This window comes from Nicotiana attenuata, chromosome 9, assembly GCF_001879085.1.
Source record: "Nicotiana attenuata strain UT chromosome 9, NIATTr2, whole genome shotgun sequence".
Taxonomy (NCBI): domain Eukaryota; kingdom Viridiplantae; phylum Streptophyta; class Magnoliopsida; order Solanales; family Solanaceae; genus Nicotiana; species Nicotiana attenuata.
In genome coordinates, this window is record NC_031997.1 from 22,003,845 (window position 1) to 22,075,933 (window position 72,089).

Genomic DNA, 72,089 nt, shown 5'->3' on the forward strand with positions numbered 1-72,089 from the left:
TGCTTGAGATGGGTTGGGTGGAGAGTGGCATGGTCTCCACGTAGATGGGGGTGTTATGGTGGGTGTGGAAGTGGTCATTTGTGGGGTTTTGGAGTTCTGGGAGGAGCAACGGGGTGTTGTTTGTGGTATGGCAAGTGTAGCATTGGGTCTTTGGTGGAACATTATGAGGAGCGTGATGATTTTGTTGCTTCGGGATGTTTTGAGGTGGTGCAGGGTTTTGAGTATTAGGAAAAGTGATATCTGGGGTGCTGAGTGAGAATGACAAACTTGCCAGATTCCGAACCTGGTCGAGCTCTTCCTGGAACTTTAGCAATTTCTGTTCAAGCTGGGATACATTTTCCATAGGAACCTGAGTACCATGACCATAAGTGATCTCTACCTGTTCAGTTGAATTCTCCTTTCTGACGTTGTTCAAATCTTCTATTTTGCCTTTGTTCTTGTTTTTGATTGGACTAAGAGGAGGAGTGGGTGGAGGGCCCCTGGATCTCGTGGAATAGGATGATGTTGCCAGAGTGCACGAACTAACCTTTGGGGAGGGGAATAACAAAACAAAATAAAACAAAAAGGTAACCAAGTTAGTGAGGATCATAAAAAGTATTACAATATTTAAACACATAGTGCAGGAATGTAAAGCGTGTCCTAATTTGGGGACCTCGTTGTGCCCGAGGTGGGCCTAACGACAAGTTGATTTGGAGAACTTGGAATGCTAAATGCTTAATTTTATTGATAAAAAATAGACAAATCCCAAAATGACACTAAATAGCAATTAAATCACTAATGGCCCTTGGCCTTATTACATTTTATAAAGCGAAAAGATAAACTCCTATCTATTTGGTCCTAGAAGAACCTTCCCCAGATTCGGCATCCCTGGCTCCATCGAACAACTTCTCCAACTCGCGAAGTCCCAGCAATAGGTAGGCCCTGGCCAGATATCCTCCTTCGGTTCCCTCAGCATTTTGGCAGTCTTCGACCCTCTTGAGAAACTTTCTTTCTAACTCCACTATGCCCCGCTCCAAGTATCCCCGTCGCTTGTTGGCACTGACAGCCATGTCCTTCCATTCCTCAATTAAATTCTGGCTAGATTCTTGTATCTCGCGGTGCTCGCTTTCGCACTCCCGGATTCTATTGCGTAATTAGTTGTATTTGACCTGTGCCTCGGCCCTTTCATCTATAACCCTGTGACCTAGAGCAAACCCTGGCTGGCCCAGACCATCATGGCCGTCTTCCAACCAACCCGAGTAGAAAGGAGCACAACCTGCACGATACCTGTCTGGCTCGATGATATCTCATCCCATTATGATCTTGCAGTGCCACATATACTGTGCTTGGCACTTGTAAGGACTATCATCCCCTTGGAAGTCAGCTCGGAAATGACTCATCTTGTCGACCCTGGGTATAACCTGCTTCCTACCAGCTTGCCTCATTACCCGAAGCGGGACGTAAGGGTATGTCCCCCTGGAACCGATCAATATCAGAAAAGGTACGTCTCTTGATCGGGCAATGAATTCCTCCATTGGAAAACCATTCGAACATCCACTGAATTTGCTGCTCGGTCAAATTATCAAACAGTTCGACCCATCCTTTAGCATCCTCCGGCTGAGCAAACATATCGGGGATGTAATTCATTCGCTTTGGGTGATGGAAAGAGATGTGATCATCCCAGTCTTTACGCCAGATCTCTTGTCGATATTCGCCTCTCTAGAGATGTTCCATGAGCCAAAGTTGGAGTAATAGATTGCAACCTTCAAAGTGTTTGGCTCCTTGCTGACACTTCTCCAAAGCTCGGTGTTTGTCTGCAACAATCATGGGTACGATGCTGAATGCCTGCCCATCAATCCCTTCCATTAGGGTTTTGGTTACTATAGCTAGCCTGGTGTGGATCCTTGCTTTCTTCATTAGAAACACGACCAGCCCCAGGAAATAGAACATGAAGACGAAAACTTTGCGGTGGATGTGCCCCATAGATGTGATGGCAAATTCGCCGGAGTAAGTACGGTAAGATTTGCTGTGACCGTACCTTTCATACAAGCAATCAAAAGGAATGTATGAATCTTTCAAACATGTTAATTCTCGATTCTTCTTCAAACCCTTCTTTTTTAGGAAGCCCCTACCTTTGCGGTTCTCAGGCATTAGCAAACCCGGAGTTTCCCACACCAAAGCGGCCAATCCTCCTATTTCCTCTAGCAAGGGTGTCATTTCAATGTCCCCAAAGAGGAACACAACCCTTTCACAATCCCAAAACAGTGTGGCAGCTTCTATGATCTTGTTGTTGGGTTGAATTTCCAGGAGGGAAGGTAGATTTCCTAGATTTTTCCGGACGAGAGTCTGATCACTGGAGTGAAGATCTTTCCACCAGCTTAGCAGTCTTGGGTGGATGTTGGTAACCATGCCGAATCTAGGGATTTCGTGCCTTATTATCTACAAAACAGAAGGGTTAGACCCTACCCCCACCAGACTCGACTATTTAATATCAACAATTAGCATTAGGCATTTAGTTCTCCAATTGAATGCACAGAACGTGATGGTGTCCGTTTGGGTTTAGGGAAACCTAGTGAACTTTGGACAGGGCTATCTTAAAGGATCATTATGTGGACAACATAACTGATCTGGCTAGGTTGACCATGATGCATGAACAATTTAAACGGAGTAAGGTTTCTATGGGGTTTTAGACTGGTACCCTTGAGCGGACAACTCAAGGGGAAAAGGCACGGAACCGTCGACTACACCGTTGATCGATGGTTTTACCGCAAATATGCCTTTCCGAATTTTGGGGGTAATAATATAGGAAGAGCAACCACTCATTATAAGCGTTGCTATGGTATTTGTTTGGCACGAGTGAAATATGATGTTAAGCATGATTATGCAATAATTAAAAGCATTTTGTCACGTATTTGCATGTTTAAGAAAGCGTAAATACAGGAGTTTATAACAGTAAAGTAGCAATAAGGAAAAGAAAAGTAGAAGATGAGTCAGTTTTGCCTTGTAAGAGAAATTAAACGCTTAAAGGAATTTAAACAAGTAATTGCATATAAAGGGAAAGCACAAATTCACAAGTACAATGTGAAATGGTAAAAGCCTAATTATCCCCAGCGGAGTCGCCATGCTGTCGCGCCCCCTTTTTCCCCTCCTTGCGGCGGGAGAATCGGGTTTATGACATTTTGGGGTATGGGGCAACTCGTTCCTTTTGGGAACTGGGTTTTGCATTTTGAAGAGTCTCCACCTTATGATTTAGGGTGCATTAGGACACCTGCAAAGTTCACTATAACTACATTTTTGATAACCAGAGATAGAGTAAGGGCTTGAAATTATCCTAAGGGGAAGGTGTTAGGCACCCCTCAGGATCCACTAGTGTGGTTCCCGGCCAGACAATTCATTGTGAATTTGGTGCAATTAACATGTAAGCAGATAAGGCTCAAATAAGAGGGGATTTCAATACACAAATGCTTGAAAGTAAACAATGTTTGAAAGAGCAATTATTAAAAGGCTGATTTTTTTTTAAAAGAACTCATAATATTTTAAAGACAAAGAAAGAAAAGGGGAAGGGGGTCCTAGGTTTATTTATAATATGGATAACATCAATGCAATACCCGGTATTCACTCCTCAAAAGAGGGGCTACACGTGGTATTAGCGCACCGGTCATTTCTACCCTTCCCACCCAGTTAAGGTACTAAAGCGCAGATTGGTCTCGACCACTATTGCATGCTATTACCCGCCCCATTCCTATCAGTCCCGCAGGCATTTAGGACTACTATTCCTAAAAAGGAGGGGTATTAGGCTGACTTGGAGTTTCAAAGGTAAAAAATCTAAGGCGACATACAAAACATGTAGCACAATAACAGAGGAAGCATATAAACAATGAAGGCTCACATCAAACAAGGCAATCAAATAGCATGACTCAAACAACAAACAGGGTCTGGAAATACTTAGGTAAAAGGGGAGTTTAAGTTGTTGAAGCAGGCCAATTTATTACATAACTCAGATAAAAAGTCCGAATCAGGCCTGCCTGCTGGTTGTAGCTATTATTAATTATCAAAAACGGGCTCAGTTTTATATATTCTTATTACCTAAGGTTTGCCTAAGTGCTGGGGGCAGAATCCTATGAGCATGGTATCTATTACGGATTCAGAATGTGGCAAAGCAGTAACAAACTTAAAAAATGAGCGGTTTGAAATCCTATAGGCACGCTTGCTAAACCGTGTTAAATAGGGGATTAAATTATAAAAACTGGTTCGGGATTGACTGATTTTAAGTTAGACTAGTCTCAAATCCTGTAGATGATGGCATCCATTATTGCTGGTTTTAACTCCTATAGACATGATATCTAGTGTTGCTGATTTTAATTCCTATAGACATGATATCTAGTATTATACTGATTTTAACCTTATAAACATGATACTCATTTATAGCCGTTTACATCCTAGAGCATGATGCCTAAGTGGTAAAAAAAACATGCAGAATAAAGTCCTATAAGCAGGTTATTTAGGTGTGAAGTTGAACATGCAGAATTTTAAATGAAGCCCTATGGGCATGGTATCTAAAATGCAGAATCCAACATTCAGGATGTAAAACAGTCCTATAGGCATGCTTTCTAAATGCAGAATTGAATCATTCAAAACACTAATCCTATAGGCATATTTTCTACCCTTGAGCATGCATAATTACCCATCCCTTTTTCACTAGCCAACCCCAGATGTTCATTACAATTATTACAGACCAGTTGCTGAATTACATCAAGAAAAATACATAAAAAGGGAAATTACAACCATAGGAAGCCTGATTCTGACTTCCTCTCTGGGTTATGGAACAAAACGCCTCAAATACCACTTGTTTCAAAGCCTTTCTCGGACCTGGGTGTGTCAGAGTTCCCTAAGGGTCTCAAGGAACCCCGGGTAGTGCTTGCACCCAGGTTCAATAGAAGCGGATAAAGATTAGTGCAGTATGGAAGGGCCAGCCTTTATGTGTCCAAGTTCAAAGGGAGCTCATGGGTCCCAAGGCAAGGCTCACACAAGAGGGGCAGAACTTAAGTCTAAGAAAATAGTGGAAGTGCAGGAATGGAATCTTAAAACTGAGGGGATAAGGAGAGGGGTAAAAGGTGATTAGGGAAAACGGTAATTAGTAAAATACAGAGTTGGTAACTTCATACAAAAGGGGGTCAGGGTTGGGAATTAATTGCAATGAGCCTATGCACTTAGGCAAGGGTCAGCTTTGGGCATGCACAGCAATAGAAGATGCTGGTATGCCTATAAGCCAACCAGAACACACAACAACTAGAGAAAACATGGAGGTTGTGATCCCAGGGGGATCAAGTTTAGGTCATGGACAGCAATGTTCAATGCTGCCATGCCCCAAACCAACCACAGATACCAAACACATTGGGGATGGGGATTTAAGGTTCACAAACCATGATAAGTAAGTAACAGAAACATTAATTCAGAACAGAAAATGCAGAATACAACATGCTTAATAATGGAACTTAGTTAAATACAAACAAGAGACAAACAAGAATGAAAGAAACATGTTGTTGTTGATGCTAAAAAATTAGTTAGAACATACCAGTCAGAGAAGCAAAGTGCAGTAAAGAAAAGTAAGCAGGACTCCAAAGTCTAGCCTTGGCTTTCAGCCGGCTAAACAGACAGTACCACGAGTAGTAGTAAAGCAAGAGAGAGTTTTTGAGTGTAAGTGTGTGTTCTGAACTTAAAATTGTTTGTCCTATAAAAAAAGAGAAGGTGGGTATTTATAGTTTCGAAAACGAGTAGAAATTAAGGTAATAAGCAAAGACTTAGCATAAGCATGGAAACAATCACTATTCAGAATCAATTACACACATGATTTCCTTTAATTAAGGGATCACTTTCTTAACGGGCAGCGACAGATTCAAAATAAGGAAAGAAATCAATTTATAGGCAGACTGATTATTACCATAAAAGAAGTAGTAAAACCATCGAGTAAGTGATTTAGTCTAAGTACAGGAATATACTTGTTTTGGAAAGGATTCAGTAAGGCAAACAAGGAAAGAAATCAATTAACCTTAACGGGCGAGTGAAATCAGATTTTCACAAAGGAAAAGTTTGAAATCAGTCACAAAATTGAAGATCAATCAAACAGGGAAACTTAGCATATAAAAGAGTGCACAAACACTAGACATGTGAGGCCAAACTATTGGCAAAAGGAAACAACATGCGATAATAGCACAAAGTTAGTACACAACAAACATTCGAAGCATGATAGTCACGTAGGTCAAGCTTCAGTGACTTAGTAGTAGAGAAAAAGATAGAGTAGTGAAAACCCTTCTGAAGACATAGTCGAGTTTCAAAGATAGTAAGAACCCAGAATCACATTAAGAAAAGAGATGCTGAAACAAAGGAATTTCAAATTAAGTCGAGCAACTTCAAATAGATGAATCGCACAAGCAGTTTCAGAAACTTGAATAGACCCCAAAGAAATTAGGGTTTTGAAACCAATCGAGTTTAAAGATGATGAGCAAACAGATTACACAAATACTTAGAGACTCGACTGAACCCAAAAGAAACTAGGGGTTTTCAACACCAATCGAGTCTAGAGATGATAAGCAAGTACACTTAGAATTGTATTACAAATTTTCATAATTGTATCAGAATTTAAGTTTAAAGTTGTAATTGAAACTTGAAGAAGATGAAGATTAGAATTGTATTACAAATTTTCATAATTGTATCATGGATGTATCATAATTGTTGCAGAAATTATATCACAAATGTATGATAATTATATATTTATTGTATATGGCCATGCGCAATTGTAAGTTTGTCACCAATTTTACATTTTGAATTTTGTACGAGCCATTATCCTATTAGTAATAATTTTGCTAGAGACTAAGGATTATTTAATAGTTGAATTGGTTAGCAACTGAATTTTTTTGTCATCACATGACATCTATATCGTGTGTATTGTGATGACCTGATGAGTCATTTTGAGTTGTAGCCCCTATTTTTGTATTCTGAGACCTTGACTAGCTCCGTATAGTGTTCCTCAATTTGCACGTGCAGTCCGTGTCTAGTTTCGGAAAGTTTTTAGGTGGAAAATTAATGAAAATGTGAATTTTTGCCTTAAAAATGATTTGAGTTGACTACGGTCAACATTTTAGGTAAACAGACCCGAATCAGTATTTTTGACAGTTCCAATGGATCGATTTCATGATTTGAGACTTGGGCCTATGCCCGAAATTGTATTCGGAAGTCCCTAACTTATGTTGACTCATTTTGCCGAAATCTAGCATTTTTTAAAGTTAAAGAATTTCTAAGTTTGACCGTAAGTTGACTTCTTAGCTAACGGGTTCAGATTATTATGTTAAAACTAGGAATAGTTCTGTACTGCTATTTGAAACTTATCTACAAAATTTGGTTCAATTTGAAATTGATTTGGCATGATTCAGACACTTCAACGTGATTCTAGTGTTCTTGAGTTTCACTTTGAATGTTCATTCTTTTTGAGGATTGATTTGTAAATTTAGATGTTATTTTGGTGATTTGATTGCGCGAGCAAGTTTGTATGATGTTATTACACTTGTGTGCATGTTTGGTTTGGAGTCTGAGGGGCTCAGGTGAGTTTTAGACGTGTTTTTGATGAGTTTGGTTAAAGATGGAATGGTTGTTGCTGGTGCTCCGCTGCAGATCTCGCATTTGCGAGGTCTAGCTCGTAGTTGCGAGCTTCGTTTTTGCGAACAAGTGTTTGCATTTTCAAGCATGGGATGGACTGGGTGAAGCTCACATTTGCGAGAATTTGTTCGCATTTGCGAACTGTGGACCTTCGCATTTGCGAATGAAGTGGTCGCAACTGTGATCACTGATCACTGTTGCCTACTTTGCATTTTTCGAAGTGTATGGCTGCATTTGCGAAGGATGGAAGCTCACATTTGCAAGCTAAATGTCGTATTTGCGACTTCTGTGGCTCTAAGACAGGGTTTGCATTTGCGACCCTTATCTTGCCTTTGCGATGTTCATAATTGCAAACAATACATCGCAATTGCGACATCTGCTGTTGGGTAAAAGAGGGGAAAATGAGACTTAGCTTAATTCTCACAATCACTCAACCATAAAAACCCTAGAGGCAAGTTTCCGAGTAACTTTTCTTCCTAAATTCATTGGTAAGTGACTTTAATCCATTTCTTTTCAATTACCCATTACATTTCAGGAGATTTCAACATCAAATTTAGGTTTTGCATTGTAGAAATTAGGGATTTGGGTAGAACTGGGGATTATTGCAAAATTGAGATTCAGACCTCGAATTGGGGTCGGATTTCGAAACAAATCACATAACTAGGCTAGGGGGTGGATGGGTAATCAGTTATTAGCCTGAATCTCGATTTTGACCAAGTGGGCCTGGGGTTGACTATTGTTGACTTTTTAAAAAGTGACCTAAATTTAACCTCTTTCATTTGTGGGTAGTTTCTAAAGCTTATTTTGAATCATTTAGTCAATAATTTCTAGATTTGGTTGGTTTGGAGGCTTGTTCAAAAGGCAAGGTTGTGGTTGATTGATTTCTTAAGTTGTGGAGTGAGGTAACTTATGGGTCTAGCCTTGATTTGAGGGAATTAGGGACCCTTGAAATTCATGTTATGTGAACTACGTGTGAAACGATGCATATGCGAGGTGACAAGTGTATGCGCTATTGTGCTACTTGCTTCTGTGTTTTCATTACTTCATAAACTATCTTGTTACATGCCTTAGTTGGTACATGCTTATTTGACTTCCATGCCATAATTGTTACTTGTCATCTAGCTATCCTTGTATTATATTGTCTGTGCCTTCCATAATTCCATGCTTATTTGCTTCTTGTCTCTAATTGCTTTTCTTGCTTATCTAAATTGTCTTATGTCTTGCTTGTCTGATAGTTTCATAAAATTGTTGCCTTCAATTATGTAGTTTCATTGGTATGAATTGTTAAATGGATAGATATCGTGGAGTGGTAAAGTTGAGACATTCGAGATTCTTTGATTATCATGTTATTCTCCACTGCTTCGTACATTTACTCTCTTGATATAGAATTTCTTGTAAATTTTGGTTGTTGAATTTCTATTGTTGATTCAAATTGTTTGGGGAGCAGGTTGCACGACGCAACGAAAATTAAAAGGTAATGAATTGAAATGGCAAAATAAGGAGGTATTATGATATTGACAGATAACGATATTGTGGGATCGGGTTGCGCGCCGCAACTGATTGCATAAAGTCATATTTATTGTGATAGTTAGATTGGCATTGGTATTTGAGATGAGTTTATATGACTTGTTATTCTAGCTCTCTGGTAGTTAGATTTTGAGTTTGTTATCATGGATTAACTATTTTATTTCCGTTCCTGTCGTTTCTGTTATTGTTATTATCATTGGGTACATGTTGTTGTAAGTTACCCGCCTTAGCCTCGTCACTACTTCGTCGAGGTTAGGCTCGATACTTATAGAGTACATGGGGTCGGTTGTACTCATACTATACTCTTCACTTCTTGTGCATATACCGGAGTTGGTCCCCGCGGCATTAAGCATACTTGCTCGGATCCAGCTACCAGTGGAGACTTGAGGTATAGCTGCATGGAGTCCGCAGCCTCGAAGTCCCCTTCTACTTCATTTTAGCTGTTTATTTTGATACAGACAGTTATGTTTATTTCAGGCCATTATTTGTAGTGATCTAAACACTCATGTATTCGTGACACCAGTTACGGGATTTGTTTTTGGATTTCGCCACTTATTAGTCTATTACTTTATTTCAGACAATTCGGTGTTATTATTGTCATTTAATTTGGAAATTATTAAAAATGGTTAATAGTTATAGCTAACGTTGGTTGCCTAGCAAGTGAAACTTTTGGCGTCATCACGGTCTGAGGGTGGGAATTCCGTGTCATGACAAATTGGTATCAGAGTACTAGGTTGACTAGGCCTCACGAGTCATGAGCAAGCTTAGCAGAATCTGGAGGATCGCTACGGAGATGTCTTTACTTATCTTTTAGAGGCTATGGAGTTTTAGAAAAAAACTCACTTCTTCTTTATCTTTCGTGTAATTTCATTATATCATTGATGATTGAACCATTCTATTCTTTTTCTCTCGCAGATGGCGAGAACTCGCGCATCATCAGCAGCCGGATAGGAGCCAGATTCCTCTCTGGTAGCTACTACCATAGGCAAAGGCCGAGTCGAGCCAAAGGTCACGTCGGAGGTAGAGCTCATCCTAGAGCTCGAGCAATAACACCCACATTGGAGACTCAGATTGATCATGAGGAGGAGGTCCCAGCTCAGACCGTACCCGTCGGACCAACTCAGGTCCTAGAGAGATTCATAGCCACTCTAGTGCTTCAGGACACTCTAGTCTGTTTGGTGGGCCTTATGGGGTGTGTAGCCTAGACCGGCGCATTTTTGGTGTCACCAACTGTTTCTTAGGTTGGGGGAGGAGCATATAATCCCGCTACTCACAACCCGGAGCAGGTGGCTCCCTTATATCAGACTTCAGCAACTCAGCCAATTAGGGTAGTTCAGCCGGTTGTTGCGGCACAAGCGAGGGATAGGCCCCATATGTTTTCTAAGGCCTTGTTGAAGTTAGATAAGTTTACCAAGATCTTTCCTGTTAATTTCAACGGTGCATCTTCTGAGGACCTACAAGATTACTTGGACCGCTGCCATGAGGTGTTGTGCAACATGGCTATAGTTGAGACACATGGGATCGACTTTGTAGTGTTCTAGATGACCGGTTCTGCCAAGAGATGGTGGACATGTTGAACTAGACCAGCTGGGCCGCCTGCACTTACTTGGGATAAATTTTCATAGCTATTTCTGGAGAAGTTTATTCTTTTCATTCTGAGAGAGGATTATCACAGGCGGTTTGAGCGCCTTCAGCAGGGTCGTATGACCATCACCCAGTACGAGACTTGATTTATGGACCTAGCTCTCCATACCATTGTTTTACTCCCTACTGAGAAGGAGAGAGTGAGGAGATTCATTGATGGACTCAACTTCAGTATCAGGCTATAGATGGACAAGGAGACTAGGGACGATATTTCTTTCCAAAGGGCCATAGATATTGCTAGACGGATCGAGATGGTTCATGGTCAGGAGAGGTGGCCGGTGTGTGATAAGAGGCCTCGTCATTTTGGGTGTTTCAGTGGTGCCTCATCTGGAGGCAAGGGTTCTTTTGGTAGAGTCCTGTCACGACCCCGGTTCGCCCTCCATGAACCATCGTGACGGCACCTAGTCTATATGACAAGGTAAGCCTAACAATGCGGAATCTAAACAATAATTGCGGAAAAAATAACTAAAAACCGGAATTATAAAAATAAACAGTGTTCAAGGTGCCGCTCGGCACGAACAATAGCAGCTCTCGAAGCTAACGACAATTCCCAAAACCCGGAATCTCACAAATCACAAGTTAAGAGATACATAAGAAGCTCTAACTCCGGAAATATCTAAACAAGGGATACTACTGAAAGGGCTATACTTATTACAGAATGATAGAAAGGGACTCCTCGGTCTGCGGACGTAGCAGATATACCTCGAAGTCTCTACAGAAACGCCTCCTCCCAAGGATGATAGAAGTGAGTGAAAGATACCGGATCTGCACAACAAAAATGTGCAGAAGAGTAGCATGAGCACACCACAGGGGTGCCCAGTAAGTATCAAGACTAACCTCGGTGGAGCAGTGACGAGGAACGGTCGAGACACCTACCGGTCAAATAAACAGTGCAATGATAGGAATAACGGAACATGATATACATTTATATTAAGACTGTACGAAATGACCAACAATGCTACAATCACAATAAGGGAAAAGAACAACAAGTAACAACAAAAACATTAAGAATGATGACACATAAGAACGGGCAAAAAACTCATCCCAAGTCCTAAAGTCACAATACAGTAAAGGGAAAACAGAACAATAACTCAGACTCTACGACGGTGTTCACATCATGTCTTATCCAACAATTTCCACGAATTACCAAATCTCGGACAATTACAACTCACGAGTCCCAGTACCTGAAATCTAACAACTGGCATCCCGTGCCCACATCAGTCTCACGGCCACACCGACAACTCACTTGCTAACTAGGGCCACTTTCGCATATATGATAAGTAACGGGGGCGTACATCTATGCTTAGCAAAATCGGGGGACTTTACGTACAATAGGGGTGTTCAATGACGTGTATACTTGTGCAAGTGCTTCAACATAATTTCTACCAGCTAATAAGCGTACGAAGAAGAAGAGGCAACACGTACAATGTTTCCTCACAACTTCCACGAGACAAAGCTCATACAGGTAAGCAACCCATAATCACAATATTAAACAAAAATAAGAATGCCTCCACAGGCCGTCACAAATCCTTACAATCAATCCTTGACATAGCCCACCTTATTCCGCCACGCGTGCAATAATAACATAATAAGTGCCCGCCTTATTTCGCGACATGCGCAACCCACATATAAGCATATATACATATCCCACCTTGTTATGCCGCATGTGCAATATATCAATAGTAGCAATAGCACTGCAGAAACCTCGTGCGACCCCACAACAACAACCGCATGGCAGAAACCTCGTGCACCACAATATCAACAACCGCACGTCAGACACCTCGTGCATCAACACCCCAAGTACAACAGCAAAAATGACAATATATACAAGAGCACGACAAGTGAATCAACTCAAGAACTTTCGTTCACCAGGGGACGGTAAAACTAGCTCACAAGGAATAACCACAATAGAGAATACTAAGCGTAATAAGAACAACTCAACAAGGGAGAAAATAATATGAAGCAACGACCCCAAAGCATGTAGTTCAACAATAAGGGAGTTAACAAGAGTCAAGTAAATTTCAAATAAGGAAATATCAATTAAACATAGAATATCTACTCTTCTTTTAAGGTTGGGCAGGTTACGAAGGATATACAATAATATCAATTAAGACTAAATAATTACATGAGAGATAATAATGATTTCCAATAAAAACAAGCAGTTATGAAAGATAACGTGACAATAGAGGAGGTAAAGATCTTCAGTTAAGCAAGGCAAGAGTCAATTAGGAAATCAAAATGAACCATAAAGCAATTAATTCCAAGTAAAACATGTAGAGGTGAAACTAGAAATAGGGAATTCAATTATATCAAGAACAACTTCATACTCGGTGAATATACGGACCTAAAAATCCTAAAAGGCCAAGTTTCCACAAATAAGTCCGAGAATGCACTCGTCACCTCGCGTACTCGGATTACAATCAACAGAGAAGACTCAAATCCTAAGGGGAAGTCCCCCACACAAGGTTAGGCAAGATACTTGCAATCAACTAGAAACCACGTTCTTGCCACGAGTACTCGACTCCAAATGGCCCAAATCTATTCAATTTAATTTCATAATGTAAATAACACTTCAAGTAATTGATTCTACAATTAAATTCTAAGCTAATACGCGGAATTATGTAAAATGACCAAAATGCCCCTCGGGCCAACGTCTCAAAGTCGGGCAAAATTTATATTTTCAGAATCCTCACACTCACACGAGTTTATTCATATAAAAATCTCTCAAATCGGATGTCAAAAACCCAATCAAAACCCAATCTCTAGGTCTAAGAACTTTTCCCCCAATTTCTACCAAAATTCCAAAATTTAAGGAAAGATTCATGGAAATTAGTCTAAACCGAGTAAGAATCACTTACCCAAGTTCCCCAGGTGAAAATCCCTTCAAAAATTATGATCTCCCGAGCTCGCAAGTCAGAAAAATGAATTATGGTATAAACCCTCGATTTTGGGAAACTTATATTCTGTCCAGATATTTAAAGCACCGCGAACGCGGAGGAAGTCACGCGTTCGCGAAGAAGAAAAATGAAGGCTGCCCAGATGTGCTTCGCGAACACAGAAGCACGCACGCGAACGCGAAGAAGGACTATTATTATGGCCCATAGATTGCTCTTCGCGAACGCGTGAACTAGTACGCGAACGGGAAGAGTGGACTTGCATAGCTAAGCGAACGCGTGATAGTGGACGCGAACGCGATGAGGAATAAAGGCTTCGCGAACGCGGGGAGTGTTGCGCGAACGCGAAGAAGAATTTCCAGGTGGTCATCAACAAAGATTCGCGAACGCGTGTTCGCGAACACATAAGAGGATATCAGAAGTAGAAAAAAAAACAGCAGTTCAAAATAGGAGAAAAAATGACCCGTTGAGCATCCGAAACACACCCGAGGCCCCCGGGACCTCAACCAGAAGCACCAACAACACCTAATACCTCATTCAAACTTGTACCAATCCCTAAACCACCTAAAACGATGTCGGAAACTCGAATAAATCAAGGATTTAAGCCTAAGAACTCCAATTTTCCTCAAAATACGATTTCGATAAAAAACCTAACCAAACCACATCCGAATGACCTGAAATTTTACACACACATCCCAAATGACACGACGGAACTAGTGCAACTTCCGTAATTCCATTCTGACCCTCGGATCAAAATCTCACTATCAGACCGGATACTTCAAAAATTCAAACTTCGGCATTTGAAGCCTAAATTAGCTACGGAATTCTAAAACACAATCCGAACACGCTCCCAACCCGAAAATCACCCAACGGAGCTAACGGAACCATCAGATTTTCATTCCGAGGCCATCTAACACTGCTCCGACTACAGTCGATTTTCCAACATTTAAGCTCTCATTTAGAGACCAAGTGTCCCAAAACTCTCTGAAACTCAAAACCGAACATCCTGGCAAATCAAAATAGCAGAAATGAACTTGGGGAAAGCAGTTAATAGGGGATCGGGGCGTAAATTCCAAAAACAACCGGTCGGGTTGTTACAAGTCCATCCTCCTAGGACGATTCAGTTAGCTCTTTAGGTAGCCCACAGTGCTTAGGATAGTCATGGTTCTTATGGGTCTCGTCATATGCAGCCAGCATTCAGTGCACATTCAGCTCCTATCAATGCACCACCACTTCAGAGTTACTACAACGGCTATTCGGGCCGCTAGGGCCAGTCTTCACTTCAGCAGCCTCAGCACCCGAGAGAGTGCTTTGAGTGTGGGGACATAGGCCACATCAGGAGGTATTTCCATAGATTGTCAAGCAGCAGACCTCAGCAGGGTACTCGTGCCATCATGCCAGCACCGATTGCTCCATCACCTGCACAACCTGCTAGAGGTAGGGGTCAGATCATTAGAGGTAGAGCCCATGTCATTAGAGTTGGAGGCCAACCAGCTACAGGTTGCCCGAGGGGTGAAGGTCAGAGTGGTGGGGCCTAGCCCCATTTTTATGCATTCCCAGCTAGACCTGAGGTAGAGTCATCTGACTCTGCCGTCACATATATTGTTCCGGTTTGCCATAGAGATGCTTCAGTTCTATTTGATCCGGGATCTACTTATTCCTACGTGTCATTCTATTTTGCTTCATATCTAATTGTGCCTCATGATTCTTTGAGTGCTCCTGTATATGTGTCAACGCTTGTGGGGGATTTTATTATTGCAGATTGTGTCTACCATTCGTGTGTGGTTTCTATCGGGAGCTTTTGAGACTAGTGTAGACCTCCTACTTCTTGATATGGTGGACTTTGATGTTATCTTGGGTATGGATTGGCTGTCACCATATCTTTCTATATTGGACTGTCTTGCCAAGACGGTGACCTTAGCCATGCCAGGATTGCCCCGATTAGAGCAGAGGGGGACTCTTGGCCATTCTACTATAAAGGTTATTTCTTATGTGAAGTCTCAACATATGGTCGAGAAGGGGTGTCTAGCATATTTTCATGATTCGAGTACGGAGGTTTCTTCCATGGATTTAGTACCTGTTGTGCTTGAGTTTCCAGAGGTGTTTCCTGCAGACCTGCCGGGGATGCTACCGATAGGGATATTGACTTCTGTATTGATTTGGCTCTGGGCACTCAGCCCAATTATATTCCACCATACGGTATGGTGCCACCTGAGTTGAAGAAACTGAAGGAGCAGTTGCAGGTTTTGCTTGATAAGGGATTCATTAGGCCTAGTGTATCGCCTTGGGGTGTGCCCGTGTTGTTCGTGAAGAAGAAGGATGGTTCGGAGAGGATGCGTATAGACTATCGGCAATTGAACAAAGTGACTATCAAGAACAAGTACATGTTGCCGAGGATTGATGACTTATTTGATCTGCTTCAGGGTGCCAAAGTGTTTTCGAAGATTGATTTGCGATCTGGCCACAATCAATTGAAGACTAGGGCATCGGATGTCCCTAAGACAGCTTTTTGGACTCGGTATGGGCATTATGAGTTCCTAATGATGTCATTTGGATTGAAAAATGCCCTTGTGACGGATTTGATGAACCGGGTATTTAAACACTATTTGGATTTTTTTGTGACCGTATTTATTGATAATATCTTGATCTACTCTCGTAATCGAGAGGAACATGAGCAACATCTTTGGTTTGTATTTCAAACTCTGAGAGATAGTCAGTTATATGCCTTGTTTTCAAAGTGTGAGTTTTGGTTTGACTCAGTCGCCTTTTTGAGGCATAATGTATCGGCCGAGGGCACTAAAGTGGATTCTACGAATATTAAGGTAGTTCAGAACTGGTCTAGACCTACTTCAGCTACGGAGATTAGGAGTTTCCTTGGTTGGCGGGTTATTATCGCCGGTTCGTGGATGGGTTTTCATCCATAACAACCCCCTTGACTAGATTGACCAAGAAGGGTGCCCCACTCAGGTGGTCGGATGAGTGTGAGATGAGCTTTCAAAAGCTCAAGACTGCTTTTACCATGGAGCCAATGTTGGTGTTAACCATAGGTTAAGGATCCTACATAGTGTATTGTGATGCATCACATATTGGACTTGATGCAGTATTGATACAGGATGGCAGGGTGATTGCATACGCATCGCGACAGTTTAAGGTTCTTGAGAAGAATTACCTTGTTCATGACTTGGAGTTGGCAGCCATTGTTCAAGCATTAAAGATTTGGAGGCATTACCTCTGTGGCGTGTCATGTGAGGTATTCACGGATCATCGGAGTCTTCAATATTTTTTCAAGAAAAAGGATCTAAATTTAAGGAGCGGAGATGGTTAGAGCTGTTAAAAGACTATGATATCATCATTTTGTATCATCTAGGGAAGGCTAACATGGTGGTCGATGCCTTGAGCAGAAAGGCCATGAGTATGGGTAGCCTCGCGTAGATTACAGCTGGTGAGAGACCGCTAGCGTCAGATGTTCATGCCTTGGACAATAAGTTTGTGAGCTTAGATGTTTCGGAGCCCAGTAGTGTTATAGCTTGCACGGTTTCTCGATCTTCCTTGTATGAGATGAAAGAGCATCAATATGATAACCCCTATTTGCTTGTCCTTAAGGACACGGTGCGGCACGGCGATTCCAAGTAGGTTACCATTGGAGATGATGGAGTTTTACGAATGCAGGGTCGGATTTGTGTGCCAAATGTGGATGGGCTTCGTGAGTTGATTCTTGAGGAGGCCCACAATTGCCAGTATTCCATACATCCGGGTGCCGCCAAGATGTACCAGGGTTTGAGGCAGCATTATTGGTGGAGAAGGATGAAGAAGTATATAGTTGCACATGTATCTCGGTGTTTGAATTGCCAGCAGGTAAAGCACGAGCATTAGAGGCCTGGTGGTTTGCTCCAGAGTCTTGAGATTCCTAAGGGGAAGTGGGAGCGCATTACCATGGAATTTGTCGTTGGGATCCTACGGACTCAGAGGAAATTTGACATTGTATAAGTGATTGTGGATAGGTAAACCATGCGTATTTCAGTCATGTAGCATTTTCCTATTCTTCTGAGCGGTTGGCTGAGATCTATATCTGCGAGATTGCTCGTTTGCATGATGTCCGGTGTCCGTCATTTTTGATCGGGGTACGCAGTTCACATTGCACTTTTGGAGGGCCGTGCATCGTTAATTAGGCACACGGGTTGAGTTGAATAAAACAATTCACCCCCAGACGGACGAACAATCCGAGCGCACCATTAAACTTTTGAAGGATATGCTTTGCGCCTATGTCATGGATTTCGGGGGTTCTTAGGATCAATTCATGCCGCTTGCGGAGTTTACCTACAACAACAGTTGCGAATCAAGTATTCAGATGGCTCCCTATGAGGCATTATACGGGGGACGGTACCATTTGCCAGTTGGTTGGTTTGAGCCGGGAGAGCCTCGGTTGTTCGGTACTGATTTGGTTCATGATGCCTTGGAAAAGGTCAAGATGATTCAGGATCGACCTCGCACAACTCAGTCTAGGCTGAAGAGTTATACCGATCGTAGAGTTCATGATGTTTCATTCATGGTTGGCTAGAGGGTTTTGCTCCGGGTTTCACTCATGAAGGGTGTGATGAGCTTCGGGAAGAAGCGCAAGTTGAGCCCCAGGTATATCAGACCTTTTGAGATTCTTGAGAAAGTGGGTGAGGTGGCCTACAGGCTTGCATTACCGCCTAGTTTATCAGCAGTCCATCCGGTGTTCAATGCATCCATGCTCCAAAAGTATCACGGTGATCAATCACACATGTTAGATTTCAGCTTAGTCCAATTTGACAAGGATTTGACTTATGAGGAGGAGTCGGTGGCCTTTCTAGCCCGACAGGTCCGGAAGTTTAGGTCCAAGACTTATCCATCAGTTTGAGTGCAGTGGAGAGGTCAGCCAATCGAGGCAACTACGTGGAAGTTCAAGTCTGATATGCGGAGTAGATACCCACACCTTTTCACCAGCCGAAGTGTCGGTTCAAGGACAAACGTTTGTTTTTGAGGTGGAGAATGTGATGTCCCGATAGGTCATATTGAGATTTAAATCCTATTTCCATGTTCTGAGACCTCGACTAGCTCCGCTTAGTATTCCTTGATTTACGTACGAAGTCCGTGTCTTGTTTCGAAAAGTTTTTATGTGGAAAATTGATGAAAATGTGAAATTTTGCCTTTAAAATGATTTGAATTGACTACGGTCAATAGTTTGTGTATATGGACTTAGATTCGTGTTTTGATGATTCTGATGGGTCCGTATCGTGATTTGGGACTTGGGTGTATGCCAGAAATTATATTTGGAAGTCCCTAACTTGTTTTGACTCATTTTGTCTAAATCTAGCATTTTCCACAGTTGAAGAATTTCTAAGTTCGACCGTAAGCTGATTTCTATGTTAACGGATTTGGATTTATATTTTAAAACTTCGAATAGTTTGGTACTGCTATTTGAAACTTATCTGCAAAATTAGGCTCAATTCGGAATTGATTTGACATGATTCGGACACTTAAACGTGATTCCATTGTTCTTGAGTTTCACTTTGAAAGTTCATCCATTTTGAGGGTTGATTCATAGATTTAGATGTTATTTTTGTGATTTGATTGCGCGAGCAAGTTTGTATTTTGTTATTACACTTGTGTGCATGTTTGGTTTGGAGTCCGAGGGGCTCGGGTGAGTTCCAGACGTGTTTCGGATGACTTTGGTTAAGGTTGGAATGGCTGGTGCTGGTGCTCTGTTGCAAATCTCGCATTTGCGAGGTCTAGCTCACAATTGCGAGCCTCGCTTTTGCGAACAAGTGTTCGCATTTGCGAGCATGGGCTGGACTGGGTGAAACTCTTATTCGTGAGAATTTGTTTGCATTTGTGAATTTTGGACCTTCGCATTTGCAAAGGAAGTGGTCGCAATTACGATCAATGAGCACTGTTGTCTGCTTCGCATTTGCGAAGTATATGTCCGCTTTTGCAAATGATCGAAGCTCGCATTTGCGAGTCAAATGTTGCATTTGCGACTTCTGTGGTTCTGAGATAGGGTTCGCATTTGCAATCCTTATCTCGCATTGTTCACAATTGCGAACAAGACATCGCAATTGCGACACCCACAACTGGGTAAAATAGGGGGTAAACGGGACTTAGCTCATTTCTCACAATCTCTCAAACCTAAACACCATAGAGGCGATTTTCTAACAGCCCTTTCTTCCTAAATTCATTGGTAAGTGACTTTAAACCATTTCTTTTCAATTACCCATCACATTTCATGAGATTTCAACATCAAATTTTGGATTTCCATGGTAGAAATTAGGGATTTGGGTAGAATTGGGAATTTTTGCAAAATTGATTTATACCTCGAATTAGGGTGAGATTTCAAAACAAATCACATAACTAGGCTCAAGGGTGAATGGGTAATCGGGTTTTGGTCCAAATCTCGATTTTGACCAAGCGGGCCTAGGGTTGAGTATTGTTGACTTTTACAAAATTGACCTAAATTGAACCTCTTTCATTTGTGAGTAGTTTCTAAAGCTTATTTTGAATCATTTGGCCAACAATTTGCTATATTTTGTTAGTTTGGAGGCTTGTTCAAAAGGCAACGTCGTGGTTGATTGATTGCTTGAGTTGCGGAGTGAGGTAAGTAATGGGTCTAACCTTGATTTAAGGGAATTAGGGACCCTTGAACTTCATGTTATGTGAACTACGTGTGAAACGGAGTATATCCGAGGTGACGAGTGCATATGCGCCGTTGTGCTATTTGCTTCTATGTTTTGGTTACTTCATAAACTATCTTGTTGCATGCCTTAATTGCTACATGCTTATTTGACTTCCATGCATAATTGTTACTTGTCATCTCGCTATCCTTGTATTATATTGTCCGTCCCTTTCATAATTCCATACTTATTTGCTACTTGTCTCTAATTGCTTTTCTTGCTTATCTAAATTGTCTTATGTCTTGCTTATCTGATAGTTTCGTAATATTTGTTGCCTTCAATTATGTAGTTTCATTGGTATGAGTTGTTAAATGGATAGATATCGTGGAGTGGTAAAGTTGAGACATTCGAGTTGTTCAAGATTATTTGATTATCATATTATTCTCCATTTCTTCGTACATTTATACTCTTGATGTAGAACTTCTTGTAAATTTTGGTTGTTCAATTGCTATTGTTGATTGAAATTGTTTGGGGAGCGGGTTGCATGCCGCAATGGAAATTGAAAGGTAATGAATTGAAATGGCAAAATAAGTACGAATTATGATATTGACAGATGATGATATGTTGGGATCGAATTGCGTGTCACAACGGATTATATAAAGTCATATTTGTTGAGACTGTTGGATTGGCTTTGGTATTTGAGATGAGTTGATATGACTTGTTATTCTAGGTCTCTCTGGTAATTAGATTTTGCGTTCGTTAGCATGGATTAACTGCTTTATTTCCATTCCTGTCTTTTCTGTTATTGTTGTTGTTATTATCGCGTACAGGTTGTTGTAAGTGACCCGCCTTAACCTCGTCACTACTTCGTCGAGGTTAGGCTCGGCACTTATAGATTACATTGGGTTGGTTGTACTCATGCTACACTCTGCACCTCTTGTGTAGATACCATAGTTGGTCCCAGTGGCATTCAGTAGACTTGCTCGAATCCAACTATCAGTGGAAACTTGAGGTATAGTTGCATGGCGTCCGCAACACTGAAGTTTGCTTCTACTTCATTTTAGCAATTTATTTTGATACAGACAGTTATTTTTATTTCAGACCATTCTTTGTAGTACTCTAAACGCTCATGTATTCGTCACACTAGTTCCGAGATTTGTATTTGGATTTCATCACTTATTAGTCTATTACCTTATTTAAGACAATTCAGTGTTATTATTATCATTTAATTTGGAAATTGTTAAGAATTATTAATAGTAATAGCTAACACTGGCTTGCCTAGCAAGTGAAATATTAGGTGCCATCACGATTCCCGAGGTGTGAATTCCCGATCGTGACATGTATAAATTTGTAACTGCAAAGAAAAAGTCTTTTTTTGCTATTATGGAAAGCAGTCCTGTGTTATTGGATTTGCTAGATTAGGGATCACTTTGCTAATATTATAAAGATTATTGGAACATAGAATATTTGTATGATATTATATCCAGTATTTGAGGGGTCCAATCAAAACCATTCATTGACCGAAGCAAAATTACCAGCTTCTTGTTGAAAACGTGCAACTATGTAAGTGAGAGTGAAGATGAGATCCGCGTAATGAAGAAATTAGGGCACATAGAATAAGGAGAAGAGAGAAAAGAGAAAAGGATATAATTGATTCTCTTAGTTGAGGCATTAATAATGAAGTGAGAGTCTTTTAAGGGGTAATGTATATATTTTGGAAGAAAAATCTAAGTACTTTTTGAAAACTACGAAACTTAGAGAAAATGGATAAATAAGTTCCTATTTGGTATATATATGAATTCCCTATTAAGAAACCCAATGTCCATAAGAGGGTCTAACTTTCATCTGGTATTAAGAAACCTAATATACGCAACATATCCAGCACAACATTAGAACAAAAAGAATCCAGCCCAATTATAGACGACGCCATGACAAAATCGGCATGTAATGACTTTATCGCAATTTATCTTTTTGTAATGACCCAACAGAACGTTTTGAGTTTAACAATCCGTTTGGCTCGTGAGCGCGAAGGCAAGGGAGGAGTTAAGCCTTCGCGAATGCGAAGGGTACCTTGCTAATGAGTCAGGTGCTTCACGAACACGAGGAACACCTGATGCCCATGTATTAAAATATCTAAAAGTCGAGGTTTGAACCATTTTGAAGGTAGAGCTCGGCCTAGAGGTGATTTTGAAGAGGGTTTTTATCCCAACTTCATTGGATAGTAAATTTAACTTGTTTTGTTATACTTCCATAAACACCAATTCATTTTAACCTTTAATCTAGTATTTTCATGGTAGACATTGGGAATTTTATAAAATTGAGATTTAGACCTCAAATTGGGTTCAGATTTTGAAACAAACTGCATGACCGGGCTCGGGGGTGAATGTAAAATTGGATTTCGGTTCGAATCTCGGGGTTTGACAAGCGGGCCCGGGGTTGACTTTTGTTGACTTTTTCCAAACTCATTAAAGATTGAATCATAAAGATTGAATCTTTTTCACTCGTGGGTAGTTTCTAAAGCCTATTTTGATTTACTTGAACTATATGTGGCTAGATTTGATTGGTTTGGAGGCTAATTCTAAATGAAAATCCGTGGTTGAGCATTGATTTGGTTGCGGAGTGAGGTAAGTATCGTGGTTAACCTTGACTTTAGAGATTAGGATTGTTGGTCTATTTTTTACGCAAATTATGTGTGGGAACGACGTATATGTAAGGTGACAAGTATATATACGTTGTTATTGGGTTAAAGCTTGTGGGTGGAAATTATTTTATTGTATTACATTGTTTTCATGACTATGTTTTCCATGTTTTACTTAAATTATTACTTCTTTAATTGTTCACCTTCCTATCTATTGATTATTTGGAGTTGTTGGAATTTTGAAAGTTGAGATGATTCATCATTACACTAAGATTGAAGCGAAATAGCTTCCCACCTTGTTTTGCTATTTTGGATTAATGTTGTTGCTTCTTGAGGAAGAGTGAAAAGCATGAAAGGGGTTGTCGTGCCTTGTTAGCATGCAATATCATTTATTTGTGAGATTGTGAGGATTAAAGCACAAAGGGTGATGCCGTGCACTTGATTGCTTATTATATTTATCGCATCATGTGAGGTTGAGAGTAAAAGCATGAAGGGTGATGTCGTGCTATTTCATTTATGATATTACATGGTGAGGATGAGAGTAAAAGCACGAAGGGTGGTGCCATGCCATTGTTGATTTTATTGTTTTTCTTGGTTTCAGATTGATGATTTAATTGGCGGTATTAGTATTGTTTTTGGAAAAAGGTAATTCGGTGATTTTGTATTTGGCGATCTTATTGTACTTCCCTTTTTACATGTTCCCTCCTAGTTAATACTTTAATTGTCCTACTTGTTATTTTGTTGTTTTATATATATACTTGTACCAGATTATGTAGGTGTTTTGTCATAGCCTCGTCACCACCTCGTCGGGGTTAGGCTCGACATTTATGGAGTACATTTGGTCAGTTGTACTCATGATACACTTCTGCACTTCTTGTGCAGATACTGGTGTTGGTCCCAATGCGTATATTGGCGTCTTTACTCGAATTCAGCTTCATTGGAGACTTGAGGTATAGCTGCACGGTATTCGCCACCATGAAGTCCCCTTCTTTAGCCAACTTACTATTTATTTAGTTTTATACAGTTGTATTTTGTTCAAACTTTATCTGTTGTACTCTAGATGCTCATGTATTTGTGACTCCAGATTCTAGGATATATTTAGATCACGCCTTTTGGTATTTTATCAATCTACTTCATACTTTTACAGTTTATTTCTAATAATGTTTTGATTTGAATTGTTAAAACTGGTTTAGTAATTCAGCTGACGTTGGCTTGCCTAGCAAGTGAAATGTTAGGCGTCATCACGGTCCCAAGGGTGGGATTCCGGGTCCTGACAAGTTGGTATCAAAGCACTAGGTGGCCTAGGCCTCACGAGTCATGAGCAAGCTCAGTAGAGTCTGGAGAATCGGTACAGATATGTTTGCACTTATCTTCTGGAGGCTATAGAGCTTTAGGAAAATTTCACTTCTTTATTTATCTATCGTGCAATTTAATTCAATCACTGAAGCTTAAATCATTCCATTCTTGTTCTCTCGCAGGTGGTGAAGACACGCAAAGTATCCATAGCGGATTAGAAGCCGGAGCCTAGGTTGCTTCTACTACCAAGGGTAGAGGCCGGGGGCTGAAGTCGAGCTAGAGGTAGAGGTAGAGGCAGAGGCAAAGCTCAGCCTAGAGCACGTGTAGCAAAATCTATTCTGTAGCCTTAAATCGAGCAGGAGGAGAAGTTTCATGTTCAGATCGGGCCAGTTGGACGATGTCAGGCGTCGGAGAGGTTCACTGCTACCCCGATTCGGAGCTATAGAGATTCAGAGCTTCCAGGGTCTGGCAAGATATTATCGCCGGTTCATGGAGGGGTTTTCATCTATCTCAGGCCCATTGACCAAGTTGACCCAGAAGAGCGCTCTTTTCAGATGGTCTAACGAGTGCGAGTTGAGCTTTCAGAAGCTCAATAATGCTTTGATTACAGCCCCAGTGCTTGTGTTGCCTACAACTTCAGGATCTTACACCGTGTATTGTGATGCCTCACGTATTGGGCTTGGCGCGGTATTGATGTAGGATAGTAGGGTGATTGTCTACACATTTCAACAGTTGAAGGTTAATGAGAAAATTACCCTATTCATGACTTAGAGTTAGTGACCATTGTTCAACGCTAAAGATTTGGAGGCACTATTTTTACGGTGCTCATTGTGAGGTCTATACTGATCATTGGAGTCTCCAACACCTGTTCAAGTAGAATGTCCTTAATTTGTGGCAGCAGAGATGGTTAGAGTTGTAGAAAGACTATGATATCACCATATTGTATCATCTGGGGAAGGCCAATATGGTGGCCGATGCATTGAGTAGAAAGGCAAAGAGCTTGGGTAGTTTGGCATATTTACCGGTAGCTGAGAGGCCATTAGCCACGGATGTTCAGGCTTTGGCCAACCAGTTAGTGATATTAGATGTTTCGGAGCCCAGTTGTGTTCTTGCCTGTGTTGTAGCATAGTCTTCGTTTTTGGAGCTTATCAAGGCTCGCCAGTTTGATGATCCTCACCTGTTGGTGTTCAGGGATACGGTGCAGCAGGGTGGCACCAAGGAGGTTATGATTGGAGATGATTATGTTATGCCACTTCAAAGCCATATTTGTGTTCTAAATGTTGACGGGTTGAGAGAATTGATCCTTGAAGAGGTGCACAGTTTGCGCTACTCTATTCACCCAGGTGTCACGAAGATGTACAGTGACTTGAAACAACACTATTGGTGGTGAAGAATGAAGAAGACATTGTTTCTTATGTATCTCTGTGTTTAAATTGTCAACAGGTGAAGTATGAGCATCGGAAACCAGGAGGTTTGACCTAGAGATTGGAGATACAAGAGTGAAAGTGGGAGCACATCACTATGGATTTTGTGGTACGCTTGCCATGGACCTTGAAGAAATATGATGCAGTCTAGATTTTTGTGGACCGGTTGACTAAATCCGCGTACTTTATTCCGGTGGCGACTTCCTATTATTCAGAGCGGTTGGATTAGGTTTACATTCAGGAGATTATCTCCTTACACGTCGTGCCCATTTCCATCATTTCTAACCGAGACACGCAATTCACATCACATTTTTGGAGAGTCGTGCAGTGCGAGTTGGGCACGTGGGTTGAGCTGAGCACAGCGTTTCATCCTCAGATGGACGGAGAGTTCGAGCGCATTATTTAGATCTCGGAGGACATATTACGTGCTTCTGTTATGAATTTCGGAGGTTCATAGGACCAGTTCTTACCTCTTGTTGAGTTCACCTAGAACAACAGGTACCAGTCGAGCATTCAGATGGCGCCGTATGAGGCCTTATATGGGAGGCGATATCGTTCGCCAATTGGTTGGTTTGAGCCCGGAGATGCTAGGTTGTTGGTCACCGATTTGGTCCGTGATGCTTTGAAGGTTTTGTTGATTCAGGATCGGCTCCAAGCAGCATAGTCTAGGCAGAAGAGTTATTCTGATCGGAAGGTTCGGGATGTAGCTTATATGGCGGGAGAGAGGGTTTTGCTTAGAGTTTAATCGATGAATGGTGTGATGAGGTTCGGGAAGAAGGGCAAGTTGAGCTTTAGGTATGTTGGTCCTTTTGAGATCCTTGAGAGAGTTAGTAAGGTGGCCTACAGACTTGCATTACCACCTAGCCTATCGGGAGTACATTCGATATTACACGTTTCCATGCTTCAGAAGTACCATGAGGATAACTCGCATGTTTTGGACGTTAGCACAGTTCAGCTTGATGAGATTTAGCCTATGAGGAGAAGCCGGTGGCTATTCTAGCCCAGCAGGTTTAAGAGTTGAGATCTAGGAGTTTTCCACCTGTGAAAGTGCAGTGGAGAGGTCAGAAGATCGAGGCCACTACATGGGAGTCCATGTCCGATATTCAGAGTAGATAACCACACCTTTTCACCAGTGCAGGTACTTTTCTATGTTCGATAGGTCGTTTTGAGTACTAGCCCTTATTTTCATGTTCTGACACCTCTATTAGCTTCATTTTATGTTTCTTGATTTGCATGCGCAATCCGTGTCTTTTTACAAAAAGTTTTTATGTAAATATTTGAAGAAAATATGATTTTTTGCTTAAAACTAACTTGAGTTAACTATGATCAACGTTTTGTATAAATGACCCCGGATCAATATTTTGACGATTTCGGTAGGTCCGTATTGTGAATTTGGAGCTTGGCTTATGCCCGAAATTGAATTTAGAGGTCCCTAGGTTTATTTGACTTGTTTTGCCAAAAGTTAGTAATTTTAAAGTTTGGAACTTCCTAGGTTCGACGTAGGTTGACTTCATGGCTATCGGGTTCGAATTTTGATTCTAACACTTAGTATAGGTCCGTTTTGCTTTTTGAAACTTGTCTGCTGAATTTGGTGCAATTCGAAATTGGATTGATAGGATTTGGACGCTATGTTGTAATTCTACAGGTTCTAGTTTTCTTTGAAATTTAATGTGTTTTGATGTTTGATTCGTAGTTATAGGTGTTATTTTGACGTTTTGATCTTGCGAGCAAGTTCCTATGATGTTATTACACTTGTGTGCATGTTTGGTTTGGATTTCGAGGGGCTCAAGTGACTTTCGGGTGGGCTACAGACTATTTTTTGACTTAAGAGATTGCTGGTTTCAACTGTTTCTGGTGTCTAATACATTGTGCTTCGCGATCGCAAAGCTTATCTCGCGATGGCAAAGGAAAAATTCGAGCTGAGGGCTGGTTGTTCTACATGAACGCGAGGAGCTGGTCACGAACGCGAAGCAGAGGGAGGCTCACCCTTCGTGAACACGACATGCCTCTCACAAACGCGAAGAGCTTTGGGGTCTGGGGGAAGGTCAGTCAGTTACTCTTCGTGAACGTGGGCCTTGGCTCGCGCACGCGAAGGTAAAGGGGGAGTTAAGCCTTCCCGAACGCGAAGGCAAGGGGGGAGTTAAGACTTAGCGAACGCGAAGGGTACCTCGCGAACGCGAACGCCTTTTGGCTGCTGATCTTTGTGAACGCTTCAGGTGCTTCGCGAACGCGAAGAACACCTGGCGCCCACATGTTAAAATATCTAAAAGTCGGGTTTGATCCATTTTTCATCATTTTGAAGTTAGAGCACGGCCTAGAGGTGATTATGAAGAGGTTTTTAATCCCAACTTCATTGGTTAGTAAATTTTAACTTGTTTGTTATATTTCCATAAACACACATTGATTATAACCTTTAATCTAAGGTATTTCATGGTAGAAATTAGCGAGGTAAAAATTGGGATTATTTTGTTGACTTTTTCCAAGCTCATTAAAGATTGAATTATCTTCACTCATGGGTAGTTTCTAAATCCAATTTTGAATTATTTGAACTATATTTGGCTAGATTTGATTGATTTGGAGGCGAATTCTAAAGGAAAAATCGAAGTTGAGCATTTATTTGGTTGAAGAGTGAGGTAAGTGTCATGGTTAACCTTGACTTGAGGGATTGAGACTCTTGGTCTATTTGCTTCGTGAATTATGTGTGGTAACATCGTATATATAAGGCTACGAGTATATATACGTTGTTATTGGTTTAAAGCATGCGGGTGAAAATTATTTTATTGTAGTACATTGTTTCCATGACTATGTTTTTCATGTCGTAGTTAGATTATTACTTCTGTAATTGTTCACCTTCCTATCTATTGATTATTTGGAGTTGTTGGAAATTTGAAAGTTGTGATAAATCATCATTACACTAAGATTGAAGTGAAATAGCTTCCAACCTTATTTTGCTATTTTTGATTAATGTTGTTGCTTGGTGAGCAAGAGTGAAAAGCACAAAGGGTGTTGACGTGCCTTGTTTGCATACCATATCATTTATTTAAAAGATTGTGAGGATTAAAGCATGAATAGGGATGAAAATTGTGGTAGGGCGGGATAGTGCAGGATGGCGAAAACTGTTAACGGCGCGGGGCAGGGGAAGATTTAATGGGGTAGGGAAGGGCAAAATATTGTATTTAAAAATTTAATGGGTCAGGGCAGGGCAGGGTAAAATCTAAATTAGTAGATGGGTCTGGTTAAATATAAGTGACCTGCGTATTTTTATTCTTTTTTCCCAATCCCCTCTTTGAATCCGACATTTCAAACCTTCGGCTCTTCCAAAGGAGTGAAGGACGAAACCCAAAACAACCCTTCTTCAGTTGAGTTCTTCCTGGAAAACTTCATCTCCATTTTCCAACTCAATAAGTTACAAGGTAACTCTCTATTGCTTTCAACTTCTATTTCTCTAGTAACAATTTATTTATCTCTCAGTTTTTAGTCTGTCGCAATGTTTTTTCACTTATCTTGATTTCCTCCAACTTTACTGTTTATTCTTGTTTAGTAGAAAGTTTTTAGCTTTGTTATCAATTTGCAGGAAAGATGATTCACATTTTCATAAATATTTTTTCTTGTTTTACTTGAAAATTTTCACCTTTTTGCTTTTTTTTTTCTCTAGGTATTTTTCTGAACTTATTTACCTTTGGCATTTTTTAGCTTCACCTTATTTCTGGGAATAAAAAAAATAAAGGGGGAAAATATTAATGCATTTTCATACTGGACATTTGTGGTTTTTCTCTAATTTGTAAGTACCAAATTATCCAAGAAAAGTTTGGAACCCCAAAAGGACATTTGTGGTTTTTCTCTAATTTGTCAAACCATACCACAATTGATCTGTCCAATGATATTTCTATTGAAGTTGGTAATATCTACACTGGTTGTTCTAAAGAACTAGTGTGGATAGTTGAACAAAATGGATATGTGGATGGTGATGTCTTTTTTTATTAGAATGATGATGATACTAAGTTCAAGATAATCTTCTCTTATAATTTTGAAAATGTGTTGAATATCCACTAAGTTGTATTACAATAGTTGTGTTCTTTTTCAGAGGTTTCTGTACATGCTGCTTGTTTTATGCTTTGGATAGCTCATTGAGTGTGATTGATTTGTCTTTGAACTATTTATATGGAAGTATACTATTATCTTTTGGTAGTCTTGTTGAGTTACAAGAGCTTATGCTTAGTACAATTGTCTCCCTTTTATATTAGATCATTATTTTTCAGGTTTTAATAATATTTCTTTTCTTTTTTATTTTACTAGATAATCATGGCATCTCAAAATAAAGAGAATCTACCAGCTTGATCTTCTAATGCTATTTCCTTAGACGATGAGAGTCAAAGGCCTTTACAGCCTGATGAAGTTGAACTGGGAAAAAGAAGATATTCCCGACCATGGAAGCATTTCAAGCCGGTGAAGTTTAATGTTGGTCCATATGGTGTTTTTAAGTATTACGATCACCCATTGTGTATATGAGTTAGGGGGCATATCGTGTGGTTATATCTTGGGGCAATATTTATGACTTGATGCAGCTTGTGGGACTGATACAGTATATGCATACAAGAATCTGGTCTTATAAGAAATTTCGGATGTTGGAATTTTGTTCTAAGGCTTGTGGGCTAAGGCCGAAGAAAGGATCTTGAGTCGGAGGTATGTTAATGGATTTATATGGCTTGGGGTGGCATGGGTGTTTGTGTGAGGAGCTTATGCAATTATTTGACGGCTTGGAAATGACTTTTGGCATGTTCGAGGACGAACATATGTTTAAGTGGGGGAGAGTGAAACAAACCAAACGGTTGTTTTGAGCTTTAGCAATCCGTTCAGTGGTTTAAGACTTTGAATAGATTCATATGATGAATTATGACTTGCGTGTATGGATGGTTTTGATGTTCGAGAAGTTCATGATTGAGTTGGAAGATGATTCTCAATTTGGAAGCTTTAAGTTAGAATAGTTGACCAAGATTAGACTTTTGAGTAAATGACCTCAGAATCACGATTTGAAGGTTCCTATAGGTTTGTAAGGTGATTTCGGACTTGGGCGTACAGGTTGAGTTTTGGGCGGTCTGGGAGCAATGCAGCGCTTATCAACGGAAGTTTGCATTTTGAAGGTTTTTGAATTTGCTACATCTGATTTGGAGTGAAATTTGGTGTTATCGGACTTCCATTATGGTTTTGAGACCTTGGGCAATTTCATTTAGTTAATTAGAACTTGTGTGTGAAATTTGGTCGTAATCTAGGATGTCTAAGTGTTATTTGGATGCGTTTGGCGAAGTTTGAAGGTTTGAAAGTTAAGAGAAGAATTTTGATTGTTGATTCTTGGTATTGATATTATTTGTGGCGTTTCGAGTCCTTGGATAATTTTGGATATGGTATTGGGACTTGTTAGTATGATTTGACGGGGTCTCGAGGGTCTCAGGTGTGTTTCGGGGTGAATACAAACCATTTTCCTTTGATTGACAGTTGATGGTTTTCTAGTGTCAGTAGTATGCACTGTGATCGTGGAATGTGTAGCATAATCGAAAATAGTGATTTGGAGCTGGGAAGCATATCGTAGGTGGTGCACCGCATTCGTGTAGGGTTCTTGGAAATCTGGAAGTCGGTTCATCGCTTTCGCGCCATGGAGTAGACGTTTGCATTGTGGCCTTGGCTGGAACTTCGCGTTCACGTGTTTGAGTCTTAGTTCGCATGGAGTCGAAGCCGATCTGGGGGATAGTTGGTCCTCACGAAAGCAATGAGGTTCCGCGGTCATGGATTGGCGGCTGATTGTATTTCACGATCGCGGAGTGCTAGACGCGATTGTGTAGATTGATTTGGGTATTAGAGGAATTTTTGCTTTGCGATTTCGTGGCTTTGGACCGCAATCACGAAGGGTAACGTCTGGGTAGATTATAAGTATACAAATTGGAAATGTGATCATTACATCTCATTTCTCTCTTGCTATGGCGACTTTGGGCGATTTGGAGAAGCCATTTTCATCAACTAACACAAGGTAAGTGATTCCAACTTGTTGCGAGCAAAATACATGGATTATATATGAATTTTAATATGAAATTTTGGTAGAAAATGTAGAATTTGGGAAGAAAACCTAGAAAAAGTATTTTTGAGTTTTGACCACGAAATTAGTCCTGATTTTCTTGTCATATTCGATTTTCCTATTTGTTGTCTCGACCCAATTTTCCAACTTAGGATGTCTTGATAGCACCTAGTCTCTAAGACTAGGTAAGCCTAACACATGTTGATTTAATAACAGAACTGAACTATTTAATCATTTATCATAAGCCATAAGATGACATATATAGCCGCAAGCGTCCAATAGTTATACATTTCCCAAAATTGGTAGTACGTAGTCATAAGCACTACTAAAACACAATAGATGTCTAAACACAATACTGTTTTGAATTACAATTTAATAGTAGCATAATGAAGTAAGATGGTGACTCCGAGGCTTGCGAATGTCAAGTAGGTATACCTTGAAATCTCCCGCCGCCCATATAGAACTCTCATCAACACAATCAAAATACCTAGATCTGCACAAATATGTGCAGAAGCGTAGCATGAGCACACCACAATGGTACGAGGCTAGGTCAAGACACCTACTAGACATAGAAACCTGTTCAAGATATACATAAGCTAACAATGTAAAGAACATCAATCTAAGACCAACGACAGAAAAATTATTGATTTACAACCAACAATGGAGTAATAGAAACATATATGGCAGCAAGTAGTAAACGAGTAATAAAGAAACAACATAATCAGTACACCAGTGAGATGTAAATGAACTCAAATAATAAAAAATGGACGACAACTCAAATATCAAATCGCTCCCAACACATGGACTTACAACAAGAATTACCCTGAGGCACCACACCTCATAAACCACAAGTCGTGGACCATAACTTCCAAATCTTATACATATGGCACCTCGTGCCCACAATAACAATTACCTTTGCACGACAAATCCTACGTACAACCATGTATTTGCAACAGTGATAACCATTAATGTAGATGAACGAAAGATATACTTAAACACTATAAAAAGTCAACAAAAGTTGACACCAGGCCTGCCAGGGATTCTTAATCAAAGCTTGCCCGAGCAAAGCCCGAGCCAATACAAGCTCACACAAATGAAAACCGACTGATTTGGAGTCTGATAGCTCAACCAACTTGCCAAAATATCGCTCTTAGGTGTTCATAACCCAAGAGTCCAACACACACTAGTTACGTCTCATATCTCCCGAAATACTCCTCCAAAGCTTGCCAAATTCGAGTATGTTTTTCTCCTAATATAGGAGAACAAAACTCCAGAAGGAATTGAGAAATAAACGCCTTTAACTCATTTTCAATTTTTAAAATTTATGACATAACCCTAGGTCTTGATTTAAAGAATTAATTGAGTTTTCAATTAAAATCATGAATTAAAGCTTAAACCAAGGGAATGAATCAAAGGGAAATACTTAGGTTATGGTTCATACCTTACCCCATGGAAGATACTTGAAGAACATCCTTGAACTCTCCCAATCCCAAACTTTCAAGATGAGAAAACCTCCAACAACATTAATATCCAAAAAAGCCCAGCTGTTCTGCCTCGTTTCATATGCCAAATTATACTGAAACTCGCTTTTGATGCCTCCAATGAATCCTCGTGAAATTTCAGTCAAGTTAGGATTTTGAAACACATTTGACCTTATAATAAAGGAGATATGTTGGTATCAATATTTGAAAATAGTGCAGATTTTTAAATACGAATTCAGTGGCAATTTCGTTGTTAATCTGAAAATTTTGGCAACCTATTTCCTATTAAAATGACCATAAATTCCTCATACAATATCTAAACTTGATGATTTCAGTTACTATGATTCTAAATTTACGATAAGGATATAATGGTTTAGTCGAACCACAAATCAATGGCCGTTTGCTCAATATGATAACCTTTATGCTCAAATCAATGTTAAAACCAAAAACAATCACCATACAACCAAACTTATCCAAAACTCATTGGAATTTAACCAAACTTTGTGGACATGTCGAAAATCATCACAAAAACTTATTAGAATAATTAAAATCCGATTCTGAGTCCGTTTACCCAAAAGTCAAACCTTGGTAATTAATCCTGAACCGATCGAAAACTGAAACCAACCATACATGCAAGTCATAATATATAATATGAAGCTACTCAAAGTCTCAACCTATCGAATGGAATGCTAAAGCTCAAAACGACTGGTCGAGTCATTACATTCTCCCCCACTTAAACATATGTTCGTCCTCGAACGTGCCAAGAGTTGCTCTAAAGCCATCAAATAGCTATAGAAGCTCACCATACACATAAACATGGGTGATACCATATCACCCCAATCCATATAAGCCCGACAACACCACCTAACAGAGGATTCTTAGTTCAACCTTAGTCCATAAACCTTAAAGCCCAAATCCCAAACATCCGAACTATTATATGACGCGATTCTTGCATCTATGCACTGTATAACTCTGAACATGCTGTATCAATCCATAATCATATCTCAAGACATAATCACATCCACATAACTCAAATACTCATAGCAATAACTCGGACCACTATAGCTGCTCGATAACCAACCCGACGCCGGTAACAAACCTCATATCAATTAAAACCTTGTTCTGAACCTTTGTACATTGCCAATGATGAAAGAAATATACAGAAACTCATAATCACCCATCAGATTAACAAGTTGTGGAGCACTCTTGCTCGATTAGAACCATAGCCAATATCTAAGCGACTAGTGAATCAATTCTTGCAAAAATATCTTAATCAAATATGATGGCACTCATTTCAGGCCCAATAACCTCACCTCATCCAGTAGAAGCTGCTCGACGGACTTTTCACACAAATCCTACTTAGAGCCACATACCATGCAACCCGTGCACCAACAAACAATAACTCAAATATACCCAATGATGGAAAGAGAATGGAAATGAAGAAACCATCCCACAATCTCAATAGATACCACCATGAAGCACAATGCTATCAATCCACCACACGAGGGAAAACATAACACACGAAATAAGCACAAAGGATCATATCCTAGCATAACGCCGCTGTGATGCATGACCCAATCTGACACCGGTCCACTTGGAATACGTCGAGCCATGATATTTACAATCAACAACCATAAGAATATCAACATAAAACATGCGAATCATGTGACCATAACTATGGAGATTTGGATATCACTATATACCAGAAAGAGGAAGACCATAACCAAGGCACAATCAACCATTCAACACCCCAATAACAATCTCACTAGAATTTTGCTACAAAGCCCAAATATAATCGCATCGGTGTGCAGATAACCAACAGATCACAACTCATCGCAGCATAGGAGAGTAACACATGAGACATATCAAAACACGAATGTGATCCGCCTTGACCGATAACATACTTCTCCACATTAATTATGCTGAGTAGATAAATCTGTTCCAGTTTGGAACACACATCCTTATTTGACCTACTAGTAGCCTCCAAATAAATTTCGATCATTTCAAAGTAGGTAGATAGCCTCCAAATTGCCCACAATAACATATCTATAGTACATACCATCAGTTGCCACCCTCTTAAAATACCTTCACCGTTCACAACTGTGGAACAATCTGCCTCGAGAACCCTCTTAGTTTTCAAGTCCCTAGAATACTAGAATCTCCATATCCGACCACAACTACACTACTCAAATAACTGACATATTCCTCACATAAGGTCAGCCCACGAGAAGTACTTCTATAATTCTTTCGTTCCACAAAGAAAAATATGGAGATCAGCAGCCGATCAACTAGGAAATTACCGTAATACCAGTCAGGCATCCGCAAGTCAAAACACAGTGCACCTTCTGGAGTGTGCACCCTTCTTAGGTGGTATCGAATAATGATAGCATTCTTCTAAACATATCAAATCGTCCATGATGTCTAAATCTCGTGACCCCATACAGGAAAAAATTATAACATACAACATGTTTCGTATGCCGGTAGCAAATACCTAGCTCAAGCTGTGGTCGACACTACCAAGAACTCTTCGAGGCTAGTCCGCACATGACCAAGCCATTAGAATTGAACTTCCCTAACTCAACCAAGTTATGCAATCCGTCAAACCCAAGAGTATTTCCACAGAATGTTGGTGAAGCATTACCACACCAAAAGAACCAGTTAGCTTTGTTGCTATGCTGAACCAACACCACCGAGCTGACCCATTTCTTTGAATCCTCCGAGACTTGTCTTCAGGTAAACATTTTCCCTTGTCGGTACACAATGATCCCACGTCAAACCTCGCTACAGAAGACCCTAGCACGAACCACATCATCTGAAAGCCCATAAATCGTTGTATTTCCTCTTGAGCACCCAACAATGTTGCAACCGAGATACCCATTCTAAAGAGACCTTCTGTAAATCTGAAGATGTTTCTCTAACCTTTTGATACTGCAATGTAGATTTAGAAATGATACATATATACCACAAGTTCAAACACTATCCCATGAAAATCTCAGATCTTAGTCATATACAATTCCGGGGAACCCCACAACACTGCATATATACCTCAGACCCAAGATAGATATGACACTTGCCCATTCAATCTGATCGTCGATAGTAGACTCCCCCACTTGGGGCGAAGTCATAGGGCACAACATCCGATGATCCACATTACCAACCTTCATAAGCTTGTACAACACTAATCGGATATAGGACCAGTTGCATCCCAGCCTTGAACAGCTAAAGATCTACTAATACGCCTGTGTCCTTAATTTGGACAATACCTCGAGACAATGATCGAGCATCTATGCCCCCCTCGAAGCGCATCTGCAACATTACAAACCGTTGGAGCATAGCTAATACCGAGCGTGCAACATCACATACGAGTGCAATGTAAAGGGATATAAAATATATGCTTTACGCTGACCGCACAATAAGGAATGAAAGGAGTGGTTCCTAATAGTTCTGTAGCCTCTCAAAGATAAGTGTAGACGTCTCCTTACCGATTCGCAAGACTCTACTAAACTTGCCTATGACTTGCAGAACCTATGAACCTAGAGCTCGGATACCAACTTGTCACGACCCCAATTAACTATCTTAGGATGTCATGATGGCACCTAGTCTCTAAGACTAGGTAACCGTAACACATGCTGATTTAATAACAGATTTGACTATTTAATCATTTATCCTAAACCATGAAATGACATATATAGCCACAAGCGACCAATAGTTATACATCTCCCAAAATCGGTAGTACGTAGTCATAAGCACTACTAAAATACACTAGACACCATAATCGGTAGTACGCACTCATGAGTACACCACAACGGTACCCAGGAAGCATCAAGCCTAACCTCGGTAGAGTAGTGATGAGGCCAGGTCAAGATACCTACTAGACATAGAAACCTGTTCAAGATGCACATAAGCTAACAATGTAAAGAACATCAATCTAAGACCAACAACAGAAAAATTATTGATTTACAACCAACAATGAAGTAATAGAAACATATATGGAAGCAAGTAGTAAACGAGTAATAAAGAAACAACATAATCAGTACACTAGTGAGATGTAAATGAACTCAAATAATGAAAAATAGATGACAACACAAATAATCAAATCGCGCCCAATGTATGGACTTACAACAAGAATTACCCTGAGGCACCACACCTTATAAACCACAAGTCATGGATCATAATTTCCAAATCTTACACATATGGCATCTCGTGCCCACAATAACAATCACCATCGCACGGCAAAGCCCACGTGCTACCATGTACTTTGCAACCGTGATAAATATTAATTTAGCTGAACGAAAGATATATTTAAATACCATAAAATATAATAACAATCTTGAATAAATTAAGGTGATGTAAGGTGACAAATGAAATAATGAGTTTATTTTAGAAATCAAGTAAAGAAAAATAATGTACAATTTGTATGAAACAAAGTATAAGATGGGTTTAGTTTAAAAATCAATAAAATTTAGTAGAAGTATCATTTAAAACAAAGCAAAATACAGGTTTAATTAACGAATTAAATATGGAATTTGTTAAGGAAAAATATGATTACAATTTTAAGTAAGGTAAACACCTAACAGGGTGATGAGTATAATTTGAGAACCCAATTATAGTAAAAGTGTGATAACCGTTTAAAATAATAAGGCACCGAGTGAGATAACGAGTTCTATCTTAAGAGACACATAGAATAAAGCATGTTAATAATTCTTTTATTTAAATCATTATGTTACCAACAACTCAATAGAACAAGATATAGTGACCCCACAAAAATTCACATAGACAATCAATTCACCAAGTTATAACAGAGGCACATATTTGCACGTTAAAGCAACACAACAAATAATGTAGAATGCATGACTCACACAAGAAACCACAATTGTTCCAACCCCAAGATAACAACGAATAACTAAACACAATCAAAATGCGGATGAATGATTGAAGAATGAACAATGACCGTTCAAATGAACAAGTTGTTTCAACATGGAATGTACTGCCTCGTATTCACATTGTACAATTTCAATCACATTCTTTCCATATATCACCGTGTGAGCCCTACATTTAGTTTTGAAAATTATTTTTCCCGAGATAGCTACACGTATTTTAGCCAACCTTATCTCACTGCGTGGCATCAAGTAGTTTCCCACTAGCAAGACGCGTATCAAGCCTACCTTATCTTACCGCATGCGTATCAACCCCCTAGCCTTATACCACTGCATGTGTATCAATATAACAACACAATCACAACTTGCACCACAAGTGCCCATATGCAACAACTTGCCACAAAGTCAACAACATCAATATTTCCACAATAAATAGCCGATGACTCAACTAAAATATATACAAAAATTTTAACAATAACAAAATGAATGAGAATGCTCAACAAGAAAAAGTATCTCAACAATTAACAATTTCGCTTCAATGTGATAACGGCTATTACAACTTCAACACCAATAACTCAACAAGATGATATTCCACGAAACAACAACTTCAATTAAAAGTGATTCAATAATTAAAAGGTAACAAGACAATAAAGAAGGCAATAACTTTAACTAAAGCATATAAGAGCAAAATAACAAGTATGAGGTAGAACAAGTGCTAACAACGTCAAATATAGCATGTAAGAGTATATTAACAATGAGAGATATGACATGTTATGACAATTCAATCAAAGGCAAGGAAAAAGTCTAGGTAATCTAAACCGGTCAAATACCACATATAGCCCGTGTACCCACTCGTCACCTTGCGTAGATGGCTTTCACATAACACAAATAGCACAATCAACCCAAATCTTCAGAGGTAGTTTCCTCCACACAAAGTTAGGCAAGATACTTACCTCAACTAGGCCAAAGCAATCCTTCGAAATAGCTTTTCCCCTAAAATTTGCCTCCACATGGCTCAAATCTAACAAAAATAATACAATAACATCAAACAATGCAAGAGAAACCAATTACAATAGATAAAGCTATGATCTTTTTATTTTTCCCAAAAAATAAAAATCAACGTCGGACCTGCCTTGGGTTCCGGATCCAAGCTTACCCGAGCAAAGCCCGAACCAATACAAGCTCACATGATTGATAACCGACTCGATTGGAGTTCGATAGCTCAACCAATTCGCCATAATATCGCTCTTGGGCGTTCATAACCCAAGAGTCCAACCCACACTAGTTGGGTCCTATCTCCTGAAATACTCAAAACTCGCCAAATTCGAATATATTATTCTCCTAATATAGGAGAACAAAATCCCAAAAGGAATCAGGAAATAAACGCCTCTAACTCATTTTCAATTTTTAAAATTGAGGACATAACCCTAGGCCTTGATTTAGAGAATTAAATCAGTTTTCAATTAAAATCATGGATTAAAGCTTAAACCAAGGGAAATGAATCAAAGGGAAATACTAAGGTTATGGCTTAGACCTTAACCCATGGAAGAAACTTGAAAAATAACCTTGAATTCTCCCAATCCTAAACTTTCAAGATGAGAAAAACTCCAATTAGCATTAATAGCCAAAAACGTCCAGTTGTTCTGCTTCTTTTATTGTGTCAAATGATCCTGAAACTCGTTTTTCATGTCACTAGTGGATTCCTCGTGAAATTTCAGTCAACTTAGGCTTTTGAATCACTAAATTTGACCTTATAATGCAGGAGATATGTTGGTTTCAATAGTTGAAAATAGTGCAGATTTTTAAATACGAATTCAGTGGCATTTCGTTATTAATCTGAAAAATCTGGCAACCCAATTCTTAGTAAAATGACCATAATTTTCTCATACGATGTCTAAACTTGATGCTTTCAGTTGTTATAGTTCCAAAATTACGATACAGACATAGTCATTTAGTCGAAATACGAATCAAAGGTCGTTTGCTCAATATGGTATCCTTTATGCTCAAATCAACGTCAAACCGAAAAATAATCACCATACAACCTAAACTTATCCAAAACTCATCGAAATTTAATCAAACTTTGTGGACATGTCAAAAATCATCATACAAACTTATCGAAATAATTTGAATCCGATTTTGAGTCTGTTTACCCAAAAGTCAAACCTTCGTTAACTCTTCCAACTTAAAGCTTAATCATTTTTCCTAATCAATTCCCGAAACGATTGAAAAAAGGAAACCAACCATACATGCAAGTCATAATACATAATATGAAGCTACTCAAAGTCTCAAACCACCAAATGAAATGTTGAAGCTTAAAACGACCGGTCGGATCGTTACATTTGTTGAAGAAAAGAGCAACATATTTATCATAATTGAGTTTTCCTTTTCTTAGAAGGAAAATATCATTTTTTCATGTTTGGCTAGTCCCTTTTCTTGGAGTAGAAGGTTTGGACTTCTATATTTTAAGGATCCTTCCTTCTCATTCAGTAACATCCACAATGTAGTCATATGCGGTTTGAGAGTCTTGTTTAGGAGGAGAATTTTGGGAGCCACTTGTGTTTGCCTCTTTGTGAGTTTGTTCTCTCGATATTTTATACTCTCTTTTATTTGGTGGATTGCTCATCTCCGCCTGTGGACGTAGGTCAATTGACCGAACAACGTTAAATATTTGTATCTCTTTTAGTGTATTTCTATTTTGTTATCTAATTTATCGTCATTCAAGGTTTGCTTTACTAGCTTCCATAGGAGACCTGATTATTTCGATCGTAACATCATTCTTTTTCTTGATTTTCGAACTTTTAAATATCGTAAGTTTATTCATAACACATGTAAACAATTTAACACATAAAATAATTACTATTTTTTACTTTTCATAGTTGTTATTAATGGAATACTTATAATAATTAGATCAATCTAGCGTTCGGACAACATATTAGTATGCGTTTGGACATAAAAATTATAATTTTTTTAAAAAAATAATAGCATTTGAAGTTAAGATGAAAAGTGGTATTTGAAAGTTAAAATTATGTTTAGACATGCATTTCACTTGAAAAAATATTTCAGTTTTATGAGTGGACAAAAAAAAAATCTGAAATTTTTGAAAAACTAGTCAATACCACTTTGATTTTTGAAAAAATTCATTTATGAAATTTTTTCAAAAACTTGCAAAATTTCTTGGACAAACACATTTTTATTTTATGGAATTACAGAGCCTTAGTTGAAATTTAAAAAAAGAGTTTTTGAAGTTTTGTTGAAAAATAGTTTTTAGAAGTTGAAGTTGTGTTTAGACATTCACTTTACTTGGAAAAAAATTAAAATTTTGGAACTTGAAAATTTTTCTTCAAAATATTCTTAAAAACTGATCAAATTCCATGAAAAAAAATATTAATTTTAATTTTAATTTTTTGAAAAAAAGTAAAAAAAAAAAAAGTTATGTATGTCCAAACGGGAGCCAAGAAACCTGTACAAATGGCATGAAACAAGAACAAACTTGACTAGCTGTAGCAATTTTTAATAATTGCAATTATACAATTAACACCTAAAAAGAAGAATCAAGCTATAAGAAAAACTTCGAAGTTCTAACGGAAAAAATTCTCAGCAAAGAGCTTTGTAATCTTCAAAAGATAGTACTATTACAATTTTGGTATAATTTTAATTGAAAAAAATTATTATAAAAATTATATTGAGGGTCATTTTAACATTTTTCAATATTCCAATGGTGACTATCTTATTCAGGCTATTGATTTGAGGTAAATGAGAGCGTTTCTCTCCCATTCAAAAGACGAATGAGATCATGTTTCCCAAACAAAAAAGAATTAAAGAGGTTAAGTAGAACTTAATTATAACTCATATTTTGTAATGTTAACCCAATTAATCTACATCTAATTGGTCAATTTATTTTTCCAAGCGTACCTAATTAAGTGACAAGAGTTCATACTTGCTGAAATTTAAGTGATTGCTTTTGGCTACCAGTACTTCGTAACTAATTCCTACTCTAGTATGTTGGGTATTTTGGACCTTTTCCTTCCTACGTGGATTAAAAGGTACCTTTTGGATCTAGATCACTTTGTTGGTTTGTCCTATATCCTACTATAATATCAAGACATATAAATATAACTTATACTAGATTTGAGACATAACAAAAGAGAAAACATGAGGGTGCTTTTAAGCCTTGTCAGAGAGAAAAGTGTGTTCTTTTCCTCCAAATTATTATTATTATTGTTATTATTATTATTATTATTATTTTGTTCTGCTAAGCGAGTCTGCTCAAATCGTGTTTTTCGACTTGTTAATGATTGGATTGTGCTCAAATATGAACTAGGAGTTCTCAACATCTGGTTGTTGAATATCAACGGTGGAGATTGAATTTGGGGGCCTATAGCTTCGGTTTTCGAGGCAAGAATGGGTGATTTCTCTCATTTTTGTTTTTTATTTTTATTTTTTTTATTTCCCTCCCCTTTGATTCCCCTTTGGTGGAGCTATTGCTCATCTGATGACTCGAACACACGACTTTGGAATTGTAGGTCGAGGATGCTGACTATCTGAGCAACCCCTTTTGTCGGTGATTTTTGTCCTTTGTTCAATTGTTTTGGTGCAATCTTATTTCTGTTATTGCCGTTGGTTTCGCACTTGCTTTGTGGACAATTTAGAGAACTTTTGTAACTCGTGTTGATTGATTTAGTAGAGCTTTGAGGGCCTTTGATCCCGTGATTTTAATTCTTCATATTGAAGAGTTTTTTCACGTAAATCATGGTGTCTCGTGTGCTTAATTGTTTTTCCTTACCATATTCGTGTTGGTTAATATATTTGATGTGCGTATACGTTTGTTCTTTAATTTTTTTGTCTTCTCTTGCTTCAGATAAATTGGGGAAGTTAGACTTGGGGTATTATTCCACTATTACCTTGTCGTGCACAATGCTTGTGCTTATTTTTCTTTTCCAATATAGTGGTATCAAAGCGAGCTACAAGACAGGTTCATCCAGCAGGTTTAGTTCTAGACGCAATCTATTGATGGTAATCAGGATTTTTGTCAGAATATTTAGATCGGAGTGCTACTCACCTTAAGACAACTTTTTGGCGGACATGCGACTTGTTGAAGATTATGTGAAGAAAGAGAATCAACTTTATTTTGTCATAAAATTCAGGCAAAGGGGGAGAATTGTTAGGTGTTTATCCTGATTTTCTTACCATACTTGGTTTTTCTATTCCTTGAAGGAAGGGCAATATATTTACAGTAATTGTTTTTCTCTTTTACCAAAAGAAAAATATATATTTAGCTAATCCTTTTTCTTGGAGGAAAAGATTGTGGACTTCTATAAAATTAAGGATTCTTCCTTCTCATTTGGTAGCATGCACAATGTAATCCTTAAAGGGTTTGAGAGTCTTGTTCAGGGGGAGATTTTAAGGAACAAGTGTTAGCCTACCACTTGTATGTACTTCTTTGTAAGGTTGTTCTCTCGATATTTTGTACTTTCTTTTGTATAGTAGAATGCTCATCTCTGCATGTAGACGTAGGTCAAAGGATCGAACCGCATTAAATATTTGTGTCTCTTTTGGTAGTTTTCTTTTGTCGTCTGATTAATCGCCGTTCAGGGTTTACTTTACTAACTTTCGTATGACATACGATTATTTCGGTCCTAAAAAGTGGTATCAAAACTTGTGGTTATATTGATTGATGATTTTCTATTTGAATGATGGAGTCAACTATGAGCAATATGGTGTGTTTAGATGGCAGTAACTATCACATTTGAAAAGTCAAGATGAAAGATCTTCTATTTGTCAAGAAAATGCATTTACCTGTGGTTGCTTCTAGTAAGCTCAAATCTATGTCAGATGAGGATTGAGAATTTAAGCACTTGCAGGTTTGTAGTTGTATTAGATAATAGGTTGAAGATAATGTTCGAAATCATATTGTAAATGAGACACATGCTAGAAGTTCATGGGAAAAGCTCGAGACACGTTATGCTACGAAGGCTGACAATAATAAGTTGTTTCGGCATAAACAATTGATGAATATTCGATACAAAGATGACAATCCTATTTCTAATGATATAAATTATTTTCTAAGTGTCCATGACCATATGTCTGGAGTGGATGTAAGATTTGATGAAGAAATACATGGACTTTGGTTGTTGAATATTTGCCCAACTCTTCGAAAACTCTTTGGGGTTCTTCTACTAATTCTGCTCCCAATGGTGTTGTAACTATGAAATATGCATGGTGTATTGAATAAAGAGATGAGAAAAATATCTCAAGCCTCATCTTCTTCAGTTTACACTCCGACGTTTTGGTCATTGAAGACAAGGGAAGAATCAACTTTAGAGGTCAGAATAACATAGGCAAAAGTAGAAGCAAGTCAAGGTCCAGGTACAAGAATATTACATGTGATCATTGTAACAAGAGAGGGTAAATCAAGAAACATTATTACAGGTTTAAAAGAGAAACGAGACAACTGATGAAAGATGGAGACAATGAAAATCGTGTTGCTACTATTGTTGATGATGATCTTCTTTTTTCTCGCGATGGAAATGTCATTAATCTTGTTCATGATGAGACTTGCTGATTTGTGGATTCAAGTGCCACTTCTCATGTCACGCCAAATAAGGAATACTTTTATTCTTATACTCCAGGTAACATTGAAAAGTTAAAAATGGGCAAGAATGGTGATGTTAATGTATTTGGCATTGGTACTGTTTGTTTGAAAACTAACAATGGCTCCAGATTAGTTTTTAACGATGTCAAGCATGCTCCATATGTCTGCCTGAATCTACTCTCTGCAAGAAAGCTTAATGATGAAGATTATTATAATATCCTTGGCGGTGGCTAGTGGCAGCTTACTATAGGTTCGATGGTTGTGCCTCGAACTTTCAAGTTATCTAACTTGTATAAAATGCAGGGCTCCATTTCTATTGAATCTGTTAATTTGGCAAAGAATGATACTTCATCAGAGTTATGGCATAGAAGGTTGTGTCATAAGAGCGAGAAGAGGATTGACAGTTTTGCTAAGAAGAATTTTCTTTTTGGAGTGAAACAAGCAAAGTTACAGAGATGTGTTCATTGCTTAGCCAGAAAATAGAAATAAAAATTGTTTTCAAAGTCATCCGCCTTCAAGAAAGCTTGATTTCCTGGAATTGGTACATGCTGATTTATGCGAACCTTTTAAAGTAAGTTCTCATGATGGTGCACTTTACTTTGTGAGTTTTATTGATGATAATTCTCACAAACTCTGGATATTTTCCTTGAGTCCAAGGATCAAGTGCTTGATGTATGCAAGAACTTTCAGGCCTTGGTTGAGAGCCAGACTGGAAAGAAATTAAAATGCATCCACTCAGACAACGATTTTTGATAATTATTGCAGATCGCAAAGTATCTGGCATAAAAAAACTCCTCCAAAGACTTTTCACTTAAATGGTTTAGAAGAGAGGATGAACTGAACTTTAGTTGAGCGGGTTAGTTGTTTTTTAGATGCTAAGTTGCCAGACTCCTTTTGGGCAGAAATACTTAATACTGCTGCTTATGTTAACAATTTGTCTTCTACCGTTTCTTTGGATGGTGGTGTCCCTTACAGAGTTTGATTTACTGAAAATGTTTCTCTGATCACTTGAGAGTCCTCGGATTAAAGTCCTTTGTGCTTATTCCTAAGGATGAGATTTCGAAGATGGATATTAAAACTAGGTAGTGTATCTTCACTAGTTATGGTCAAAATGAATTTGGCTATTTATTCTATGATCCAGTTTTGAAGAAACTTGTTTGAAACCGTGATGTTTTGTACTTTGAAGGCTAGACAACTAATGATTTTGACAAAGCTGAAAAGGTTGATTCTCAAAGCAGTGAGAGCTAAGTTGATTTTAATCCAGTTCCGGTGACTATTCCACTAGAAGAAATCTTCAAACTGATGATAATCAAGTTGATAATGAAGATGGTCATCTATAACGATCCGATAGGTCATTTTGCTTTCTATATCTCTATTTAAGACATCTCGTATGCGCTTTTTATTATTTTACAACTTGCGGGGACGGTTGGTTTAGTTTTGGAAGGGTTCGTATTAAATCTGGAACACTTAGTACCAGAATAGTAGCCTAAGGTGGCAATGTTTGACTTGAGTCAAAACTTTGAATAAACGACCTCAGGTGGCAAAGTTTGACTTGAACAAACTTTGAATAGTCGGGATTTGAAGGTTCTAATAGGTTTGCATGATTATTTTGGACTTGATTTTATGTTCGAATCGAGTTTCGGGTGAACCGGTAGCATTTCAACGCTTATTGTTGGAAGTTGGCATCTTGAAGGTTTTAGAGTTTTCTAAGTTTGATTAGAAATAGACTTTGGCATTATCGATATCTGTTTGGGATTTCGCGCCTTGGAATAGGTTTGTATAATGATTTTTGATTTGTGCATAAAATTTGGCGTTATTCTGAGTTGTCTAAGTATGATTCATCGCGTTCGGAGTTGTTGGAAGAAGTTTGAAGTTTAGAAGTTGAGTACTTTGTTGTTGAGGTGCGGTTATTGGTTTCAATATTATTTTGCGTGTTCCGAGGCTTCGAGTAGGCCCGTAGTATATATTTGGACTTACTGGTATATTTGGACGGGGTCCCCGGTGGCTCGATTGAGTTTTGGACCACCCAGGGCAATGTTGAAGTTGGCAGATTTTGCTGGTATCTAGTGTAAATCGTGATTGCGGAGATGGTCCCTCCATCGCGTAGAGCTATAAGGGTCTAAGGAGATTTTGTGCTTCGGGATCTCGAATATGGAATGCAATCGCGGTGTTAGGCTCGGTAGTGCTTCGCGTTCGCGTGACTAAGGTCGCGAACGCAATGAGATGGGGGCAAGGTTTGGGGAGTTAGTTGGTCTTCGGGATCGCATGGGTGGTCCCGCGATAGCAGAAGAGGAACTCTGGGGGGGGGGGGGGCTGCAGTGGAGCCTACACGTTTGCGATAACGGTCTCGCGTTCGGTGTGTCCAGCCTGGAAGCCTTCGCATTCGCGAGGTCTCTTGTCGTATTCGCGAAGGGGAAATTGAGGGCACAATCAAGACTGTGCTTCGCGATCGCGTGGCTTTATCCGGGATTGCGAAGGGTACCACCTCGGCAGAATATAATTTTTAAATGGGACTTAGGTTTATTTTCCCCATTTCTCTTTCAGCTTGGGCAATTTTGGAGCTCTTTGTAGGGGGGATTTCATCAAGCATTATAAGGTGAGTGATGTCTACCTAATGTAAGTTAAATACATAGATTATTGGTAGATTTTAACATAGAAATTAGTAGAATTATGGGATTTTGTTGAAAAATATAGGGTTTAGTAAAGTTATGGGATTATGGAATTAGGTATAAGTTATAAATTAGAGTTTGTAAGGTCATGAGTATCATTTATCTTCAAAAATTTCCAGAATCCGGGCTCGTCGGCCTAAGTTTGACTTTTTATAGACTTTCCGAATTGGGTTGGGAAATTACACTAATAGCTAAATTATAAAATTTGGAGCACATATTGATTGATATATATGTTCTTTGATTGGTTTCGGATTGTATGGCGTTGTTTTGAAAGGCCTGGTGAGGTTTGAGAGCCGAGTAGAGGGCGTGGGAGCGAAGTAAGTCTCTTAACTGATCTTGTAAGTAGGAAATTATCCCTGTAGGTGTATTCTAAATTTGAACGGTCTGATAACTACAAATAAACAGGGTCGAGGGACGAGTCGACCACTGCACAACGGTGAAGAGTCGCCTCAAGGAGGATCATTGCCGAGGTCAATAGAATGTAGCAAGAAAGTAACCGTAGGATAGCTCAGAAATAGACATAAGGAATATTCCTTCGGATATTCCTTATGTTGTACTTTTTAGGGTTTCTTAGAAACATCCCTTATAAATAGGAAGAGATAGAGAACAAAAGAGAGATCTTCACTTCTTGATAAGAGCACTTTGTAAAGAGTTAACTTGAAAGAATATACAAATATTGTCTTGTTGACTGATTCTATAGCTCTACACAGGTTATTCATTGTTTGTTCACAAGATCCAAAGATTCCTTATCCATCTTCAATTATCTTTGTCCCACGTTGCTGTCAAGAAGGAGAATAACCCAAACCATCTAACATTTGGGTGATAAATTTCTTTTTATTACATTTATTGCCATTGTCTATATTTATTGCGTGTTATTATTACAACATTCATTGATAATCATTGAACATGTAACACCTCAGACTTTAGACAGGATCCCACAGCGGAAAAACACAAGAGAGGTGCTGGGTAATATAAGTTAACAAGCCTTAAACCCTAGTGACGCATTTTACACCCGTGAGGGCCTAGGCCCAGAGCGGACAATATCACTAGCGGGCTGGGCTATTACAGATGGTATCAGAGCCACTCTTGTGTCAGCCATGCCAATGGTGGGTCAGATTTTAACTGAGTTTAGGCAAATCCCAGTTAGGCGGGACAAACCTTAGTGCTGCGACTAGGCAAATCCCATGCGGTGGGGCATACCTCAGCGAAGACGCTGAGTCCATAAGAGGGGGTGTATTTAACACCTCAGACTTTAGATAGGATCCCACACCGGCAAAACACAAGAGGGATGCTGGGTATATAAGTTAACAAGCCTTAAACCATAGTGACGTGTTTTAAACCCTTGAGGGCCTAGGCCCAGAGCGGACAATATCACTAGCGGGCTGGGCTGTTATAGAACACGTGCCTGATCTTTATTATTCTTCAAAGTGATTTCATTCCACGGATCTGTCCAAGTTTTTGTCTAGATCTTATTATATTTAACTAGGATTCACCCTCTATCTCATAATTAATTAGTTTAACAAATAGCTTAACACTTTTTTATCAAATAATTTGGCGCCGTCTGTGGGGAGTTTCTAGCTAAAATTGTAGTTCTTTCTAGATAAAAAAAACAACAACATCATCCATCTTTTCCTCGTTTGCACGAACTAACAATGGCAGGAAAAGGATATGAAAGACTAAAAGCAGTGGTAGACGTCATTGCCAACCTCTTGAACACCATCAACGAGGTTGACAGAGAAGGCGAAGAGAACGTGACGCTGAGTGCTACACCCAGGCAGAACGACTCACCTCCCCCTCATGGAAGTGTAATCGCTTCACGTGAAAGGGGAGCTTCCACATCCACAACTGAGGAAGCGCCGCCAGCAATCAAAAAATTACTGGAGACGTGGTTGACAAGCACTCTAAGTGACATACTCGACAAACCCGTTCAACGGGCGAATAGAAACGTCATACTAGCAGATACCACAACAACCGCCGACGAGCAACCCACTCCCCCAACAGGTAACACTCACACCGTTGTTGATTCAGGTAACGACGCACTTGCCGCCATCCTAAAGAAAATGGGAGAAATGGAGAACAAGAATAATGCACTCCGCGACCAAATGAAGGAGCATCAAGAAAGGGTTGATAAGATACTGGGCGCCCAGAAATTACTACCAAAATGGGACGTCGCGCGGTTCGTTGAACAACCATATAGCGAGGAGGCGGCCCCACATACCATACCTAAAACCTTCTAGATGCCGCCGTATCTAAAGATATATGACGGCATGACGGACCCCGAGGATCACATCATTCATTACGTTACAGCAGTAAAGGGCAACGACCTTCTAAAGAGCAAGTACCATCAGTGTTACTAAAGAAATTCGGCGAAACCTTAACCGGGGGGAGCCTTAACCTTGTACTCACAATTACCAGCACGATCTATAACCACGTTCGAGGAAATGGTCGACAAGTTCATCACTGCCAACGCCGGGGCTAAGAAGGCGGAAGCCAGGGTAAATGATATATTCACCGTTAGGCAATCGCCTGGCGAGGGACTCAAGGACTTTTTAGCTCGGTTTAACAGAGTAAGAATGAGCTCACCAAATGTATCAGAAGGGATGCCGGTGGCCGCTTTCCAAAATGGGTTGAATAGGAATGTGTCGAGAGCGACAAGAAAATTATTAAGCAGGCTCATGAAATATCCTCCCACCACTTGGGAAGAAACTCACAACACCTACTGCACCGATGTGAGAGCAGACGAGGATGACCTTAATGGTCCAATCTAACGGTTAACGTCGGTGCAAACAGAGCCAAGGAAAGACCGTCGTAATGACGATCGAAGAGACCAGTCAGGTTCATGCCTCAACCGAGACAGGCATCAACCTTATGTCAGAACTGCCATTCCACCATCTCCTCGACATACGGAAGGACCGTCCAGGCCGTATACAGGGACTCAGTAAAACGAAAGATGTATGACTCCACTCTTATCTGCTCACAATTTTTGTGTTTCCCCTTCAGAAATAGTGTACGCACTAGAGAAGCTCGGCTCGAAGGTAAAATGGCCACAGAAGATGAAGTCCGACCCAAGTACCCGAAAGTCGAACATCCTCTGTGAATTTATTAGGAGCGTGGTCACGAAACTGAGGACTGCATAGCCCTACGGCAAGAAGTAGTGAACATGCTCCACTAAGGGGACCTAAGGGAGCTGATGAGTGACCGAGGAAGAGCCAATTTCGGTCGCGGATGAGAACAACACCATGGCCCTCAAAAGCCACCCTCCCCTGCCTGCACTATTCAAATGATCATCGGTGGAGGCGACGAAACAGCAATCAACCACGTAAAGTTTACCACCACACATAAACTGAAGCAATCAATCACCTACGAACGGTATGATGACCTCGGAGAAAGTATCATCTTCGATAAGCCAGATACCAACGGTTTGACTATCCCTCACTTCGATGCTCTTGTCATTACTTTACGTATTTCAGATACTGATGTAAAAATAATAATGGTAGACAACGGAAGCGGCGCGTGTATTATTCACCCTCAAGTTCTCGCACAATAGCGACTCGAGGACAAGATAGTACCACATTGCATAACACTAACAGGTTTTAACAATGCAGTCGAGCGAGCCTCAGGAGAAATAAACGCTGCCCGTTCTGGCTGGGGGCGTCATCCTAGAAACAACGTTCCATGTCATGAACTAGGACACAACTTAAAATGCCATCATAGGACGTCCATGGATACACGCCATGAGGGCCATCCCGTCCAGCTTGTATCAAGTAATCAAGTTCCCTACTCCGTGGGGGATATTCAGCATCCGAGGCGAACATCGCACAGCCAAAGAATGCTATAGCATCGCCCAAGATTGGTCATACACTCAACAACTAAAAGGAACAGACTCAGAAGTATAGCAATTACCAAAGTCGGGGTCCGAACTCAACGAATAGAAATACGTTATCAAGGACCCCCGACGTCGTGGAAGCTGCAGGGTCAACGGTAGATGATCTTGACCCCGTCCAATTAGACATCAACGACAACAGCAAAAGGGCTTACATAGGCAATAAATTCTCCGAACCAGGTAAATTTCATAAGTTTTTAATTAACAGCGCCGATCTGTTTGCTTTTTCCCAAGCAGATATGCCACATACAAGTTGAACGTCAATCCCCTCTACCCTTCAGTATGACAAGAAGAAAATTCAATGCCGCAATCAACGAAGCCGTCAACGATGAAGTGGATAAATTACTCACTAACGGCTCCATCCGAGAATCGAAATACCCCTAATGGGTCGCCAACGTAGTCATGGTTAAAAAGAAAAACGGAAAGTGGCGGATGTGCGTGGATTTCACAGACCTAAACAAAGCTTGCCCGAAAGACTCCTTTCCGTTACCTCACATCGACCAACTCATTGACGCAACGGCAGGGCACGAGTTGTTGAGCTTTTTGGATGCCTACTCAGGTTACAACCAAATCCTCATGGAGGAGGAAGACCAAGAGAAGACTACTTTCATCACCCATCAGGGAACATATTGCTACAGAGTCATGCCATTCGGGTTAAAGAACGCAGGGGCGACTTATCAAAGGCTGGTCACCAAGATGTTCAAGGACCAACTCGGCAAAACAATGGAAGTGTACAAAGACGAAATGTTGGTCACATCAAAAAGGAAGGAAGACCATATCGACCACCTGAAAGAAGCCATCGGTATACTAAGGTAATACGGTATGAAGCTAAACCCCGAGAAGTGTGCCTTCGGTGTAACTTTGGGCAAGTTCCTTGGTTTTCTGGTATCACAAAGAGGCATCACGGCCAACCCCGACCAGATCAAAGCCATCGAGGGAATACCTAAAGTATTGACCAGCAAGAAACAGGTACAAAAACTGACAGACCGTATAGCTGCCTTGTCGAGGTTCATCTCACGATCCTTCGACAGATGCCACAAATTCTTCAATGTACTCAAAAAGGACAACGGGCTCCAGTGGAATTTAGAATGCATCGAGGCCTAAAGAGAACAAAAAGCATACTTATCTTCGCCCCCGCTACTCGCCAAAGCAAAACCCGGCGAACGCCTCATGGTATACTTGGTCGTATCAGAGCTCGCAGTAAGCGCAGTATTGGTCCGTGAAAACAAAGGTACGTAATCCCCCTACGGAGCATCCTACATAAACCCGTACTGTCGTGGAGATTGGGCAAGTGGGCCATAGAATTGAGCGAGCACGATATAACATATCAGCCACGAACAGGGATAAAATTATTGGTACTCGCCGACTTCGTCGCCGACTTTAGTGCCAAAATAATGCCCGAGTTTGAGTAGAAAATTTCTCGTACCTCCCCCAGGTCACCCGACCTATGGGTCCTATAAAGCGACGGTGGTTGTCGCGCCCCCTTTTTTCCCTCCTCGCGGAGAGAGGTCTGGGTTTCGATATTCCATAGGTGTGATAACTCATTTCCTTTTGGGAATTGGGTATTTAAAGAGTCGCCACCTAACGGATTATGGTGCGTTAGGGCACCTAGAGTGATTAACTCTTGGATTGGTTTGCATTACCAGAGATTAGGGTAAGGGCTCGAAATAACCTCGAGGGGAAGGTGTTAGGCACCCCTCTTGGTCCACAACTGTGGGTCCCAGCCAAACTTATATTCACAAATTAGTCCATATAAATAAATAGTTGAATCAAATAAGTTTCAAGTAAAGCACGTTGGGTAACTCAAGTAATAGGATAAAGATTTTTTGAATAAGTTGTAAACAAAGGTTTTAAATAGAAAAAGGAATTTTGGTAAAGGAGGAGTCCTACATTGGTTAGCCTATAGGATCACCCCACACAATGTCCGGTAAACACTCCTCGATGAGGGGCTACACGTGACATTAGCGCGTAGTCATCATATCCCATATCTACCATTCCCATCCCCTTAGTGGTCATGCAAAGCGAGTGTTGGTTAGCGATCTCTATTGCGTGCTGTTACCCGTACCTTCTTAATGGTCCTGGAGGGATTTAGGACCTCTACCTATAGGTGGTTCTAGACAGTCCCCTAAGGTTTTAAAGGTGAAAATTCTAAGGCAACAAGCAAAACAATTAGAAATTTTAGCACAAAAGATAAAAGAGAGCAATTAGAGGTTCAAAGTTTCCTCCTCAAATAAGGCACATAAACAGCACGACTGAAGTACAATTAAGGGCTTTTTATTAAACAGTATCCTGAGGCAGGATGTCTAGATGAATATGCAGAAGACAAGCAATTTATTTTATAAACTCAGGAGTAATGACCCTAGCAGTTGCCTATTGGTTTTTAAAACCTTTTAGGATCACAAAAACATTAAGTCATAGAAACAGTTTCAGGTTGCAAGTTTTGAAAATGCCCTATAGGCTTGCCTATACGCGGAATACGGATGACTACATTTTATAGTGAAACAAGGCATATTTTAAAACAAACTTTTAAATCCCTATGGGCATGCTGTCTAATAACAGATTAAGGCAGTTTTTAAAACAACTCGTTTCAGGGAAATATAAATCACTTAATTAAACAAACTCAGAAGTGAACAAAGCGTTAACCGGATTGAGTTATTTAAACTAAACTTAGGCGAGATCCATAGGCAGGATTTGATATTGTTCCCTATAGGCATGATATCTAAGTTTAATACTGATTTTAAAGAATTGCAGGCATGGAAACATACATAAGCACTGGTTATAACAGAATCTAGATTAAATCCTATAGGCATGGCATCTATTTGTGAAGCTGATTTTAAGACCTGCAGACATGATTTCTATTACGGAATTATTTGAAACCTATAAGAAAGATTTCTAGCATGGTGAGATAAACATGACAGGATGTAAAGCCCTATAAGCATGATTTCTACTTGGTAAGGCAATCAGATTAAAAGGTAAAGTCCAATAAGCATGATTTCTACCCGTATTACCCCATAAACGTGTAGCTACCCATCCCTTTCACTAATTGCCCCAATATTTATTTACAAGTTATTACAGACCATATAAATGAATTACATAAGTGAATAAGAAAACAAGAAGTTATTCTATAGGGAGCCTTCAATTAGGCCCAGGTTTCCAAAGCCTCCAATAGCCTCAAATGCCCAAATTCTGTAGACAATGTCCTAGTCTAGGTGCATCAAAGTTCCCTAAGGATCTCAAGGATCCCGGGCAGTGCTTATACCTAGACTTGGTAACCAAAATTGAATAACTGCAGTGTGGAAGGGCCAGCCTCAGTATGCCAGAGTTCAGAGGGTTCTCAAGGGGATCCCAAGGCAGTACACATACTGGACGGGCAGAACTTATTGACTTAAGAGTAGAGTGAAAGTGCTTAACACAAATTGAAAGGTTTTAATGGAAAAAAACTGTATTAAAAGGAAGTTTGTTTGAAAATAATTCAGTAAAACAATAGAGACAGTTTGAAAAGAGATTGGAGTAGTGAACAAAAGTCCAAACACAACACCTTTAAGATAGGCTCATACACAGCCAGGAGTCACAGAACCAAAGCAAGTTCAGTAGTCACAAACAGGGGTCAAGGGATTTGGGGATACATAGAACACCTGATTGTAAACACATAATCAAGAAAAGGTCTAGGAATTGGTATAAATATGCTTAGAAACAGCTGACCAGACACAGTCACAGAACCATACATAAAGAACAAACTTACATAGAGGGGTAATAGGGATTTGGGGATACATGGAGCACATGGTGGTAAACACATAACAGGTAGAGATAATTGGTGCAGACATGTTCAGAAAAAACACAGAGGGGGTAATATGTTGATCTTAAGGAACGGGAGTACATAACATGATAATAACGTAAACATCAACTACAAGTTTCACAACAAAACCATAAATAGAAGCAAACTAGAAACAGGATGAACTGAAGCAATAAAAGAACCATATTGTTGTTGGAACTTGTATTGAAACTAGAACATACCAGTAAATAAGACAGTAAGCAAAGTGAAAGAGCAGGATAACACAATGGTTAGCCTTGGCTTGCAGCTAGCTAACTTTGAATAGTAGCAAGTAGCACAAAGGAGAGCAGAAAGTTTATGTGAGAGAGAGAGAAAGAGAGCTTTTGAACCAAGAGTGTTCGTGTGTCTATGTTAATGAGAGAGTATGTATATATAGTAGTTCAAAAATTAGGTAAAATAAAGCAAGAATCATAGTAGCATAGAAATTATGGAACAAAATACTAATCAAAATCAAATCAATGGAAGTACCCCTTTAATTAAGAGGGTAATCAACCAACGGTAATAGGCAGAAATGATTAAGGAAAGAAATCAAATAGAGTATAAGGTATAAAATAGACAATTAGGGGGTAAGTACATAGGGGTTTAATTAAGGAAACAACTAATGAAGAATAAGTAAAGTACTCGGTTCACCAAATAAGGTAATAAAACAAAATAAAGTTGCATAGTATGGAAATAATCGACAATCAGCACATAGTAAATCAGGGAATCAGGGATTCAAAATCACTGATTTAAGGGGAGTAACAGGTACACAAATTAACAGGAAAATCGAGAGTTTACAGGGATGTTTTCAAATCAGGCCAAGAAACAAGGAGTTCAGAGTCAATCAAAGAGAGTGTTTTAGCATATAAAAGGAGTGAAATGGAAGTAACCAAACACATCATGCAAAGAGGCAAGTATTGACTAGTCAAGATGAACACAAACATAAAGAGGCGATATAAGTTAGGCATAAGAAAACTCAGTAGAATATGTTCGAGGCAAGATAATCGCAGAAACATAAACAAGAATCGAGCAGTCATGCTAACACACAAAATCAAACAAAGAAATCTTACAAATTTAGGGCTTTCTACGTAGACGAGTTGAAAAGGTAGTAGAATCATAGAATCAGTCGAAATATGCAAGAGGTAGAAATTTAAACATAAAGAATCAATTTAAACAAGGTTTTTAGAAGAAGTTCCAAAAACCCTAATTTTAGAAGAAGGTGAAAACACTTTGAAATCGATGATTCTTGTAAAAGAGTTTCAAAAACAGTGTAAAACATCAAAGAAACAGACTCAAATCTTTCAAAAATCGTACAGATCTAGGAGTTGTAAGCAAAAATTAGGGTTTTAGAAGAAACCCAAGTATAGATGAAAGAACCTGTCAAAATCTCAAGGATCGTAACAAGTACAATAGGATTTCGCTTGGAATCATACTGAAGTAGCCAAGAACAGACCAGATGGCAAACCCTAGATGCAAGTCGGCACGGCCCTGGGCCCTTGAAGACCTTAGAGAAGGCAAGCATGGCATGAGAGAAGCCATTGGAGGCTTTGTAGTCGATGAGAAGTCACCGGAGATAGCCGGAGATGGGAAGTCGGCGATTGAAGACTAGGGTTCGGTTGAGAGCGTTTAAGAACAAAGAGGATTTTAGGGCGGCGGTGGTGAAGAAATGATTAGGGTTAGGGGGTCGTATGAAATTAAAAAGGTAAGAATTGATACGGGCCGTTGATCTGAGAGATCAACGGCCATGATTTAATTGGTTCTGAGTCGGGTCGGTGGGTTTAGGGTTTGGGTCGGGTAATTCGATTAGGAATTGGGCTGGCATTGGGTTAAAATTGAGGCTAAAATTGAAATGCGATCTGGCTATATTTTAAATAGCCAATTTATCCCTATATAATTTATAATAAATAGTAAATAATTTCTATGAAATAATTTCATGTACTAAGATGATTTAAAATAGATTTTCAACATTTTAAAAATATGGAAGGTAGATTTAATGCATATAAATGTAACTATACATTAACAGGGCTAATATTGCAATTCTATGCAAAAATACAAAAAATGCAATTATAAAAATTCATAAAAATATTTTAACCATATTTTGGCATAAATATAGAATTTAAATGACTAAATACCACAACAATAATTTGAGGGATAATTATTGGGGATTTTATGAGTAAAAAGGGAGGAAATAAATTAATTTAAAATCTTTAAAATTGTGGGAAAAATTATAAAAAAAACCTTGTGCATGCTTGTATATGCATATATGTGCTTTTTTTTTAAAGCAAATCCACTAGGCAGGTTCCTAGGGCTAGTTTTATTAATAATAAAAAGCAAAAAAAAAAAAAACCACATAGGAAGAGTACAATAAGGGGGACAATAGCACGAGTAGTGTTGCCTCTATGCCTTGGCTATATAATCACTCCTCTGCGCCTCACAATGCCCTTATGGCACCCTCATGTAGAGGAATCATGGTGTAGCTGCCGGCAAAGTCTCACGAGGGCATATAATCTCATAGCCATTTGGATATCTTTCCAAAGGCATAGGGCTAGAGCAACACTAACAGGGCTAAACCTTACCTTACTAATCCTATTGAGGAAAATAAAAAGCCTCACCTACTAGCATGCATGTAAAAAGAAAGAACTAGCTAACACTAGATATAAACTCTGTGATGATATTACATAAAACTATGCTAATGTGATGGTAGAATAAGAATATGTAGAAGTAACAGTGATGTCCTCTCTTCTCTAATTTTGTGAAGTCTCCAACTTGTAAACACTTGTCTTCTTCCTCAACCCTTTTCAAGATGTCTTCAAAATTCATGATTTTTTCTTTGAACGATTGGACTTTGTGGATGTAGTTTGAGTTGCTTGTTTTTGTTTTGCAATTCTCATTGGGAGTCTCCTTATGTTTGCATCTTCATTTACCCTGCCGTCCCAACTTTTATCCCTTGTACGAGACTTCTTACTTTTTCCGCTATGCATTGGTGATAAATCACCTTTTCTTGCTGCTTCTGCCTGGCATTGATTTAGAATATCATCTTCTGCACCTTCTGCATATGCATCTCTACTCACATTTACCGGATTTGGCATGTCTTGATCAAAACCTTGTGTCACCATAACGTTTCCATCCTGTAGTTTAACCAATGTTGCCTTGTGTTGTGGTTGTTCAACGATTTGCAATTTGTTCCTGCTTCTACTTGCACGACCAGTGCTGCCAGCAATTTTATATATAGAATTCACAGGATTTGCACTTACCATTGCGTCCAGTAGTTGTCTTTCCTCTACGGATATAGCTGGAGTGGTTGTGACAATCTGCTGCTGCCCAGATTTTTCTGTTGCAGCTTTTCTTCGATCAACAGTAGGAGTATTCTTGGGATTGCTTGTATGGCTTTGCTGCTGCTTCCCACCAGATTCATATGGTAGTGCCAATTGATTTTTAGTATCATCATGTGTTACCTGCTTGGAGGTTGTTGCTGCATCGTGAGCCTTGCATCCAGTTACTGCATTTTTAATAGCAGCACTTGGAGAGCTTCTAGGGACGAAAACAGGAGCATTATGATTTAATTTGCTCTTGGGACTTGACGAGTTTGCTCCATGAGGCTTTGGGTGTACCGGAAGATCAATTTCCTCTCCTGCACTTTCCTGATTCACTTCCTGCTCACCTTCTTCAGATGAGTACCCAGCGAATCCATCTCCCCAGTCCTCATCATCATCGTCCTCACGTTGGTCACGCCACAACTTGGAATTGATAGCCATTTCCCTCACCTTCGCTTTAATAACTTCATTATTGTTCCCAGTTGACATGATAAACTGCCCAGATTGACCTCTAAATTCCCCAAATGACTCCACTGATTGAGAAGGGACGTCAAAAACGGAAGTGTTTAGAGTGACTAATGGTTGTTTAACCATGGTAGTGTTCCTCACCATTTCTTCTTGAACATCGTTGATAATTTGCTCGACTTGGGGATTGGATAAATGCAATGTAGGCACATTAGAACTGGGTGCTTGGACACCTATTAGTTGATTCCTCAAATTGTTGTTTGAATCATTTCGTCGAACGTCCAATTTTTCAACCAAATCACGACTGCCTTGCCCTCCTTGTTCATTACTGGGCATTGGCACTAATTGTTTGGACATCCCACTATCATTTAAACCTTTTGCACCAGCTTCAGAATCCCCAGCAATAGCTAGAACTTCAAATGAATTGGAGCCGGAACCAATGTTAATAGCATTTCGTCGAAAACCTGTGTTATGTTGTTTTGGTGAAATCCCAATCTTTGCAGAAGATTTGCTATTTTGAATAAAAAATATAGGGAAAAATTGGGTATCAACAGCTGCCCCTCTTTACCCGGGAAGGATGAAAGAGTTTTCGGGTAAAGAAATGATGGCCAATTTTGACCGGACGGGATACTTTGAAAGACAGGGGCCGGACTCCAGTATTCGAGCTGCCTACATATCCTCGGTTTTACAAGAATCAGGCCATGTGTAGTTCTGGATTCATCGGTGGAATATACCGATGAAGTTATTGCAAGAACGGACACGAGATGCCGAAGCGACTATGGTGAGCGGCTAAAGCTCGAGGCGGTTGGATGGAACTAGAGCGAGATTTCTCCTGCTAGGATAGCGGTTGCTTACTGGTTATCTGCAGATAAAAGATGCTACAAACATGTATTTGTGAAAATTTAAACATGATTCAAAATTCCCTTTGGACCATGAAGGTTGTCTTCGGACGGTTAAAGATGACGTCTTTGGACCATGACGTCCTGGGCCATGACTTGTTTAGTGAGGGATTCGCAGGCCATGAAATGTTTGTTCTCGGGCCATGAAGATGGTGCCTCCGAACCATGACGCCTTTGAATAATGATATGCAAGTTTTGAGAGATCCTTAGGCCATGGCATGGTGTCTTCCTGCTATGAGGATGATGCCTTTAGACTATGACGCCTTTGGATGGATTGGCGATATTCTAGCCCATGATATGCAATAGTATAATGTTAAAAAGTCAAGGCTTAGTCTTGTGTAATGGAGGGCAGAGTTTAGCCCGATCGAAAAGCAAATAAATAGTACTAAAAATGAGTAATATTTGTGCAAATAGGGACATTGCTTGGTTCCATGCAGACGGCGAGGCAAGGATTATCCTCATGCAAATACGGAGGCAGGGATTAGCCTCATGGAGTCAAGGATTAGACTCATGCAAAACTGGGAATCAGGGAGACTTGCGCAAGTATGGAGGCAGGGATTAGCATCATGTAAGTTGAAGGCAATGATTAGCCTCATGCAAGTATGGAGGCAAGAATTAGCCTCATGCAAGCGTAGAGTCAAGGATTAGACTCATGCAAATAGGGAGGCAAGGATTAGCCTCGTGCAAGTATGGAGGCAGGGATTAGCCTCATGCAAGTATGGAGGCAAGGATTAGCCTCATGCAAGATGGAGTCAAGGATTATACTCATGCGAATGGGGAGGCAAGTATTAGCCTCATGCAGGATGGAGTCAAGGATTAGACTCATGCGAATGGGGAGGTAAGGATTAGCCTCATGCAGGATGGAGTCAAGGATTAGACTCATGCGAATGGGGAGGCAAGGATTAGCCTCATGCAGGATGGAGTCAAGGATTAGACTCACGCAAATGGGGAGGCAAGGATTAGCCTCATGAAAATATAGAGGCAAGGATTAGCCTCACGCATCTATAGAGTCAAAGATTAGACTCATGCAAATGTGCGGGACAAAGATTAGTCCCATGCAAAGAGCAAGAAGCAAATAAGGGTAGCATATATCTTAGCTGGAGATGTATTCGGTGATTGATAGCGATCTTGCTACGTGGATGTTACCGTTACGTCAGATGTGCCTGCGTTCAAAGAAAAATTGTAAGTTTTGTGAGGGGAAGGTTGGTTCGTGCTTCTGTTGGCTCGCTTTGCTTTGCTCCGTTCTGAAAGCCTTTCGAGTTCCCCTGGGTGATACCTGACCGTAATGGAAATAGTGTTTTCAAAAATATGCAATTATTGATAAAAAATAGAGTTATTATTAAAAAACACAGTGAAATATCACGTTATTTTGGATGAACTAGCGACTGTAACACATTTCAGAGGCATTACAACTCTCTCATATTGGAATTTTGAGGGTCCTCCTCAAAATTATGCCCCAGGTTGGTAGATGATCTCTGACCGTTTGCAGACAATAGGCCTTGCTGGACTCCCTTCGGAATTTTAACAATCCTTAAAATCCTGCCCCAGTTTCCAAACTGATTTCTGACTGTCTGATACATGTTGGCATTGGCCGGACTTGCTCCGGATTTTTGAGGGTCCTCCTCAAAATTCTGCCCCAGTTTTTGATCTTGGGGGAAATGAAAATTTTATTATGGTATGACCGAATCCATAAGGCTGCCTACGTATTCCCTCTTCCTCCTTGATTTTCAAACTCATGTCTGGTTTGAACTTTCTGAGTTTCTGCTTGACTGGTGGACACATGGGATAGTAGGCAGCTTGTGAGCCACTATGGAAGTGCTCAAACCGGTCATGTCATCATATGACCATGCGAAAATGTCCTCATACTCTCTTAGGAATCAGACATACTCTCCTTTCTCTGTCGATGACAAGTGAATGCTGATGCGAGTCTCATTGATGGTCTCGGCATCTCCCAAATTTACTGCTTCGGTCTCGTCCAGATTGGACTTAGGCTTATTTTCAAAAGTTTCAACCTCCCTGATAATTTCCTCAGGTATCTCATCCTCTCTTCTAAATCGCTATTCTCATGTTGCGTTGCCTCATTACATGTCACAGTCACTGGTTCATCAGGAAAAGTAATAATAATGCTGTAGAAAAGAAAAATGTAACGATAGTAGTGAATAATATAGAGCGAATTCATTTGATTAAAACTTGAACAAAATTGTCCAGACAAAGTACGACTCGATGAATCGAGCATTTACTTTAAAACAAGTAAAACTTAAAAATTTTTTACGGGAAATCTTAAATGCCTAGAATGGCTTATAAAAGTAAATTCTGCCAAGCATAGTGAGGCCTTCCTCCTCCTTCTCCTCCTCAATTATGGCACTGCAATCCATGTCCTCATCCTCCACGAACAAATTCCTCAACCCTACTAGCGCTTCTTCTTCCGTGGTCCCCCATATTGTGTCAGCTTGGTGAAAAGCTTGTTCCAGACGTGGCACTGGCTGCTCAAGTGGGTAGTATGGTCCGTGCCATGGAGGCGACTAATTCCTGTATTCCTGCCGTGTGTACTGGTATCCGAGCCCAAAGGTAGTACCACGATTTTTCAGCTATATCGGTTTGATGATACCTTGGAGGTTCTTTCCCAATCTTTTGCCCGGTTCATATCCAGACCATGCTAATATGCTTTCTATTTTGTTACTCCACCACTTGCCCTTCCCGGCAGCATTGACCCGTTTGATGTGCTGGTAGGTTTCCCCTCCTAGCCTTCTTCTATGTCCAATGGCCGGGATGGTCTGACTAGTGTAGATGGGGTTACTTCCATCTCCGTGAATGATTACCTCTTGGCGGTTCCATTAAAACTTCACGGCTTGATGTAGCGTGGAAGGCACGGCTCCAGCAGCATGGATCCACGGTCGACCCAACAGGAGGTTATATGTGGCTGGTATGTCAAGTACTTGAAATTAAACGTCGATCCAAGTTGGCCCCATTTGCAAACAAAGGTTGATTTCCCCGATCGTGGCCATCTGGGACCCATTGAAAGCCTTCACATTCATGCTTCCTACCCGTATCTCATGGAAACCTTTGTCCAACCTTTTCAGAGTGTCCAATGGACAAATGTTTAGGCTCGAACCTCCATCAACCAAGACCCTAGCAATAAACTTATCTTCAAATTGCACCATAATATGCAATGCTCGATTGTGATTCCGTTCCTCGGGTGGTAGCTCATCTTCGTGGTAGATGATCTTATGACTTTCTAGTACCTGCCCAACCATGTTGGCCATTTCTCCGCCGGTGATGTTATTGGGTACGTAAGCCTCACTCAATACTTTCAATAAGGTGTTCTTGTGTGCCTCTGAATTCTGCAAGAGTGATAGGATGGATATCTGAGCAGGGACTTTGTTCAGATTGTTAACAACAGAGTACTCCTTTGCCTATACTTTCCTCCACAGGTCATCTAGCCCAGTCTCAATGATAGACTGCCTAGCAGTGGCCTCATTACTTGAACCTCCCAAGTGTTCAGATGTATAGACTCTCCCGGTTCTAGTCATTCCTTGTGCCGCGTTAGATTCCTCTACCTTGGCCTTCCCCTTCCGTCGAGCCTCGGCGACATAATCCCAGGCTATCGATTTTGAGTTGAATCGGGGTGTGGTTGATATTGTCACAGTGAATGGTGTGACCACCTCTACTTCAAATGGAGTGGGGGTGGCTGCGGGCGGAGCCACTTCTACCTCAAAGGGCACTGATGCAGTTACCTCAGCCTCGATCGGTGCCTCAGTCCGAACGACAATAGGAGTAAGTGTGACTACGACCTTAGAGTCATCGCCTTCTTGAATAAGCCCGATCGACCCCTCAGGGTCCCATTCTTCATTTGTCTCTATCACATGTATACCATCACCTTTGTGATCAGGGAGGGGATTGTTGCGGATGTTAGGTGCGGCTTTCTTTGCTTGTATGACCTTGTTGTCAATTAGTGTTTGGATCTTATCCTTCAATTTCTGACACTCAGCAGTGGTGTTCCCTTTCATACCAGAATGGTACGCACAAGTTTTGTTCGGATTGACCCACTGGGATAGATTTTCTAATGCTACAGGAGGAACGGGAGTGACATAACCGGCAGCTTTCAACCTTTCATATAATTGGTCGATGGGCTCAGCAATCATGGTATACTGTCTGGGTGGCTTGCGGTCGAAGTTTGGTCGCGGTCTTGGATAATTTTGACGAGCTGGTGGTGATTGGAAGTGGGATGGTTGGGAGTTATAGGTGTGATGGACAGAGGCTGGTTGGGAGTATTTGGGAGATGAAGGTTGGTATGTGGGAGGTGATGCCTGTTATTTGGGTGGAGGTGTTTGATATGTGGGTGGAGGCGTTTCAAATGTGGGTGGAGGTGTTTGATAGACAAGTGGAGATTTTGGGCCCCGGGCTACCATTACTGCCCCAACATCTCTCTTCTTCGATATGCCACCTGACTGTAGTGCTTTATTCGTGGCTTGCAAAGCCTCGAAGTTTGTTACCATCCCGCTCTTGATCCCTTCTTCAATCCTTTATCTGAGTTTGATGATGTCAGATAATTTGTGATTTTCGATAACCATCAGCCTCTCATAATATTGCGGGTCCTATGCCTTGAAGAAGAATTTATTCATCTGTTCTTCGTCCAAAGATGGCCTGACCTTCGCCGCTTCCGACCTCCAATGAGTAGCATATTCACGGATTGTCTCAGTGAGTTTCTTCTTGACATTCTGAATGTAGAAGACATCCGGTGCATTCTCTATGTTGAACCTGAACCGGTCCATGAAATCCGACGCCATGCTTACCCAATTTGACGACTTCTTGGGATTTTGGCTGATATACCAAGACAACGCGTCCCCAGTAAGGCTTCTCATAAAGAGCTTCATTTGGATATTTTCATCTTTCCCGACCGCGACAAGTTTGTCACAATAAGTCCTTAGATGATCCCTGGGATCACCTTTACCATCGAACATTTCGAACATGGGAGGTTTGTACTACCCCTCTGGTAGTTCGACATCCGCCTGTATGCACAAATCCTCATAGTTCAAACCCTCTATTCCTCTGTCGCCCTCAACACCTTGAACTCGGCTTGTTAACTTCTTGAGTTCTTCAGCCATATTTTTGGTGAGCAAATCCTTTTCGGAGGGTTCTGGTGTACAGGAGATTGGTTGGGTGGAATGAGGTATGGTTTCCACATAGATGGGGTTGCTTTGATGGGTGCCAGGAGCTTGAGTATAGTGATGATCATTGGTGGAGTTTTGTAGATCAGGAATGAGTAGTGGTGTATTTTGGGGAGTGTGGTAAGTGGTGGTTGGCGGGTAATGAATTGGTTGATGGTGTTGTTGTGGTGGAGCTGGTAATGGGTTGGGATTCTGAGGCAGAGTTGCGTATTGATTTGGTGCGGGAGGATTTTGTGGGTGTTGGTTTTGTGTGCTTTGAGGAGGTGTTGGATTCTTGGTGTTCTGTTGGTTGATGTCAAGGACATTCAGGGTAAGTGATAGGTTTGCCAAGTTGCGAACTTGCTCAAGTTCTCCTTGCAGTTCTAGTATCTTTTGCTCGAGTCTTAAAACCAGATCATTTGGGGCTGGAGTGCTACGGCCGTCGGAGGTTTCTGCATTCTCAACATTCTCCTTTCGGATACAACTTAAATCGTCCATTTTTACCTTTCCTTTGCCTTTTGTGTTTCTTGGAGGAGGAGGAGGTGGAGGGCCTCTGGATCTGGTGTGATATGCTGATGAAGCCAGTATGATTGAACCAACCTAGGGGATGAGAATAATAAAAAAAATAAGCAAAAACAAAAGGTAACAAGTTAGTGAGGATCCTGAAATGTTTGCAGTATTTAAACATATATTGCGAAAATATAAATTCGCGTCCTAATTTGGGAGCCTCGTTGTGCCCGAGGTAGGCCTAGCGACAAATAGATTTGGAGAACTTTTAATGCCGATAAATGCTTCATTTCAAAAATGTAAAAATAGACGAATCCCAAAATGACACTAAGATAATAAAATGAGTTACTACTGGCACTTGGCCTTATTACATTTTAGGAAAAGCAAAAAAAAAATCTAGCCTATTTGGTCCCTGAAGGACCTTCCCAGATTCGATCTTCCGGACTCCATCATAGAGATCTCCCAATTCACGCAGCCCTAGCAGCAAGTAGGCCCTGGCCAGATGTCCTCCTTCAGCTCCTTCAGCATTCTAGCAATTCTCAATTCTCTTTATGACCTTGCCTTCTAACTCCACTATTCCTCGCTCCAGATATTCTAGTTTCGTGTTGGAAGTGACCGTCATCTCTTTCCATTCCTCGATCAACTTCATATTCCTCTCATGTATTTCCCGGTGTTCGTTCTCAGAGTCGTGGACCCTTTTGCGCAGCCTGTTGTACTTGACCTGAGCTTCAGCTTCCTCATCTATGATTCTGTTCTCTCAACCAGCCCCTAGTGTCACCATTCCTTTCAGATTGTCTTCCAACCATGCCGGGTAGAGAGGTTCGCACCCTGCATGATACCTGTCTGGCTCGACAGTGTTCTTCTCCATGATGATTTTGCAGTGCCATATGTGCTGAGCCTGGCACTTATGAGGGACGTCGTTGTCTTGAAAGTCCGCCGTGAAATGATTCATCTTAACAACCCTTGGTACAACCTGCTTTCGGCCTGCTTGCCTCATAACTCGCATAGGGACATATGGGTATATCCCTCTCAACCCGATTAGCACCAAGTGCGGAGCATCCCTGAATCTGATAATAAAATCATCTGTTGGGAACCATTCAACCATCCGTTGCACTTGTTCCTCGATTAAATTGTCGAAGAAATCTACCCATTCCTTAGCTCTTTCTGGCTGAGCAAATCTATCTGGAATATAAGTCATTTGCTTGGGGTGATGGAAAGCAATGTGATCGTTCCAAGCCCTTCACGGGAATTCTTGGGGATTGTGACCCTTTTGGAAATTCTCCAACAACCACAACTGCAGTTATAAGTTGCAGCCCTCGAAATGATTTACTCCTCTCTGACAATGCTCCAGAGCCTTATAGATGTCGGCTACGATCATGGGGACTATGGTATATGCCTGTCCATTAATCCCTTCCATCAAAGTCTTTGCAACTATAGCCAACCTAGTGTGAATTCTTTCCTTTTTCATTGGGAACACTATCAGGCCTAGGAAGCACACAATGAATACAAATACCTGCGGTGGATATGACCTAGAGAAGTGAGCGAGATCTCATCATGGTAGGTGCGGAAAGATTTGCTATGGCCATACCTCTCGTACAGGTATTCGAAAGGTATATAAGATTCCTTCAAGCACACTAAGTTGGCATTCTTCTTCAATCCCATCATCTTCAGAAATCCCCTGCCCGTACGGTTTTGTGGTACCAATAGCCCAGGTCTGTCCCGTGTTAATCCCGCAAGCCCTCCAATTTCCTCCAGAAGTGGTGTCATTTCTATGTCGCCGAAATGAAACACCGCCCTCTCACTATCCCAAAATAAGGTGACAGCCTCGATCAGTTTGTTGTTTGGCTCAATATACAGTAAGGAGGGCAGGTTACCCAGGTACTTCTTCACATGTTTCTTGTCACTTGAGAAAGGTCCTCCCACCAATCTAGCAGTAATGATGTGATGTTGCTAACCATGCTGAATTTGGGGACCTCGTGCCTTATTTTCTGCAAAACAAAAGGGTTAGGCCCTTCTCCCCCACCAGACTCGACTATTTATACATTTGTGATCAACATATCGGCACTTATTCTCCAAATTAATGCACAGAACGTGGTTGTGTCCGTTGGGATTATGAAAAACCCGATGGACTTTGGATAAGGCTTATCTTAAAGGATCATTATGCGGACAACATAACTGATCCGACTAGGTTTGACCATGATGCATGCACAATTTCAACTAGAGTAAGGTTTCTATGGGGTGTTAGATTGGTACCCTCGAGCGGACAACTCGAGGGGGAAGGCACGGAACCATCGACTGCACCGCTGATCGACTGGTTTTACCGCAAATAAGCCTTTCCGAATTTAAGGGTAGTAAATAGGAAGAGCGCAACCACTCATTAAAGAGTTGCTATAGGATTTGATACGCACGAGTGGAGTATGATGTGGAGCATGATTTATGCAGCAGTTAATAACACGTAGTCAAGTATTTGCACGTAAGGAAAAATAAATACAGTATTTAAATAATTGAAAGATGGTTACAGGAAAAGGAAATAAAAAGACAAGTCAGTTTCAAGAATAAAGAACAATAAATGCTTAAAAGAAAACAGACAGTGGAAACATGCTTAGAAACCCATAGATCGTAGTCAATACAGGACGATCTTACTCGGAATCACACTGGAATGGCCTGAAACAGGCGAGAAAGGAACCATAGATGCAAGTCAACTAGCCCTGGTCCCTTGAGAACCCTGGAGATGGCAAGAATAACATGAGAGAGGCCATTGGAGGACTGGGAGGTGGTGAGAAACCACCGCAGATAGCCATAGGTGAGTGACGGCGAGGTCAGATTAGGGTTAGGGTTTGAGAGCATTTGAGAGAGAAGAAGGATTTCAGGGCGGAGGACGGTGTAGAATGAAAGGGTTTGGAGGGGGGGGGGTCGTTTGGTTTATTTTAGGAAGGGTCATTTGTGGCCGTTGATCTCTATGATCAACGGCCGAGATTAAATGATATTGGGGCCGGATCGGGTCTTCAGGGTTTGGACTGGGTAATTTTAATTAAAAATTGGGCTGGTATTGGGTTGGAATAGGGCTGAAATTGAAATAAAACAGGCCAGATTTTAAATAGCCACTTTTAATAACTATATAATTTATAAAAATAATAAATGATTTCCAAAATAATATTTTCGTATACTAAAATAATTTAAAATACTTATTTAACATTTAAAAATATAAAAGACCATTTTATGCATCNTAACAGAATCTGGATTAAATCCTATAGGCATGGCATCTATTTGTGAAGCTGATTTTAAGACTTGCAGGCATGATTTCTATAACGGAATTATTTGAAACCTATAAGCATGATTTCTAGCATGGTGAGATAAACATGACAAGATGTAAAGCCCTATAAGCATGATTTCTACTTGGTAAGGCAATCGGATTAAAATGTAAAGTCCTATAAGCATGATTTCTACCTGTATTGCCCCATAAACATGTAGTTACCCATCCCTTTCACTAATTACCGCAATATTTATTTACAAGTTATTGCACACCCTATAAATGAATTACATAAGTAATAAGAAAATAAGAAGTTATTCTATAGGGAGCCTTCAATTAGGCCCAGGTTTTCAAAGCCTCCAATAGCCTCAAATGCCCAAATTCCGTAGACAATGTCATAGTCTAGGTGCATCAAAGTTCCCCAAGGATCTCAAGGATCCCGGGGAGTGCTTACAGCTAGACTTGGTAACCAAAATTGAATAAGTGCAGTGTGGAAGGGCCAGCCTCAGTATGCGAGAGTTCAGAGGGTTCTTAAGAGTAGAGTGAAAGTGCTTAACACAAATTGAAAGGTTTTAATGGAAAAAACTGTATTAAAAGGAAGTTTGTTTGAAAATAATTCAATAAAACAACAGAGACAGTTTGAAAAGAGATTGTAGTAGTGAATAAAAGTTCAAACACAATACCTTTAAGATAGGTTCATACACAGCCAGGAGTCACCGAACCAAAGCAAGTTCAGTAGTCACAAACAGGGGTCAAGGGATTTGGGGATACATAGTTCATACACAGCCAGGAGTCACAGAACCAAAGCAAGTTCAGTAGTCACAAACAGGGGTCAAGGGATTTGGGGATACATAGAACACCTGATTGTAAACACATAATCAAGCAAAGGTCTAGGAATTGGTATAGATACTTAGAAACAGCTGACCAGACACAGCCACAGAACCAGACATAAAGAACAAACTTACATACAGTGGTAATAGGGATTTGGGGATACATGGAGCACATGGCGGTAAGCACATAACAGGTAGAGATAATTGGTGCAGACATGTTGAGAAACAACATAGAGGGGGTAATATACTGATCTTAAGGAAGGGGAGTACATAACATGCTAATAACGTAAACATCAACTACAAGTTTCACTACAAAGCCATAAATAGAAGCAAACTAGAAACAGGATGAACTAAAGACTTAAAAGAACCATATTGTTGTTGGAACTTGACTTGAAACTAGAACATACCAGTAAAGAAGACAGTAAGCAAAGTGAAAGAGCAGGAGAACACAATGGTTAGCCTTGGCTTGCAGCCGGCTAACTTAGAATAGTAGCAAGTAGCACAAAGGAGAGCAGAAAGTTTATGTGTGAGAGAGAGAGAGAGCTTTTGAACCAAGAGTGTTCGTGTGTCTGTGTTAATGAGAGAGTATGTATATATAGTAGTTCAAAAATTAGGTAAAATAAGGCAAGAATCATAGTAGCATAGAAATTATGGAACAAAATACTAATCAGAATCAAATCAATGTAAGTACCCCTTTAATTAAGGGGGTAATCAACAACGGTAATAGGCAAAAATGATTAAGTAAAGAAATCAAATAGAGTATAAGTTATAATATAGACAATTAGGGGGTAAGTACATAGGGGTTTAATTAAGAAAATAACTAATGAAGAATCAGTAAAATAGTCGGTTCACCAAATAAGGCAATAAAACAAAATAAAGTTGCAGAGTATGGAAATAATTGACAATCAGCACATAGTAAATCAGGGAATCAAGGATTCGAAATCACTAATTTAAGGGGAGTAACAGGTAAACAAGTTAACAGGGGAATCGAGAGTTTACAGGGAAGTTTCCAAACCAGGCCAAGAAACAAGGAGTTCAGAGTCAATCAAAGAGAGAGTTTTAGCATATAAAAGGAGTGGAATGGGAGTAACCAAACACATCATGCAAAGATGCAAGTATTGACCAGTCAAGATGAACACAAACATAAAGAGGCGATATAAGTTAGGCATAAGAATACTCAGTAGAACATGTTCGAGGCAAGATAATCGCAGAAACTTAAACAAGAATCGATTAGTCATGCAAACACAGAACCAAACAAAGAAATCTTAGAAATTTAGGGCTTTCTACATAGGCGAGTTGAAAAGGTAGTAGAATCGTAGAATCGGTCGAAATATGCAAGAGGTAGAAGTTTAAACATAAAAAATCAGTTTAAACAAGGGTCTTTAGAAGAAGTTCCAAAAACCCTAATTTTAGAAGAAGGTGAAAGAGTTTCAAAAACAGTGTAAAACATCAAAGAAACAGATTCAAATCGTCCAAAAATCGTACAGATTTAGGAGTTGTAAGCAAAAATTAGGGTTTCAGAAGAAACCAAGTATAGATGAAACAACCTGTCAAAATCTCAAGGATCGTAACAAGTACAGCAGAATTTCGCTTGGAATCATACTGAAGTATCCAAGAACTGACCAGATGGCAAACCCTAGATGCAAGTCGGCATGGCCCTGGGCCCTTGAAGACCTTAGAGAAGGCAAGCATGGCATGAGAGAAGCCATTGGAGGCTTTGGAGTCGATGAGAAGTCACCGGAGATAGTCGGAGATGGGAAGTCGGCGGTTGAAGACTAGGGTTCGGTTGAGAGTGTTTGAGAACAGAGAGGATTTTAGGGCGGCGGATGTGAAAATGATTAGGGTTAGGGGGTCGTTTGGAATAAAAAAGGTAAAAATTGATACGGGTCGTTGATCTCTCAGATCAACGACCATGATTTAATTGGTTCTAGGTCGGGTCGGTGGGTTTAGGTTTTGGGTCGAGTAATTCGATTAGGAATTGGGCTGGGGTTGGGTTAAAATCGAGGCTAAAGCTGAAATGCGATCTGGCTATATTTTAAATAGCCAATTTATCCCTATATAATTTATAATAAATAGTAAATAATTTCCATCAAATAATTTCATGTACTAAAATGATTTAAAATATATTTTCAACATTTTAAAAATATGGAAGGTCGATTTTATGCATATAAAATGTAATTATACATTAACATGGCTAATATTGCAATTATATGCAAAACTACAAAAATGCAATTATAAAAATGCATAAAAATATTTGAACGATATTTTGGCATAAATATAGAATTTAAATGACTAAATTACCACAACAATAATTTGAGGGATAATTATTGGGGATTTTATGAGTAAAAAGGGAGGAAATAAATCAATTTAAAATCTTTAAAATTGTGGGAAAAATTAAAAAAAAAACCTTGTGCATGCTTGTATGTGCATATATATGCTATTTTGAAAGTATTTATGCATATAAAAAATATAGGGAAAAATTGGGTATCAACATGCGTCCAACGCGTCAGGATCTGGACTGGGACTCGTACTCGAGGTCCCAAAAGGTGAAGTCATCCGCCAATCCATACGGTGCACCGATATGAATAACAGTGAGGCCGAGTACGAGGC